Source organism: Vipera berus, assembly GCF_964194415.1.
Source record: "Vipera berus genome assembly, chromosome: 6".
NCBI classification, from domain to species: Eukaryota; Metazoa; Chordata; class Lepidosauria; order Squamata; family Viperidae; genus Vipera; species Vipera berus.
The window spans coordinates 36,739,378-36,811,466 of record NC_138208.1 but is presented as its reverse complement, the minus strand read 5'-3'; the positions used below and the strand labels follow the sequence as shown (position 1 = coordinate 36,811,466).

Here is a 72,089-nt window from a genome sequence, read left to right as displayed (position 1 = left end):
GAGCTTTTATTTTGGCTGCTTCAGGCATAGGGGAAGCTAATATAGTCACTGTCTTAAGTATGGGTGGAAGGGGTCCACTTACCAATGGTTCTCCCTCTGAGCTGTCTTCCGAGTTGTCCACCGTCCCTGCGGTGCAGGCCGGAGTCCAATCCCAGTTCCTGGCAGGAATTGTGGACTCTACAGCCTCTGTCCCCTTCATGGAAGATTCTTTTGTGTTGCCTTGGGGCTTCCCCGGCTTCTTGGAGGATGATGCCTCTGGTTTTCGTGGGGGGGTTTTGAACGACATTCTGCAGCACAGTGGCCCTCTCTCCCGCAGTTGAAGCAACCTGTTGATTTTTTGGCTGTGGCTGGTGGTTTTTCCCCCTAGCGTGTTTGCTCGGGTGGCAGGCGGCCCCATGGTTTTCCTCTGCGGTGTCTCTTCAGTAGGTCTATTTCCACTTCCTCCGCCAGGATGTACCAGTTGTCGAGATGGGGTGGGTCTCCTCGAGGCAGGCAAGCGTCATACAGGTCGTAGTTTAGACCGTCTTTGAAGTGGCTGAGGAGGATGTCTTCTGGCCAGTTCAGCTTGCTGGCAATGGCTCGGAATTCTTGGGTATAATCAGCCACTGCTCGCCTGCCCTGCCTCACCGTTTTGATTCTCTCCCGGGCCTTACGGTCAGCCAAAGGATCCTCGAACCGCCGCCTCAAAGATGACATGAATCGGCTGAAGTCGTTGAGTTCTGGGGCGTTGGAGTCATGCAAGTTCACCACCCAGTCTGCAGCCGTCCCGTCCAGGGCAGATTGCACAATTCGGATGCGTGCTTTGTCACTGGGGATGTCTCGTCCGTACTCTTCCATGTAGCTGAGGACTTGGGTTAGGAAAAATCCCAGTTGTGATGGCTCCCCCTTGAATTTGACTTCCAGAGGCTGGAGCGTTGTCTGCACCGGGGCCGGTATCGCTCCTCATCCTGGTCCCCGTCTGTGGTTCTGGGGTGGGTGGGTACTGCTGAGGCAGCAATTCCTGTTCCATTGGACGGCCCCGGGGTTTCAGGTGTTGGATCCCCTCTGTTACCTTTCCAGTTACATCCCCAGGCGCTGCCTCGGTTGCGATTTTCAGCTCTCTCCTCCCTCAGTGAGCTCAGGGTTGCTTTCATCAGATCAATGGCCTTTTCCAGGATCCGCTCCTCCTCACTGGCATGCAGGGAACTCTCCATCTCTTGCCTCCATTCCGGTTGGTGGTTACTCTGCCTCAGGGTCACTTCTCCCGAAACCTTTTCCCACTCACTTTTCCTTCCAATGCCCATCGACCATCGGGGTTTTCGGTTGTACTGCTCCACCGCTTCTTCCCCGGGGGAATATGCTGCTTCAGCTTCCCATTGTCTCTAGGATTCCATTTGGGGGGAAGACTCCCCCTCCATGGGGCTTCCCTCCTCTCTTGCTTCGTCGCCAGACATTGTATTTGTTGCAAAGTCCCCCGGTAAGGTTTTCCCTTCCAGGTTGACTCTTAAAGCAGATTCCGTCTACTGTCAGGACCCACCTCAATCCACATCTTAGGAAATAAGAACTCTTGGATGCAAGTTTAGTCCAAAAGGAAAATGTTTACTAAGATGGAATCGATTGTGGCAATACAAGACAGAATCTAACAAAGTTACATTTCAATCCTATATAAAGCATTCCCATTTCAGCCCCTCCCCTCATCCATTTGGTCAGATGTCAGGCCCTTCCATGGGAAAGGGAACTCTCCTTGGTTTTATGGTTATTGCTTCCTTTTTTGTTCAAATGTTCCCTGTTGTTTGAAGATGCCTAAAGTCTATCCTCTCCCCCCCCCCTTCGGAGAGATGGCAGAATAAGCACATTGTTCTACCTATACATTTACATGGATTCTGACAGATTCACTAATTTTGTCACTTGGTCAAAGAATGAAATAAGATTTGTCTGGCATGATCTGTTTTTGACAAACCCATGTTGGCTTTTAGTAATGAATTTGTTTGCCTCTAGGTGCTCGCTGATTCATTGTTTGATTATCTTTTCCAGAATCTTCCCAGGTATTGAGGTCAGGCTCATAGGTCTGTAATTTCCTGGATCTATTTTGTTTCCTTTTTTGAAGATGGGAACTACATCAGCTCTTTTCCAGTAATCTGGTATTTCCCCAGTGCTCCAAGATCTTTGAAAGATATAGTTCAGTGGTTCTCAGACCACATCTGCCAGTTCCTTCAGAAACTTGGGGTGTAATCCATCTGGTCCTGGTGATTTGAACTTGCCTAGGGTGGACAGGTGCTCACTTACCATTTTCTTGCCTATCTTAACTTTTGTTTCTAATCTGTTTTTTACGGTACTGTTTTTGATAGGTTGGACTGTTTTTTTCTCTTTGTGTAAAGATGGATGCAAGAAATGAATTAAATAGTTCTGCTTTCTCTGTTGCTTGTCACCTTCTTGCCACTTTCTCCCACTAATGAACGAATCATTTTCTTAACTTTTTTTCTTGTTTTTTACATGTTGAAAGAAGCCTTTTTGTTATTTTTGACTTTTGTCATAAGCCTTAGTTCATTTTGAGCTTTAGCTTTCCTCATTTCATCTTTGAAGGCTCGGGCTATTTGCTGTTATTCTGCCTTAGTTATGTGCCCCCCTTTCCACTTTTTATACTTGTCTTTTTTGTCTTTCAATTTATCACAGAGTTCTTTATGCAGCCATGCTAGTTTCTTTAATTATCCAATCCTAAATATATATATGGGTGAGGTACCTATAATCATATCTGACCTTGAACTTTTATTATCAATATAGCAAATAAAAGAAATTGGTTGTGAAGCTCTACTATACCAAAATAGATTGCAACCTTTCTGATTTTTATCTGTTTCTGCTGCAAAAGAAAGGTTTTTTTTTCTATGTTCCTGTTTCAAAACGCTCTAATAACTATGCATCTTTTAATCCTGTGGGAACCTTTGTTTTCACCATATTTCTTTCACCTTTTACAAAAATCTGGCTCTGACTTCCAGCTCTTAATTGTTTCTCCACCTGATGTTCAAAGAAAGCGGACTTCTGTAAGGAGAAAATCAGGCATCACTTTTTTAAACAGTAACAAATTGAAACATTTATATAAGTAAGTGATGGGAAACTTCAAATTTGATTACAAGCAACCTTTGGCTTTTTATCTGCTGAACAATAGGTCATGTTGTTAAGGGAAATTTCCATGCACAGCATGTGGGTTCTATTTTTTTCATCCTTAGACATGGTTGTTTACTGTTCAAAGCTGTTTATGCATTTTAATTAGGATGATTCAATAGTCCTTAATAAATCACTCCTAAATGAATGTTCCAAAACAAGGACTGTTCTCCAAAATTTTTCTTGCTTTTTTTCTTCTCTCTCCTAATGCCAATGTTTTATACTTCAGGGTCTGGTAAATAGGAAAATAAAATCAAAGCCTGGTAAAGTCAATGAAATTATAATTACCTTGTTCAATGTCTTGTTTGCTCCACATTGCTTTTTAAAAAAACCTGCAGGAGTCCAACTTTAAATAAATTGCAGATAGACCCAATTTCACTATTGGAATCTCCATCAGCTCCTGGTATGGAAGATTTTTTAATGTCCTGAAGGTGACAGTCTAGATTTTGTCAAGAGCTTACAAATGAAACATATGCAAATTATACAAGTCTCAATCTTGTGGATAATGGATAATAAGGAGGGGGAAAACATAGAAATATTACTTTTTGGTGGGATAAATATTTGTTCACAATTCTGGGAAAAACATTTGGACTAACATACAACTTGTTGACTGATATATTTTTTTCAGTGCAAAAATAAAAGCTTTATTGTGCCAAACTGTCAGACCTGTCCCAGTTTGATCTCTCAGGAAAGTAAAACTTGTGTCTCCATTTAGTTGAAGCAAAGGAAGTTTTACTGAAAGAAACTGGTTGCAGTAAAGTCAGGTGGAATCTGCTATTCCCATACAAAACTATTCTCTCCAACTCCCAATCCCTCCCCTTAGGACCAGTCCCCTGGCCAGCCAATGTGATGCCAGTATTATGTTTTGAGATTCTGAGATGTGAAACTGGTAACATTCCATTCTCAGGGCAAACAGCCTTGAAGATCCTGGTACAAGCTGGTTTGGTGATCTGGTCTTCTTCCATTGTCACTTCCCCCTCCCATTTCCCACCATTAGATTCACAGGTGTGGATTGCTCCAAATGCCTGCCCCCTCCTTCCACTTTGATAGGAGGAACCCAGCAATGGGCCAGCCTGATATTGAAGATCCTGATAAAAACAGATTAATGCATGAAACTGTTAGTCAATCATTTTAAATCAATACGATACTGCTGGAATCTAATGTGGCTTTCTTTTTAGAAGAATAACAAGTATTACAATAATATAATAAATATTATAGGAGAATTCCATCATTTTATTTATTTATTTTATTTTAATTCCATTTATATCCCGCCCTTCTCCGAAGATTCAGGGCGGCTTACAAGCTTAGCAGTAGCCTTCATTCTATGTATATGCCTGCTTATTAGGGCTTTCACACACACCACAGCGGCATTATTACAAAGTCAGCTTAATTGCCCCCAACAATCTGGGTCCTCATTTTACCTACCTCGGAAGGATGGAAGGCTGAGTCAACCTTGAGCCTGGTGGGATGCGAACCTGCAATAATTGCAGGCAGCTGGTGTTACTTAAGGAGGCATTAGCCCACTGCTCCACCAAGGCTCTGGCCAAAGTCATGTGACAATAAAAACATTCATTATAGACTTTTTTATCTCCATATCAGCAAAAAGATGTATTTAAGTTCAAAATACTATGGATTTGGGGAATGTATGCTGCTCACAGAATATAAGTAAATATAATAAGTAATTAGAATTATGCTAAAAGATTGCAAACCTATGCTGACTTTTGATATAGTAAAGTCCACTGAGCTCACTGAGATATATTTCCCAGTAAACATATACAAGTAAAAGTAAAACAATTACAAATATGTGAGCATTTTATTTTCCCTAACTTGTAATAAGGTATGATGTTAGATCAGAATAAATGCTGCATTTAATAAGAACATTTTCCACCTTGAATTTGCAGAAAGATATCTGTATCTTTTACTCTAACATGTACTATAATGAAAATAAATATGATTATAAATGGCAAGATTAACTGTATAATGAAGAAAAAGATAGTATTATAGAAAATTAGTAAAATTTGGGGGTAATATGACTGATGTGGTGTCTACAAGAAAGGAAAGCAGATAAAGCATGCAACATGACATTGCAACACCCAATTTGTCTTTTTTCTGGTTAAGGTATGTATGTACTGATCTTTCATAGAGTTTATTGACTGATTATATGCCTTTAAGATAGTGTTGAACTCATTTTATCTTATTTTCATTTTATTTTTTATTTATTTTATTCAATTTGGACACAGCTCACTCCAACTGATTCACAACCATGTACATGGACCTTCTCCAGAATTATCTGTTCCCAATGTAACTCTCCAAATCTTCCAATGGTGCAGTGATTGAGAGAAACTTGATAGAAAGATTTGTGTGGTTTTAACAGTGCAGTGATAAGCTAGTTACACTACCGTGACAGATGAAAATGAAAGGATCTGCAAATTCTAGTAATGAAAGTCATCTAGCACAATAAAACAATTTGACTAAGACCAAAAATATGACAACAGTTACAGCAACTAGCTTTACAACTGACAATGAAGACATTGAAATGGATGATAGCTTTGCCTTTTTTGATTGACTATCAATAGTATGGGATCAAACAGCCAAGAAATACACTGCAGACTAGCACTTGTTGGCGTAAAGGCTGTAGGAAACATATTCAGATGGTTTAATGTGTATATACCTATAAAGATTAGAAGTGGGCAGTCAACTGTTTTCTATGATACTCTACAGAAGCAAAACTTCGATTTTTTTTAAAAATAGGAGAACAAGAATATTGATGTTTTTGAACATTGGTGTTGGAGAAGATTCTTGTGAATACCAAAGTAGCCAAGAAAACAAACTAGCGCATCAAGAATAAACTAAATGAAATAACTCACTCATTACAAGGCTCAAATTATCATATCATGGACAAATTGTATGATCTCAAGAAGAGTAATAATATGAAAGGTGAAGTAAAGATTAGAAGAGGACAACCCTCAGCAAAGCAGATGGATTTGATTATAGCAGCAATAGATGTACCATTGGAAGATCTTACAAATCAAGTTAGTAACAGATCACTCTGGAGAAGATCTATGTGATTGCTAACAGTTGACTTTGTAATGATGGTATATATCTCATTTCTAACTCCCTCTCTGTGCAAACCCAAATCTCACCCCCACTTTCTGGATTCTGCCATTCCCAAGGAGGAAAGAGAATAGACAGGGGGGTTTATTGCCCTCATCTCTTTCCCTTAGATGTAACTTTTTGTTTATTCAGCCTGCCTGTTGGCCATTGCAAAAAGACTGATGAAAGGAACCCTCTCCCTCTAATCTACGAGCAACTAAGAAAGGGAGTGAGGGGAATTCTGGCTGTTACCAATGAAAGGAATCTTCTCCCTCTCTGATCTACGAGCAAATAAGAAAGGGGGTGGGGGGAATTCTGGCTTGTATCTCCGGATGGAATGTGAAGGGGAGGAAGTAATTGTGTTGCAAATGGACTGATGGTTCTCCGTTTCCCACGAGGGGTTTGACACCTGAGACTTGACTGATCCGGGACTGACCAAATAGACTGAGGGGTGGGGTTTTGCTCGGGGACACTTTAAAAATATCGATCTGTGAGACAGTTTTCAGATCCTGTCTATTATATCATCTGTCATCTATGTCTTAGTAAAAGTTCCTGCTTGGACAATCTTGTCTCCAAGAGTTTTTCTTTCCTAAGATGTGGATTGGAGTGGGTTCTGACAGGTAAATTATTGATCAGCTAAATACTAAAGCCAGTGTGGTGCACTACTTCTCAAATCCAATCTATCCAACAGAGTTGCTATTATGAGGGGAAAAACAGAAATTTACTGTGCTTAGATATAAGTACATACCATGCTAAAATAACCTCTAAGAAACCTTCTGACTGTATGATGTTCAACAGTTCATTATCCTTCAAATTACATCAAATTTGTGTCTGTATATATCTGTTTTAATAAACACATTGAGGTGATCGGGAAGCAAGGAAGAGATATAAAAAGCAACTTGGCCTAACTTTCAGAACTGTAGGAAGTGCTGACCTTAGTTTGCTTAAGGGCTTCTACCATCAAATAAATGATTTCAAAAATAGTATAAAGCAGAGGTTAATACCAGACTAGGTCTTTGATTGTGTATTGAAATCTGGAGGAGGTCACTCTTGATCTCCTCCAGATTTCAATCAAGCCTTATACAAACTCAGGACACAAAAACCACTGGTAATTTGAAAAGATCTTTATGGCTAATTGGATATTGTTATAAAACCTTTTAATGTCAATGGTTTGGATACCTGGAAATGTATCAATCACACTAAGTTTTGGATTACTTCAGGCCACTGAACTGATGTGGTACAAACTAGTCTTATGGACAGCAGCATCTGCCCCAAATCAATATGATGCCAAAATATGAAGTGACATGATGATGCAGTGGCATTATCATGCAAATGCCACACTATATACTTATCTCAATATGTAACAAGTATGTAAGTCGCAACATATTCATGATAGCATCAAACATGTTATTGTATGCTCTCCCTTATCCCTTTTTTTCTTTTGTAAAACTTTTTATCTTTTCCTTATTTGAGCCTTTCTGTACTGCCAACATAGGCTGGATTTCCCGTGCAGAGCAATAGGTTAAGGTATCCCCAAGCAAGACCCCACCCCATAGTTCATCCGGCCAGTGTGGGACAGCCAATCCACAGGTATTAGGTCTATCATGGGAAAAGGGGAGATAACATTGGCCCATCTCTGGTTCACACAGCGATGGTTGGGTGGCTCTTCACACCTTCCTCTGAGAGCATAGAAATAAACCAAGCACGGAGGTTACATTCCTTATTCCCTCCCTTGTTCTAGTTGACAGTTTAGGGAGAGAAAGTTCAGAGAGAGATATAACACAGGAAAGTAAAATGTTACATTGTAGCAGATAGAGGAAAATGTTACATTGTAACGGACAGAGGAAGCAGAGGCAATAAACCCACGGGTACATCCCCCCTCCCCCCTGGGAGTATGGCAGAATGCAGGGAAAGGTGAGATTTGATTTTGGGTCAGAGGGGATAGATAGAAATGAAATAGGAATGGGTTCTGACATCCTGCCCTCCTTAAAAATAGGAGAGATCCACCTGTAGTGAAACAAAACAGGTATAGAGGTTAGTTGGGTTTGTTGGGATATTCTGTATGAAACTTTTTTAACAGTTTGGGTGCTCTAAGATGACATTTGTGGACCCACTCATTCTGTGAGGAGGGAAGGTGTTTCCATGCTACTAGGTATTGGGTTGCCCCATGGTATTTTCTAGAATCTAGGATTTATTTTGTTTTAAAATGTTGTTCTCCTTCAACCATGATTGGAGGTGGTGGTGGGGATGAAAGATTGGGTGTATTTGTCTGAGGTTCTTTGGTAATTCTACTGTTACTGAGTTTATGATTCTTTTAATTGGAAAAGGTCCTATATATTTTGGACCAAGTGTTTTAGAGGGTTGTAGGGATTTTAGGTATCTTGTAGACAAATATACCATTTCTCCTACAGTGAATGGTTTAGGTTCGACTCTTTTTTTATCTGCTTGTGTTTTGTGTGCTTGTCTAGCTTTGTCTAAGGCTTTCCTAACCACTGGCCAGGTGTTTTGTAATTGGGATACCCATTCTTTCACTGATGGGATTGTTGGTTCATTTGGGGTTAGTTCTGGCATAGGGTTGAAACTTTGGCCAGTGGCTACTTGAAAGGAAGTGTAGCCTGTGCTGGAGTGGACTGCGTTGTTGTAGGCAACTTCTGCAAAAGGAAGTAGGTCCATCCAATTCATTTGCTGGAAATTAATAAAGCACCTTAAATATTGTTCAAGTACTGAGTTCGAATGTTCAGTCGATCCATTAGTCTGAGGATGATGACTAGATGACAGTCCTTGGGTATTTCCTAAGAGGGACAGAAATTATTTCCAAAACTCTGATGTGAATTGTACCCCTTATCTGATGTGTTGGGGTGCCCCATGCAGTCTGTATATGTGCTGCACAAATAATTTTGCTAAGGCTTTTGCGGTGGGGATTTTTTGGCAAGGGATAAGGTGCACTTGTTTTGAAAACAGGTCCGTAACCACTGAGATGACAGTGTTTCCATTGCTTTCTGGTAGCTCCACTATAAAATCCATGGATTATTTTTTTTAAAATTCCATTTATATCCCGCCCTTCTCCGAAGACTCAGGGCGGCTTACAAGCTTAGCAGTAGTCTTCATTCTATGTATATGCCTGCTTATTAGGGCTTTCACACACCCCTCCAAGCGGCATTATTACAAAGTCAGCTTAATTGCCCCCAACAATCTGGGTCCTCATTTTACCTACCTCGGAAGGACGGAAGGCTGAGTCAACCTTGAGCCTGGTGGGATGCGAACCTGCACTAATTGCAGGCAGCTGGTGTTACTTAAGGAGGCATTAGCCCACTGCTCCACAAAGGCTCTTTTAATGAGGCCAAGGGATTTGTCACTGGTTGTAGCAGTCTGGGCGATTTCCCTTGCAACCTCTTAGCAGCTACGCAAGTTGGCCAGCTGGCCACGTATCTTTCTATGTCCTTTTTCATGGATGGCCACCAAAATTGTCTTTTGATTAAATGTAGTGTTTTTACAAATCCAAAGTGCCCTGCTGATTTTGTATCATGGCACAGCTGCATGAAAGTGACTCTCTGGGTTTAGAATCAGTGGATCGTGTGCTGTTATATTGGGGCATGCGAGATAGTGCATCTGCCAGGAAATTCTTCCCCCCCGGCAAATGCTTGAGCGTAAAGTGGAATTGGTGAAAATGTTGGGACCAGCGGGCTTGCTTGGGGTTGAGCTTCCTGGGTGTTTTCAATGCTTCCAGATTTTTGTGGTCTGTCCATGCCTGAAAAGGGATTTTATTCTCTTCAAGGAACTGGCGCCATGTAAGTAATAACCATTGTATCCTGTCTGCCTCTTTCTCCCACACGGGCCAGCACTGTTCCATTTCGGTGAGTTTCTTGGATGTATACATGCAGGATTGCAATACCCCTTCATCGTTTTCTTGTAATAGTACAAACCCCACTGCCATATCACTTGCATCCACCTGTATTATAAAGGGCTTATCCATGTCTGGGTGTCTCAGGATAGGTTCTATAGAAAAGAGTCTCTTTAATCTCTCAAATGCCGCTTGGCATTCCATTGTCCATTTTAATGGCTGGCTAGGTTTTACTGAGGATGCTCCCTTTGTTTTTAATATGTTCATGAGGGGGAGGGCTGTCTGGGCAAATGAGGGGATGAATTGGCGGTAAAAGTTTGCGAAGCCCAGGAAACTTTGCAGTTGCTTTCTTGTGCGAGGTGGTGCCCATTCTATTACTGCTCTAACCTTCTCTGGGTCCATTTCAATGCCCTGTGGGGATATGCGATAACCCAGATAGTCTATTTTTTCTTGGTAGAATTCGCACTTTGATAGTTTGGCATATAGGTGGGCAGCTTGCAGCTTCTTTAAAACCGCTCTGACTAGGTTGACATGTTCCTCTTTTGTTTTGGTGAAGATAAGGATGTCATCTAGATAAACCAGGACCCCCTTAAATAGGTGCTCCCTTAGTACCTCGTTGATTAATTGCATAAATACTGTGGGGGCTCCTTGTAATCCAAATGGCAAAACTTTGAATTGGTAGCACCCCATTGGGCAATTAAATGTGGTTTTCCATCCATCCCCTTCCTTAATTCTAACGCAGTAATACACTTTCCTTAGATCTAGTTTAGTAAAACATTTTCCTTTTGAGAGGTGTGATAACATGTCCTTCATAAGGGGTAAGGGGTATAGGTTGCTTTCACTGATTGTGTTCAATAGGCGATAGTCAATGCATAAATGTAAAGAGCCATCCTTCTCTCTAAACAGGACCAGAGCAGCCACTTTAGGCTTGGCTGGCTCAATGAACCCCCTTTCTAGGTTTTTCTTCATGAATCTTTCCATTTCCTCCTTCTCTTTTGGGCTCATTGAGTATAATATGGGCTTTGGGAGTTTTGCCCCAGCCTTGAATTCTATGGCACAGTCCATAGAATTGTCCATAGATGAGGTGGTGGTGGTGGGAAGCTCATCCACCCTCTCCTTGCTGAAAACTTCAGCAAGATTTCTATATTCCTCTGGTATTTCAAGTAGCCCCTTTTTCTTCTCCCATGAAAGCTTTTTCCATCTTAATTTTGATAGATCCCCTTGGGTTTTTAAGTCCGTAGGGTCCCCCTTTGGAAAGTTGATTTCTGCCATCCTCCAATTTACCAAGGGTTTCCATTTCTTTAACCATTCCATCCCTAGGATCATTGAGCATTCCATGTGTGGGGTCACTACAAATGTTATGTCTTCCTCTTGGTTCCCCAGGGATAGATGGAGTAGTAAAGTGGCTAGGGTAGCTGGCACCCCCCCTGCTATAGACCCATCTAAATGGACAAATGAGATTGGTTGTTCTAGCCTCCTCAACGGAATGCCCAGATTCCCCACTAGTGTCAGGCTAATGAGGCAGCGGGTGCAACCAGAGTCTATTAAGGCTTTCACCTTGACAGCTTTAGGCATGGAGGGAATTAATATAGTTACTGTCTTGAGGATGGGTGCGATGGGTCCACTTACCAAGGGTTCACCTTCCGAGCTGTTGTCTGAGGCATCCACCGGCCCTGCGGTGTAGGCTGGACTACCTTCCCCACATTGGGCAGAGGTTGGGGATTCCATAGCCTTTATCACTCTCATGGTGGATTCTTTTGGCTTAGCTGGGGATTTCCCGGATTTGCTGGCCAGTGATCTGTCTGGGTTGTGCTGGGAGGCTTTCAAGCAGCATTCTATGGCCCAATGCCCCTCTCTCCCACATTTGAAACAGCCCATTGGCTTCTTGGCCGGTGGCTTTGCTGGCTCATGCGTCGACTCATGCATTGAGCAGCTCCATTGTTTTCCTCTGCGGTGCCTCTTCAGTAGGTCGATCTCTGCTTTCTCTGCCAGGATGTACCATTCGTTGAGTTGGTGTGGGTCCTGAGATGTATTTTGGGCATAGATCCAAGAACATCTGCTGCAGCAGTTAGAGCTGAACTGGGAAGTGATACAATTCATGCTCTATCCAAAATTAGAACATACAGTAGTGGCCAAAATTGTGGAAACCTTTTGGGAAAAGTGCACAGTAGAAATGCTACCTTTGGTTAAGTTTCCACCAATTTTTCTTCTAATTTCTTTATAACTGTAGCCTTGTTCACTTAATAATACTATTTTACATCACTTTCTGGGCAACCAGTCAACTCTTTGCACCATTACTTTAATTTTAATACTTTTTACAAGCTCACTAAATGAAAGATCACAAAAAACCCCAACCAACTTGATAGCAATCACATAATACACTGACAAATGTCCTCCTCTCAGCTTCAATACATGACATCAATAACTGAATCCTACTGTGATCTGATTGGCTCATTGCCAAAACAAGGTGAAACCTGATTGACTCTCTAAACACTCATGCTCATTGGCTACAATCAGATGAAGGAAAGCTACCTGATATCAACCTAAGCAAGTTGTGCTTCCTTTTTCTGGTTATTTGGCTATAACCTTTCATAGAATACAGTACAGATAATTGAACAAACATTGTTGCATTACATTCTTGATTAAATTATCTTTCCATTGATATATAATTTTATGGTACTACTTCCCAAAAAAGTGTTATTAGCCATCAAACCTCAAAAATACAGGTTTCCACAATTTTGGCCACTACTGTATAATTACAGGCATAAAATTAATGAAATGTAGCGTAATAGACTCCCCAAGTTAAGCCTACTAGAGGAGATAAAATTACAATCACAAACTTCCTGGTTCACTAAATAGACAAATTTTGTAAGAAGCTGTCAGGACCCACTTCAATCCCACATCTTAAGAAAGCAGAACTCTTGGAAACAATTTCTTCCAACAGGAACTTTTATCAAGAGTAGTTGAAAGCAGGCATAATAGACAGATCTGAGATGTGAGACACAGGTACCTTGGCCTATACACTAAATGAATGACCCATTGTGACCCCCATATCAAAATAATGTACCTTTTGTGCAGCCAGAATTTGAAAATTACATTTAACACAGCACACTACCTGAGCAAAATGGTTCTGGATGAGATTGGCATATGTGAGACTGATTGGGGTAGATTGAAGGGGTGATAGTGAAATATAATTTTATCATATTTTACCTATCTACATTTTAAATTGCCGTATTTAATTCTAATTTCATTTAAAAAATGTATTTTATCTCAATTTCATTTTAAATTGTATTTTATTTCTATTTTATCTTAAATTATATTTTAACTAATTCGATTCTAAATTGTTTTTACTGCATTTTTAGTATATTTTTTATTATTTTTTTTCTAATTTTTTTTATTAAATATACATTTAAAAACAAAAGTGGACATGATTCAACTTCCCTAGCTAAAACACTACTATTAGTATTATCTTACGTTACAGAAAGAAATAACAAAAACCTAGAATACAGTCTATAATAGGACAGAGCATAACAAACTGTACATATAAGATCTGTCAGGTTTTTTTTTACTAAACTGTCATTCAGTCCTCAGTGTTAAATTTACGTATCTTTCAGTTATGTCCATTGCCGGCCTGGACTGAGGGACTGGGATTTTAGATTTTAAATTTTAAATTTTAAATTTTAGAACGTGTTTTATTGTTTAGGGCTACTTGGTTTAATTTATTTTAATTTTGTATATTATGTGTTGTATATAGTGTTTTAATTGCCCTGTACACCGCCCCGAGTCCTTCGGGAGAGGGGCGGTATATAAATCCAAATAATAAATAATAAAATAAATAAATAAATATAGATGCTAATAAGAAATCCTTACATTATCAACCAATCAAACAATGTTCATCTCAGCGATCCTCCTTAACAATAACCAATTGTACAAATTTTGCCAAATTTCATAATACTCCATTTCGTTCTTATTTTTGATCTCTAGGGTTAACCTGTCCATTTCAGCGCAGGATAAAATTTTATCTATTATTTCTTCTTCAGTGGGTGTTTCCTTTCTTTTCCATTTTTGGGCATATGCCAGTCTTGCTGCGGTTAAGATATGTACTAATAAATAGAGAGAAGCTTTACTGAAATTATCGTTAATAATCCCTAATAAAAAGATTTCTGGTTTTAAATCAATTTTTTGTCATAATATTTCTTCCAACCAATTTTTTATCCGCTGCCAAAAATTTTGCGCTTCTGAACATTCCCACCACATATGATAGTAAGTCCCTGGGAGCCTTCTGCATTTCCAGCACATTGGTGAGATTTTTTTATCTATTTTTGCTAACCTTGTAGGGGGAAGGTGCCATCTATGAAACATCTTGCACAAATTCTGTTTATAGGAGGTGGCTAGTGTTAACCTCCTATTTCTATCCCATAGTAATTGCCAATTATCTAAGTCAATATTATAACCAAAATTTTTACTCCAGGTTAATATTGTTTCTTTTACCTGTTCTTCTAACAAATCCTGTTCTAATAAATATTGATATATCTTTTTTATCATTCGATCTTCTGTTCCTAGAAGAATTTTATCTAATTGTGTATGCTCTAATTTTATCCCTGGTTCTTTATCTTTTCTGTATCGTGACTGTATTTGTGAATATGCCCACCATTCCAACTCTACACCATCTTCTAATAATCTTTTTCTTGTTTTCAGGTCTCCATTTTTTTTTGAATATATTTTTTTATTTTATTGAAATCGTCCACAACTACATCATAACAATACATCGCAGTGCTTATTAAAATTCTTTTAAAAAATACAAAACATAATAATAAACATTCTAATAATTTAGACAAGTTGCTGTTACATTATATAATCAATCCTTCCCGTAACCATCTCTTTTTGTCAACCATTCATACCACGGTCTCCAAGATAAATAATAATCTGTATCCCCCTTATCTTTCAACAGCATGGTCAAACGGTCCGATTCCGCACAATCAATAAATTTCTTGATTAACAGATCCTCGGAAGGACTAACAGAATTCTTCCAATATTGAGCCCATAATATCCGTGCCACCGTAAACAAATGTGACATCAAATACCATGCAGATCTATTCAGATTGTCTGGTTTTAAGCCTAACAAAAACGTCTCAGGAGTCAGTTTAACAGAATGTCCCAAAATCTCATTCAACCATATATGAAGCCGATGCCAATACTTCCTCGCTTCACCGCAGGTCCACCACTGGTGGTAATAGGTGCCCTCTCTTTCTCCACACTTCCAACATTCTGGGGACACACCCAAAAACATTTTACCGAATCTAGCTGGAGGGAGATGCCAATGAAACATCATCTTATAAGCGTTCTCCTTATATGCAGTAGATTTCGTTAGCCTAACATTTTTCTCCCAAATGGACCGCCAATTATCACAGTCAATTTGGTAACCCAGATTCTTTTCCCAGGCAACCCTAAAGCCCTCTGTAAGTTCATTTAACCCATCCATATCCAATAGTAAAGAAGTTTTGCCAGCAACTTCTCACTTTTCCCAAAAAGAATCTTATCGAATCCTTGAGCTTCTCTAGTAATTCCTGGCACCACTCTCTCCTTCCTAAACCGACTGCGAAGCTGCATATATGCCCACCAATCTACCTGGATACCCTGTTCCTGCAATTGTGATTTAGATTTTAATTCTCCATTTGAATGCAATAATTTTTTATAAATCACCCTTTTTTCTGGGTTAAACACATTAGGGTAGGTCAATGCTTCCATCGGCGACAGTCAATATGGTGTCCTCGTATAAAACTTCTTCCTAACTAACGACCAAGCCCCTAATAGTATATTACGCAAATAATGCCTAATAAAATATTCTGGTGGGCTTCCTGACTCCCGCCACAGATAAGCATGCCACCCTTGGGATAGATCATGTCCCTCTAATGCTAACAACTGCCTATTTTGGAGAGTCATCCACTCCCTTATCCAAACTAACAATGCCGCAACATAATAATACTTCCAATTAGGGAGCCAAAGTCCTCCCTCTGCCTTTGGTCCTTGCATTATCTTAGCTTTAACCCGAGGTTTTTTTATTTGCCCAAACAAATCTAGAAACAAGTCTCTCCAAGTTCTTAAAAAACGAATTGTCTAACTTCACTGGAGCTGTTTGAAAAAGAAAGAGAAATCTCAACAAAACCTGCGTCTTTATTAATGCTATTCTACCAAATAAAGGCAATTTGTTCCACTTCTCCAAATCCTTGGATATTTGTACCAATAATTTTTGATAGTTGTTTTCTTTAATTGAGGAGCACCGTTCTGTGAGCCAGATTCCAAGATATTTTACCTTACGTTCCACCTGCAGCCCCAACTTGCCTTGCAACTCCAGCCTTTGTGCTATCATCATATTCTTTACCATAACTTTCGTTTTTTCTCTGTTGATCTGTAACCCTGCCACCTGTCCATACTCCTCCAACTTCTCCAAGAGACACTTACCCGAATTTATAGGTTCTTCAAGAATAAACACTAAATCATCCGCGAACGCCTGGACTTTATATTTTTGTTCCTTTATCCTCAACCCTTTAACTTCTGGGTCTCCTCTCAAGGCTCTCAAAAATGGCTCCAAAGATAAAATAAATAACAAGGGAGACATAGGACAGCCTTGCCTCATTCCTCTCTCTATTTTCACCTCTTCCGATTCCTCTCCATTAATCAAAATTTTGGCAGTTTGCTCCTTATAAATAGCCTGGAATGCATTCAAAAACCTTGGACCAAAATCCATGTACCTCACTAACCTGTTTAGATACCTCCAATTCACCTTGTCAAATGCCTTTTGGGCATCAAGGAATACCAATGCTAACTGTTTATCGGGTTGGGCCTCATAATACTCCAGCACATCGATTATGATTCTCAAGTTATCCCTAATCTGCCTAGATGGTAAAAAACCATTTTGGTCACTATGAATAAAGCTACTCAAAAATCTTTTAAGTCTCCCAGCCATAATAGAAGCAAATATCTTGTAATCTATATTTAAAAGGGAGATAGGTCTATAATTCTTGATTTGTGAGTGATCAGTGCCTTCTTTAGGAATTAATGTGATATAGGCTTCGGACCAAGATTTGGGAACTACAGATTCCTCTAAAACTGCGTTAAATAGATCTTTCAAATATTTCACTAAAGTCTCTGAGAGCAATTTATAAATTTTGGCAGGCAAGCCATCTGTCCCTGGAGTCTTACCCGTCTTTTGACTCCTAATCACACTTTCTATCTCCCCCTCTGTTATCTCTTCATTCAAAAGCTCCCTCATGTCTTGTGGGACTACAGGGGGATCCACATAAGTCAGATAGTCCAAGATCTTATTCTCCTGTACCTCTTCTCCAAAGTATAGGTATGAAAAAAAATCTTGTGCAATCCTCTTCTTTCCATCCATATCTACTCTAATCTCTCCTGTCTCATCTTGTAGTTGATCAATAAACTTTTTCTCTTTCTCTTTCTTCAACTGGTAAGTCAACCAACGCCCTGCTTTGTTAGCATGCTCAAAATGGTGCTGCCTGACACTTCAAATTTTCTGGGCCAAATCAACCTGTTCTAATAACGTAATCTGATGTCTAATTCTATCAACCTTCTCTCCCAAACTTCGATCTGATGGGTGTAATTGTAAGTCCCCTTCTGCTTCTCTTAATTTCTCTACCTACTCCTCCCTTTCCCGTAATTTAACCTTTTTCTTCCTTGCGATAAATTTAATTGCCACCCCACGCATATAAGCTTTCGCCGTATCCCAAAGGATTTGTAACGACGTCTCCCCATTATTGTTCTCCCTAAAAAAAGCTCCATCTCTCTCTTAATTAATTGCTGGAATTCTATATCTCTTAATATTGTTACATCAAGGGTCCACCTTCTCCTTTTCCCAATCCTACCTTCACCCCATACCACCACTATGGGGTTGTGATCAGCCCATAAATTAGTCTGTATTTCCACAGTGGCTAGAGATCTTATCTCGGCCGTCATCCACACCATGTCCAGGTGCGACCAAGATCTATGCCTCATAGAAAAGAAAGTAAATTGCTTCCCGTTTGGGTTCAACTCCCACCAGGCATCTCGAAGGCCAAGCTCCTCCCTCATCTCATCACATATTTTGGGAAGTATCTGCCTATCTGTCAGCCACCTAACCCCTTGTTCCTGATCACAATTATAGTCCATCTCCTTATTTATAATCCCATTAAAATCACCTATTATGCAAATTTGATCATACTGCAAATCTACCAACCTATAATACAGCCTTTCATAAAATTGCTTTTGGGCTCCATTCGGGCTTCTAGACTTTTGGTACACTTCATCCCTAAGCACCTTTTTACTAAATCTAACATATATTTCTTTTGGAAGTTTAAATTTCCTAGTATAGGAAGTGTACATCCGAAAGCATTCGTCAATATCTCTGCATACCATTTCAACCTCTCTTTGTAACATCTCTGCCACAATTCCTGAGATCACTTCAAGCAAATTTTCACCAGATTCCTCACCAATATTCTGAAACCTCAAGAGAAATGCGGATCTTTTCATATCCAATTTAATAATTTCGTCTTCCATCTCCCTGTTAATTACTATTTGTTTAAGCTCAACCCTTTCCACTTTCCCTTCCACTTTTTGAATCTTGGTTGCTGATTTTTGAATTTTGCTCCTCCAAAGTTGCCCGTATCTCCTTAAATTGAGTATTTAATTGCTGTATCTCACCTCTCATATCCCCCACTTCATTTTTTAAATCCGCTAAATCCTTTGCCATAGATTCCTGATTCCGTACCATCGTTTCCTGCATAGAATATAATAAATTTTGAATCCCCTGGAGGGATGGAGCCTTCTCAGCTGCCATACTTTCAATCACTCTATGTGGTGTAGGAGGCATTGTGAAACCCTTTTTTGGTTTAACTGCTGCAGAGGAACTCGACATTTCCATAAGGTCTCCAAACCCTTTTAAAAAATTATATACTACCCACACCCAATATAGTAATCCCCCTTTCCCCCCCTTTCCTTTCCTTTTCCTTTCCCCCCCTTTTTGCTACCTTCCCCCTCCCCCTGAGTTTAATTAACCAAATTAATAGTTATTTGAATTAGTTCATCTAACTGTAAAGCCAAAATACTTATAAACAATACATTTATCCAGAGATACAAGCAAAAAATCTTATGTCTAGAGTTAATAATATCACCTCAATTAAGGGAAAAAAAACACAGGAAAAAAATCAGTGTAAATCAAGGAGCAGAGTCCAAAAAGTTCCAATAATCGAAAGCCTTCTTCAAAATGCCACTGTTCCAGTTCAAATAGTGAAAGGCATATTCCACGCTCCAGATGCACACTGTGAATCAGCAAAAATGTAAAGGAACTAATCAGCCAGCAAGATATTAATTGTTAATTGTTCGGCAAATCCTTGCACAGCCAAACAGCCGCTCGATAAAGCAGTCAGGAGAAAAGCCAACTAAAAAAAGGGAGAGGCCCCTCAAAACAGATCGCAAAGTCCAGAATCCAACTTAGTTTTTAAATCCAAAAGAAAGTAAAAGTAAAATTCGCCACCATCAATCACTAGCTCAACTGCTGCTCTGCTCCGAAGCTTCCACTCCTCCCCCGAGGAAAGCTTATTTCCAAGCCAGGTATAAACAAAAAAGTTCTTTATCAGGGCTTGCAGACTATCCTTATCCACCCGCACTGCACAGCTGGTAATGTCCAAGTTAGTGGCGTCGTGGTATTGGGGCCACCATTATGGGGCCAGCTTTTCACCCTGGGATCAGAGCCGCACACTGATCGTCGGAGAGCTCGCACCGCTCCCCGTGTTCTAGCGCATCCGCTCTTCCTTACCAGCCTCTCCGGGGCTGGCAATGGCCACGTTTGGCCGCAAATCGGTGAAAAGATCGAGCTGGGGGGGAAGAGAACTTTCCTCACCCGCTCGCCTGGTCCGCGACATCACCGGAAGTCTAGGTCTCCATTTTCATCTAATTACACATGTAATTACACTTCCCTAGATTTATAAATTTGGGGTGCATAAAAATCTCTAATATAGATAGCCAATTGGGAATTTCTATATAGTTAAATTTTTTAATTTTTATCCACACATCTAATAGTGCTCGTCTAATACGATGATTCTGAAAGTACTGATGAGCCCTATATTTTCCATCCCACATTATTGCGTGCCACCCAATTTGCATGTCATGACCTTCTAATGCTAGTAGTCTTCTGTTCCTTAAATGCTATTGCTGCTTGATAATATTTTTCCCAATCTAGGAGGCCGAGCTCTCCTCTTTCCTTTGCATCCTGTAATAATTTTAACTTGATTCTCGGTTTTCTACCTTGCCAGATAAATTTAGATGTAATTCTATTTAATTTTTCAAAAAAATCCTTACCTAATTTAATTGGTACACATTGGAATAAAAAGAGTAATTTGGGCAGTGTATTCATCTTAATTGTCACTATTCTTCCCATAAAAGAGAGCTGCAAGTTTTTCCATCTATCTAGGTCTACTATAATTTGGTCGATTAACTTATCATAATTTTCTCTTTTAAGGGTAGTACATCTTGTTGATAGTTGGATCCCCAAGTACTTTACTCTTTTAGATGTCTGAATGTTAATTTTTTCAGTTTCTTGTAAGTTGGACATATTTTTAACTAGCATTTTAGTTTTTTCTTTGTTGATTTTTAATCCCGCAACATCTCCATAATTTTCTAGCACCTGTAATAATCTTATTCCAGATTCTAAAGGGTCTTCCAGAATGAAAACTAAATCATTCGCATAAGCCTGTAATTTAAATATCTCTTTTCTGATTTCTAATCCTTTAATCATCTTATCTTTTCGGATTATTCTTGTGAGTGCTTCTAAAGAAAGAATAAATAATAAAGGAGATAGTGGACAGCCTTGTCTCATACCTTTTTGTATTTGAATGCTATTTGTTAATTCTTTGTTTATGATTACAAAAATTCCATTTGACATTATCAAACACTTTCTGAGCATCAACAAAAATTAATGCCACTTGTTTTTCGCTATGAAATTCATAGTATTCTAAGATGTCTAGTATGATCCTGACATTATGTCTAATTTGTCTTTTAGGCAAGAAGCCATTTTGGTCAGTATGAATAAATTCAGCTAAATATTTTTTTAATCTTTCTGCCATTATAGTCGTGAAAATCTTGTAATCCGTGTTCAGTAAAGAAATGGGTCTATAATTTTTAATACAGGTCAAATCAGAATTTTCTTTAGGGATTAGTGAGATGATTGCTACTTTCCATGAGTTTGGAATTTTTGCTGTGTTTAGTACCTTATTAAATAAATCCAATAGGGTTGGGACCAAAAGTTCTTGGAGGTTTTTATATATTTCGGACGGTAATCCATCAGGGCCAGGTGTTTTATTACTTTTTTGTTTTTTAATAGCTTCCATAATTTCCTGGACTGTTATATCATTATTTAATATATTTTGAAATTCTTCTGAAACCTTCGGTAGGTCTGCTTTCATAAGATATTGTGATATTCTTTCCTCAGTGATCATTTCCTCCTCTTTATAAAGATTTTTATAGAATTCATACGTCACCCATTTTTCCCCATCATTTTGATGTATTATCTCCCCTGCTTGATTACATAATTTACTAATCCATCTATTATCTTTTTCTTTTTTCAATCTATAGGCCAGCCATCTCCCAGGTTTATTTGCCTGCTCAAAAAATTTTTGTCTAATACTTTTTATTTTTTGTGCCATTTCTCCCTTTTCTATAATATTCAATTTATGCTTATTTAAATCCAACTGTTGTTTTAAATCTCTACATTGTGGGTTTTTTTGTAGTTCTAATTCTAATTTTTTATGTTCATCCTCTAAACTTTTTTGATATTGCCTTTTATTTTTATATTCATTGGCCATATACGTAATTGCAGTTCCTCTCATAACTGCTTTGGCCGTATCCCATAAATTTTGAGTGCTAGTCTCCTCTTTCTTGTTTATCTGTAAGAATGTCCGCATTTGTTCCTCCATCTTATGCTTAAATTCTGTTTGGTTTAGGATTGCCTTTTTAAGAGTCCACCTCCTTGTTATCTTCTGTTCTTTCCATTTAATTACAATGGGATTATGATCTGCCCAAGTATTAATATCTATTATTATATCATCAATATCTGAATTTAGTTCTTTCATTGTCCAGACTGCATTTTTAGTATAGCGTGTGTTTGGAACCCTGCACCTTGATATGGTCCACAGGCTAATCAATAAAAATTATTATTAATAATAATATATATGACACAGCTTTCCTGGTTTAAAACTTAGAAATCTTTTAAAGAAGCAATGTAAAAGGAAATATGCTGTTTGGCCTCATATTTATTTATTTGGCTTAGATTCTGTGAGGTCCCACCCCAATCCACGTCTTAGGAAAGAGGAACTCTTGGAGACAGAATTGTCCAAAAAGGAACTTTTACTAAAACATGATTGTCAGTGGAAAATCTAGAGAGGATCTGAAAACTGTGTTACAGGTTGGTACTTTTAAAAGTGTCCCCGAGTGAAACCCCCCTCCCCTCAGTCCATTTGGTCAGTCCCGGATCAATTAAGGTTCAGGTGTCAAAACCTTCCAAGGGAAGAGGGATCTTCCATGCCTTTACATTTCCTTCCTCCCTTTCAGATTCTAATCAGAGATACAAACCAGATCTCTCCCCCCCTCCCTTTCTTTGTTCTTCTCAGTTCAAAGGTTCTTCCCCTGGTCTGACGGCCTCTAGGCAGGCTGAAATAAACACCCTTGCAACAAAAGGATAAGGATAGCCAATTAACATCTTCTTTTCTCCTCCTTGGGAATGGCAGAATCCAGTGAGGGATGTAAGATTTTAGAACATACAGATGGGGATTTATGAATGGGATATAAATGGATTCTGACAGATTCTGTTATTTATTCAGGAATTGAAGGTGAGGTAATTAGTATTTCATCCTCATAGTTGTCATTGGAACAAGCTGGGCTAAGAAAGGATATCTTGTTCAAAGTCACCCAGTGAGCTTCTGTAGACCAGAATCTGGATCTCATCCTCATAGTCCAGCACTCTATCACAGTCACCCTTTGGCCTAATTTAGCCCATTATACCGGTATTTCTCAGGTTTGGCAACTTTAAGATGTATGGAATCTGAACTCCCAGAATTCCTCACTAACATCATGGAAACACAGTGTTATAACACACCTGCTCATCTGGTGGTGCAGGTTCTATATACTGATTACTGCATCCACCCATACAGTGTGCTTATTTAGAAACCTCCAGAATAGCACTTTATCTTCAGCTCTAAGGGTCAACAATTCTAGGTCAATGAAGTAACACTGGGATTTCTGGGAATCATTCTGAAAGGAATAAAATATTATTCAGAAATTTCTAATGAGTCTAAAGGACATTAGAAGAAGCCACCTGAAAATCCTAAGTAATAATGGTTGTCTCTCCATCTCATCTAAAATTTGACAAGTACAAATGTGACAAGCTGAAAATGCTAGCTAACCTAAACCACAAGCAAAAGAAATACAGAAATAACTATAGGAGCCGAGCTTTGTTAACAGAAAATTAGATGGCGATAGATAGGATGTGCACAAAGGGGCTTCCTGGAACATGGGAGGGACAGTGATTTTAGGCGGTCCGGATAGTTTATCGGATGATTAGGGAAGGGGTGTTGAGTGCGATAGGGGAGGGGGGAATCTGCATCGGGGATAAAAATGTGTCAAACAGCACTGTAAGGTGTGACTGAACTCCTGTGTGTGTTTCAGTTCACCAAGCCTTTGCAAACGCTTCTTTTTTTTAAATAAAACTTTGTTGCTGGAATTCCAAGTGAGTTTGTTTGTTTTGGGATATTGAGCCACGTTCCAAACAATTCTGAAAACAGAAAGTTATGGGGTCCTTGGGTCAGCTTCCATTGTTATGCTTTCACACCATCCTTCATCATTTTTTTCTATCTGTTAAGGAAAACAAGATTTAGGTGCTTTGCCCTGTAGCTAATATCTGGATTTCTGCACTGTTCTAAGCCAGAGTTTATGCAGTCATGAGAAAAATTGCAGAAGGAATGTACCTTTATCAGAACTATAAATGAATATATGTTAATTTATGTATCTATGTTTATAAGATGCCCATTTCCTAAACCTCCTTGCAACGCACATCGGCAAAGCCTGGTACAGAAGAGCCATCTGAGTCCTTTGGCCAAGGGAAACTTCAGCCAACAGGCTGGTGCTGAAATTCGGGCAACACGCAGGTCCTTTAGACAGTTTCCGAACGCCCCCCCACTTTTCACGGCATAAAAGTTGGTGAATTTTGAGGGAGAAACCACCTGCCGACACAAGGAATACGTGGCTGGGTATTTGGGGCCTTTGGCTCTTGATTTCGGCGGGTCTTGCAGGGTCTTAGAGGAGAAGCAGCTGGGAGCTCAGGAGCCCCTTCAGTCCGACTAGTGCTTGGGATCCAATGGTATTTAGGAGGACCAATGCCCATCCAATACAGACGGCGCCCCCGCCCCGCTCCTCAGCAGCGCCTTTCATTGTCGCCCACGTCGATCTTGCCTTGAGGACTATTGACAGAAATTAATGAGGTCGGACACACCTTCCAGCCCATTTGCCGATTCTCCGGACAAGGTGCGGGCAGTCCGCGGAGAATCGCCGGCAAATTGCCGAGGCTCCCGGTTCATGATCGCTTGCGAAGGGCCGCGGCGGGAGGGGGCGATAGCCAGAGGAGGAGAACCCTCTCTGCGTAAGGGCAGCCCTGCGCTTCGGAGCCGGAACAGCGGCTACTCTCTTCTCGGCCATGCTTCCAAGCACCCTCGCTTGGCATTGCGGAAGTTCCGCCGCTCTGCTCGGCTTGCCCGGGGCTTCGGGTTTTGGCAATCTGGGCAAAAGTTTCCTAATTGAGAACCTGCTGAGGGCCGGCGAAGGCCCGTCACGCCTCCAGCCGCGCCTACCCACCACTCCGATCCCGCTCAAGTTGCAGGAACCAATGCGCGTCGCCGGAGAAGATGCCTTCCCCGTCTGCGCCTGGCCTTTCCAAGCGTTGAATGCTTCAGCAGCGGATGGTGCGGCTCCGGAGGACAGAGGAGGCGCGTTCCCAGCAGCAGCGCCAGGTAAGCGACTACTTACCGGGTGGAAGAAGTTTCTGGGGCTGAGATTTCGCTTTTAGGCCTGCGCAAACGCTGCGCTTTCCTAGCAAGCTCTTTCTGTCAACACTAACGGAGTTCACAGATCGACGTCAGTCATCCTGGGTTGGTTGGTTCCGAATTAGCATGTCCTGTGGATGCTGGGACGTGTGTGGGAGTCCAGCCAGATACTATGGCTTAGTGGGTTGTGTAAACACACCCGGGTTCACTTGTTTAGTGAACAAATCATTGCTTAATATAGGATGTGAATCCAGGTTTATAGAGCAACTCCACAGATGATGTTTCTGAATTCAGTCTGTACTTTCCATAGATTTAGTTCCAGGTGGGTGAGTGGTGCCTTAGAAATGCTTTAATCAGGTGGGAACCCAATGGGAGAGTCTGTGTCAGAGAGAGGCGTAATACCCTCCTTGGGTGATCATAAACTCAGCTTCATCCTGCTACGTGGATCTCTCATTTCAACAGTTCTGATCATAAGCACCACCTCAGGATGGTTGAAATGCACAGGATAAGATGAAGAATTAACTTGGGACAGAATCAGATTCTCAATCTGGTAAATGGATAAATATTTCTGCTTAATAAACATAGAGAATTCTACCCCATTATTAGTTAGCAATGTATTTTCAGATTCATAGAAATGACACACAATATGCTAGTATTTTCTTTGTAAGGCTGCTGATACCAGCAGCCTCTTACTTAACAAAACTTTCTTTTACTTTTTAATCAGTGGAAGGCTACTGTCAGCTTTCTTACACCTCACATTTGAAACATGCCTTATTGACCCCAATCTGTACATATTCAGCAGGGCCTGCAGAAGAAACTAATCACCTAACCTTTTTTCCACCAGGGTTCATCAAACAACGACTCTTTCATTGTCAGCAACTAGTTATGGCATTTTGTGCTACTTGCAACTTCCAAACCAGCTCCAAGGAGAGTGTGTTGCCTTAAAATGGTCACAGATGCAAATGCTATTAAATGGAATGTTACTGCTGCTTTAGATTTGTATAGCTTTTTAAAGTATTCTGATATTTTTGTACCCACTGCCTTAGCATGAATTTAGGAATAATAGTTACTAAAATTAATAATTAAAACAAGACATGTCTGGTAATTAATTAAACTTCAAAGGCTCATGATTTGGTGCAATATTTGCCAGACAGCATTTGCTTAATTGTAAAATTTAGCAGATAAAGTATGCAACACACCCTGAATAATTTTAATCTTGCTTATACTGTAGACTGTTCTCCTCAGATTGATAAAGCACAAAATATACATTAATAACTGACCTGAAAAAGCTTTTAAGCAACTTTATCCTGGGAAAAATAAAAGTTTTACCAATAATCTCAGTAAAGCCTGTGAACACTGGTTGAGTTGGGTGGCCTTTTAAATCTTATAAATAAATAAATATAAATCTTAGATATTATTGCAGCAGATACTCAGAATTTTAAATTCTTCTGAACTGAAAATATGCAAATATTTTCTTCAGCAGTGTTTTACATACAGTTGAGACTTCATTTAATTAATTTGTTACTAAAGTTCCAGTTCCTGCCAAATGTAAAGTTACAGTGCTGTTCCAAAAATAATTTGCCCAAATTAGTGACAATTTCTCTGTATGAATTCATAATTTTGCCTGTAGTAAAGCCCTTCAGTATGATGACATTTAAAAGGTCAAAATTGTGATTTGTTTTGTTTCCAAATATCACAATTGTTTTGTTTCCAAATATCATAGCACTGAATTCTAAAATTATGTTTTAAAACCCACTCATTAATAAAGCACATATGTAGAAGATGTAATCTGTGGAAATACAGAGGTAAAAAAGTGTACATTATACTGGAATAAATTAAGTGGGTCATTAGCAGCAAATGGATTATAAAGGAGAACTAGTGATCACTCTTATTATAATAACTGGATTGTGAATTTAGTATTTCCCTTTAAATAAAGCCTGAAACATTTTATTATAATAAATTAAATAGTATTAATTATCCTTTCAAGTCACCCACTCAGATATCTGAGGAAGTTGCTAATATTTGTAGTGTGGGGTATTTTTGTGTTGGGATGCAGCCTTAAAAGATAGATAACAGAACAAATCAATATATGAAAATTGGTGGCATGATCCTGGTAATATAAGTATATTGTTGGTTTGGTATTAATAGTTTCACATGTTATAAACTTGGAATCTCTGTTCATTGAAAAGAAGTACAAATGTAGTTTTAAACAAAGTATAATATGGTAATGAACTGACTCCTTAACAGTTTCATTTTGATTCAATCCCTTTTACTTCTATAGGATTATATAATCTGGATTTCTACTTCAGTAATAAGGTAAAATAATATCTACTGCAATTTTCATAGCTCAAATGCAAAAAACCTAGGCAGCCAGATGGAAGCAAGGATATAATAGCTTAATCTCTAAATAATACACAAGATGCACCTAAATATCTATCCTTCAGTTTAATAAGTCTGCCTGATTTGTAGTCAATTTTCAATGCAAATTTACCTAAAAATCAGTGATAGGGGTTTGCAATCATGTAATTTCAAATCTTAATATATGTATTGAAAATAAATATGCATTATGTATATTGCCACTTGTTTGCTTGCATGCTCACATCAAATGTATATTGCCACTTGATTGCTTGCATGATCACATCTCCTTTACCACTGCTACTTCTGCAACCAGCATGTTGCATATTTTAACAAATAATACTGAAAATAGGAGCCATAAACAATACAGATAAGATCATTCTGCCCTTGGAAATTCAGACAACAAAAACAGCTGTGCAGCAAGTGGATGGGCTTCCACTTGGCCTAGAGCTCTTAGTGATTGTGCACTCACAAACAAAAACTCTGTCTGTCACATAATATCTACATTTGTTTTTTAGTGACAGGCCACTGCTCTAGCCTTAACTAGCTAACAGTGCAGCAAGTTATCCTCACCAAGAGAGGGCTGTTCTCCACTGAGTAGGATAGTATTTCATGCCTCCCTGGAAAGAACCAGTTTACAACTTGAAAACTGAGAGACAAACAGAAGAAACTTCTTAGCACCAAAATATGTTTGGGCATAGTCACAAAATTGACTGAACTTGGATACCAAAAAATATATGAACCAAACCATTCAACTTTCTAAAGTTATGGTTCAAGGGTCTTTTGCAAAGTTTAGAGGCTCTTAATGATATTTATGTTGTATTTTTTTCAAAAGATTTTGTTTTAGAACAATATTTTTCAAACTGAGCAAACCCTCAAAGGGAGAAAAGCCTATTTGTAAAATTCAGGCCAAACTTCAGGTTTATCCATTTGAAGGATGGTACAAGGCCAGGGTGTCAAACGATGGTGGTAAAGAGATCATCAAAGCCCTGCCCCTTTTTAATGTGCATCAGATGCATCTCATGCATATAAAAATAACCCAATTTACAATTTTCCAGTTGTGTTTATCATTTTGATGTCATTAATTCCATCATTGATGTGGGTGGTAAGGAATGAAATGACTTAGGCATGATTGCTATATATATGGTGGGATTTAGTGCTGTTCTTAAATGTTGTTTCTGATGTCTTTTGGTATATAGAGCAGTGTTTTTCAACCTTTTTTGGGCAAAGGCACACTTGTTTCATGAAAAAAATCACGAGGCACTCCACCGTTTTCCGCACCGTTGGACCTCCCCACGGTCGCTACACGAACGGTCGTAAGTCGAGGATAGCCTGTGTTCTCAAGGGGTTGGACTAGATGACGTCCAAGGTCCCTTCCAACTACTTCTTCTTCTTCTTCTTCTTCTTCTTCTTCTTCTTCTTCTTCTTCTTCTTCTTCTTCTTCTTCTTCTTCTTCTTCTTCTTCTTATTATTATTATTATTATTATTATTATTATTATTATTATTATTATTATTATTATTATTATTAGCCTCTTTATTTTATTTTATTTTATTTTATTTTGGGGCTTTTGTTTGTTTGTTTTTGCTGTGAAGGAAAAGGAAAGCTTGCATTTCTTTTTAATTTATCTTTCTGTATTTTGTTTTTTCTCTTCTTTTGTTTCTTCCTTCCTTCCTTCCTTCCCTCTCTTCCCTCCCTCTCTTTTCTTTCTTTATCTTCCTTCCTTCCTTTCTCTCTCCCACTTTCTTTCCCTCCCTCTCTCAATTTCTTGCTTTCTACTTGTTGTGGAAACTGGAAGCTACTTGCATTTCTTTTTAATTTTTCTTCCTGCTTTTTTTCCTTCCTTCCTTCCTCCCTTCCTCTCTCTCTCTTTCTTTTCTATTCTCCTTTTTTTCTTTCTCCCTCCCTTTTCCCCTTCCCCCTTTCTCCTTTTTTCCCTTCCTTTTTTCTTTCTTTCTCACCTTTACCATCAAAAGCACTTCACTCCAGAGGGGGGGGGGGAAACCCCAAAGGTTTTTAATTGCTTTGGTCCAAAGGACATTTTATTATGCAACGTATCAAAAGGACAGGTTAAAAAAAAAATCAGCCATGTAATTTTTCAGACGCAAGCAAAGCCTCCAAGAGCGAAGCGGTCAGATCCCTCTATTTTGGGCTGGGGCGAGAGGTCGCGGCGAGCAAAGAAAGCGGAGCCAGGCAGCCGACCAGGCGGGAGTCTCGCATCCTCAGCCACGCGGGGAGTAAGGAGTAAGCGGCGCGTGCTGGGAAGAAGAGCTTTTTTGAACGTTGCAGGCAACCAACCACGCGACAGCTCAGGCGAGCCAGGCTGGCCGCCCGTCCGTCCTCTTCTGATAAGCGAGCCGGTCACCTCTCCCCAGCTTCTCTCTCTTCAGCAAGAGACCCTCCGAAGCCAGAGAAGGGGGCGGAGCTACGCTGCCGTGGAGCCCTGGTGCCTAGAGAGGTCGAGCCCACTTCTTTTCCCGGGCTTTTGCTTCCAGCGAAGTAGGGCCGTCAGCTTAGCCAAGGCTCTGGTGCCCAGCGCTCCCCGCCAGAGAGTCTTGCAGCGCAGCGCCGCTCCGCCCGCGGCTGTTCCTCCCCCTCCTCCTCCTCCTCCTCCTCCTCCTCCTCCTCCTCTCACCGCTGTCTCCTAGGTCAGTGTTTTTTCAATTTTTCCCATGGCACACCAGGCAACATCTCGCGGCACACTAGTGTGCCGCGGAACAGTGGTTGAAAAACACTGATATAGAGCCTCAAGCAATCAGGTCTGCTGCTGATTATAGGATACTACATTATTTGCAGGTGTGATGATGGGTGGCAAAATTGTTCATTTTTAAAAATACCAGAATGACTGTGCATTATTTATTTATTTTTAAATTAATAGCAACAAAAGAAAAGAACAATACATAATAATAACAATAGTAATGCTAGTGATACATGCATTATCAAAGAGAAAAACACATAAAAAGTGCTATAATAAGTGAAAAAAGATGGCAAAAAGTAATACATGTCTTTTATAAAATATCATTGAAGACATATATTTCTGACACATTTATACAGCATTTTTAATCCACTCTATTCTGAATAAATGAGACCCATATTTCATGATACTTGTCCATACAAAGTCTATATCTATAGGAAATCCACTCATTGGCAGCTAGTGCAATTAGATCTTCAATCCATACATTCATCTTTCCAATGCTGCGGTATCAGTCTTTTGGCCTTGGAAAGGACATGGAGAATCTATTTATGTTTTTCTGTTTGTCAGGTTCCATGAACTAGGTATGTACCAAGAGAATATTATCTTCTAGAACCCACAGTCTCTTGGCTTCAAGCCTGGTGTCTTAACCATTAGATCCAACTGGCAAAAATCATAATATAACAAAAGTCATGATATTATTTAGTCGTTCTCAATAGCAAGGTATTATGGAATACCAGATTATGGAGTAATTGTTAAATGCATAAAGCAGTGTTTCTTAACTTTGGCAACTTAAGAAGAGTGGATTTCATGTCAAGGTTGAATTGCTAAGATGCCTGCTAACTTCTATTGCTATTCAACTTGCCATAGAAACGGGGTAGGGGTAGAAAGCTTGAGAAAGAAATGGAATTCTAAGAAGCCAACCACAGATCGTGAATGCCAAGGGCACAAAAGCAGGTGTCTGATGGAGAAGTGGACTGTTCTTACAACAAATCAAGGAAGTGCGATTGGGCAACATGAACACTTATGGAAAGCTATTGTTAACTAACCAAATTTTAGCATGGGAAAATTAGAGCTGGTTTTGCTTCTTCAGTACCAGGATGTGTATTCAATAAAGTTGATCTTTTCTGGCACCTCAAAGCCATGAAGACTCCTTAATTTTGAATTTGCTAGATGGATGATTGACATTAAACCAACTGTTATGAAGTTGTGTGTGCAGCCTACTCAGAGGCTCCAAGAAGACTGTAGCATAACAATGTTGGGGGCACAGAAGAAGACTGAGCCCACAGCCAAGCCAGGGCTTGCCCCTCCTCAGGAAACACTGGCAATGGCCCAACTGGACCTTGGCACACAGCCGGTGGTAATGTGGTCCAAAGTGAGGGCAGAGAAAATGGAGCAACTACAAGTGCATGAGGAAGGGGCCGTAGCAGGGTGCCTCTATGCAGACCCCAAAGCCCAATGATGGGGGGCATGAGAAAGGCTGTCGAGATGAAGTTCACCTTGATCCCATTGGAGGTTGAGATAAGGGAAAGCCAAGAGGGCTGCAAACTGGGAAGGTCAGCAGAGTGGAAGCCCCTAACCACCTCCCACAGCCCTTCGGTGGAGCAGTTGTGCGAAAGGTTTGGAGGAATGGAAATGTGAGGAACCGAGCAGGTGAGATTCCCCAGGCTTGGGGGGGCAGCATTGGGGATGAGTCAAGCTGCAGCTTCATCCCCTTCCCCATCCCAACTGGCAGCACTAAACTGGGTGTGTTGGGCTGGCAGGGAATAGAGGAATGGTTGGGATTTTACTGGTGGCCGCCAGGCAACCCTCCAATCTCTGAAATGGGAGAGGCTCCAGCCCATGCCACCCAGTCAGTTGTGAAGGTGCCACCCAGATACCTACTGGTCCAAGATGAACATGAGCCACCATCTTTGAAAGCCACGTTTGACAGGTGACTGGAGAACCTTACCTACTTCCTGAACCAAGTGTGGATTTACCTGGATTGGAACAGAGCAGCATTCCCAGATGAAGTGGCCTGTATGAATGCCGTCATGGCAAACCTGGAGGGGGATACCACTGAATGGATGGTGGCCCTCCATGACAAGGGGACTCTGGAGTTGGGGAATGTTGATGCTTTCCTAGAAGAGCTCTGGGCCAGGTTCAGGGACCCCACCCAAAGCCACCAGGTGGAATATGATATCTGCTTCATAAGACAAAGGAATCAGTCTCTTGGCTGAGTATATTCAGGAGATTTGCAGCATAGCCAGGAGGCTGAGGGGGTGGCTGGAACATCTACTGGTCTACCAATTTTGAGGTGGGCTAAACAGAGAGGTGTACCAGAACTGCCTATCCGGGGAATCCCTGACAATCTCCAACCTGGTACCAACTGAGCACCACAGTAGAGCTGGATCTGCCTGAGAACTGTCCTTGCTGAAGCCAAGAGAAATACCCGCTGGCACGTACAGTGGGAGGGGCCCCTCCTCTGATCACCAGAGAGGGTCTGTGTCACCCTGCCCATCTTGCTTCTGATGTGAGAAGGAAGGTCACTGAGCGGCAAATTGCCTGCCTCCCCAATCTGTGGCGATGCCCGGGACTCCGAACTAACCAAGCCCAAAGAAGATTCTGAAGAAGCCGAAGGAGAAAATGTGAGCAGCACAGCAGGTTGTGGAGATCTGCCCCCAATCAAGTGAGTGGGAGGGAACTCCAACCCCCAACGTGTGGAACGGTCTTCTCTGAGAGTGACAGCGAGGAGGAAGACGATCCAATGGTAAGTGGTGCCATTATCCCATTGACTGCCCAGGTGGAGGTGGTAATCCCCCAATCAGGAGCAAGGGTTTTTTCCACAGCTCTCCTGGACTCGGGGTGCACCTGCTGCTTAGTCAGCCTGAGAATGGCGGACTTGTTGGAACTAAGACTTAAGAGACTGAGACAACCCATGAAGTTTGAGCAAGTGGATGGCTTGCTTATGTGTGTGTGTGTGCATGCTGCGTGCAACCTGCCTGCCTGAGCCAGTAGGCCTAAGGGTGGGGAGCCACGTAGATACTATCTGGTTTATTGTAGCCCCAAAGATGGCAGAGACAGTGATACTGGGCTTCTTGTGGCTGAAAAAGTGGAACCCGTCAATTGACTGGGAAAGCAACAAGTGTTGGCTGAGGATTAAAACTAAGAAAGAAATGAGGGGAAGGGAAAGCCGCTGAAAGCTAGACGAGGGCAATTGGCTGTGAAAGTGAAAGTGGAGGCAATCAACATTTTAGGTGAGAGCAGCCCAGCAGAACCAAGTATTCCAAAAGAGTATCAAGATCTAGCGGAAGTGTTTAGCGAGCAGGAATTGGATATGCTCTCCCTTCACCGCCCCACAGACTGTCTGACTGAGCTGCTTCCAGGGGCAATGACCGCAGAGGAGATGGAGGAGCTCTGAGCCCTTGTGGACAAGAATTTAGCTAGGCGCTTCATCCAATTGGTGACACTGGTGCTCTTTAAAGAGAAAAAAGATGGATTGTTGAGACTGCATGGATTTTAGGGGGATTAACAGTGTGTGTGTGGAAAATTTGTACCCCCTCCCACTCATGAAAGACATGCTGGGGCACCTATCTAAGGGGAAGGTGTTTACAAAGTTGGATTTGAGAGAGGCATATTATCATGTGAGGATCAAAGAGGGAGATGAGTGGAATATTGCTTTTAATTATCCTTTGGGATGCTACCAGTTCAGAGTGATGCCTTTTGGACTACAGGGAGCACCAATGGTGTTCATGCAGCTAATTAACGAGATGCTGCATGATCATCTGTACAAAGGGGTGCTAGTTTACCTGGATGATATCCTCATCTACCTGAGGAGCATGTAAAGCTAGTGAGAGATGTGCTACAGAAGCTACTGAGAACTAAACTTTAGGCCAAACTATCGAAGTGTGACTTCCACAAAAGTAGCTTGGACTGTTTAGGCCCTGAAAATCCTAAGAAAACTGTCCCCCAAGAAGGTCCAACAGGCTCAGTATTTCAGTTGATTTAACTTTACCCTTCAGTACCTGCCAGGATGAAAAATAATTATTGGCAGATGCACTATTTCACACACCACAATACAAGAGTACCAAGGAATAGTTAACTCGATCATCTCTTTGGGGCAGCTGGCAATACTAAGTTCCATGAAGCCAATTCGTCTGGTTCTCCCTCAGCCAGCTGATAGTGAGATCACCCAGAAACTCAGGGAAACCCTGGAGGAAGATTAATGGTTTAGAAATCATAAAGGGAGACATGATGACAAGAGAGGGTCTGGCTTGGAAGGATTCCAAACTGTATGTGCCACTCAAACTAAGGGTCCAGATTTTGCAAAGGTGTCATGACGTGAAGCCAGTGGGCCACTTTGGTTTTGTGAAAACCCTCCACTTAGACAGGAGGCAATTTTGGTGGTCTAAGATGAACAAGGACATAGAGAGTTACGTTGTGGGTGCCCGACCTGTGCTTCTATGAAAAGACTGCCAGGAAAGCTTCCTGGACTGTTGCAGCTGGTGGCTAACCCCAGCAGCCTGTGGAAGCAGATAGCCCTGGACTTTATTGTGTTTTTATTAATGTTTTATCAAAGTATAAAATACAAAAAAGTGGAAAATTAAAAGAAGAGGGAGGGGAAAAGAGTGATAGTGTAAAGGAGAAAAGAAAAAAGAAAAAGGCACTGACTTCTGACTCTCTTTAGTACATTAGAAGGTAACAACATTACAATCACATTTTTTTTGCTTTTACACAATAGATGTAAAAGCCATTTCTGTAACAATAAGCCTATCTAGTTTACAAAAACAGAATCAATTGCAAGCACAAAATCCAGAAACAATTTCAAAATAGAAACAAGATTAAGTATATTCTTTTCTTTAGGTAAGGGAATCAATTTAACCATCTCTGCTTCTCTTTGCTGTGGGGAATAATACATTTTTTTAACCCTAAAGGAAGAAGATACTTTTAAAAAAAGTTTTAATAATTTACTGATTCTGGGGAGTACTCAGGTATTATATATAAAGGTAAAAAGAGAAAACCCTTCATTTTATAACCAAAACCCAAAGTTAGCTCATTGTTAGACTCTTTTCCTCGAGTTTAATCCCCATAAAATAGATCTTTTTCTTCTCATATTTTCAAATCCAATCAATAGTATTTTACAAACTTTGGGAATTGTTCAACATTATTTAAAAAAACCATAAAATATGCATTTACATACATACTCATGTTATACATATTAAAAAATAACTAAAAACTTTATTTCAGCACATATATGAAACTTTCAAAAATGCATCTTAATTAAGACATTAATTTTAGGTCACTCCCTCCAGCTTATCTTTGTAGAATAGTCTTTTTCTTGTTTTCAAGAGAATCTGTCAGATCTTTTTTCTTGAAAAAATTCTCAGCTTTATTTATAACCATATAATGAAAGTCCCAAAGTTGTTTTATTTGACATTGTAAATTAGTCTGAGGCAAATCTTCGCAGAATTAGGTTTCCTTCACTAAGATGGTTATCATATCTTTTTTCTCAAAGCATTCTCAACCTTGTTAATATTCATAAAGCAAAAGTCCCAAACTTGACCTCTTGAGAATTGTGAATTTACTTGATTCTCTTCTTTCAGTTGCACTGGGAGGGTTATACTCACATCATCATAGGAAAAACAGATGTCAGATTTGTATTCTGAAGTTACAGTTAGGTTATTTGCATTGTCCAGTATTTGTAAAGTTGACACAGCAGGTTGATAATATCCTCTGTATAATTAATATATTTTGATTGATTTATGAAATTAAAGATATTTTGTAATGACTGGTCGATGGTCTCTTTGATAACAAGCAACTCAGGATTAATCATCCTCATAGCTCCCTCTAGTGGTCAAAATCTTTTATTTATTTATTTTTTTCCTTTCCTGGCCAATCAAGAAATCAGCAAATTTCAAACACCCACATCAAAATAATACAGAACCACTAATCGTTTAAAAATAGTAAATTGAAAGTACAACGTTTACCCACATATTTCAGGAAAAAAAATACTCCACGCTTCCTTCTTTTGGCTGCCTTCAGCAACCCCTCCTGGCTGGTTTATGCGGCTCGGGAGGGGACACTAGGCTGGTTCCAGGCAGTAATAACTGCTTCTTTGAAGGAGGGTGTCTTCCCCGCCGCCTTGAAGGAGGCGGTGGTGAGACCCCCTCCTCAAAAAGCCTGTCCTGGACCCGGCTGTTTTAAATAACTATCGTCCAGTCTCTAACCTTCGCTTTCTGGCGAAGGTTGTTGAGAGCGTGGTGGCGCATCAGCTTCCTCTGTTCCTGGAGGAAACTGATTATCTGGACCCGTACCAATCAGGTTTCAGGCCTGGTCACAGCACGGAGACGGCATTGGTCGCGCTGGTGAATGATCTCTGGCGGGCTCGGGACAGGGGTTGCTCCTCTGTCCTAGTCCTATTAGATCTCTCAGTGGCTTTCGATACCATCGACCATGATATCCTACTGCGACGTCTCAGGGGGCTGGGAGTGGGAGGCACTGTTTTACGGTGGTTCTCCTATCTCCTGAGCCGCTCGCAGTCGGTGTTGACGGGAGGGCAGAGATCCACCCCGAGGCCTCTCACTTGTGGAGTCCCTCAGGGGTCGGTTCTCTCGCCCCTCCTGTTCAACATCTATATGAAGCCGCTGGGCGAGGCCATTCATGGTTTCGGGGTGGTGATACCCAACTTTTTCTCTCCACCCCGAACCAACCCAGCGATGCCCTTGCCGTGATGTCCCGTTGCCTGGAGGCGGTCCAGGTCTAGATGGGGAGAAACAGGCTTCGTCTCAATCCTGCCAAGACTGAGTGGCTTTGCGTATCGGCATCTCGGGCTAACCAAACTATTCCACCTTTAATGATGGGGGGTGAGGTGTTACCCCCCGTTGATAGGGCTCGCAACTTGGGCGTCCTCCTGGACTCACGGCTCAATTTTGAAGATCATATAGGAGCCGTGACCAGGGGAGCTTTTGCCCAGGTTCGCCTGGTGCGCCAGTTGCGACCCTACCTGGACTGAGATACCCTACGCACAGTCATTCATGCGCTCGTGACCTCCCGTTTAGACTACTGCAACGCTCTCTACATGGGGCTGCCCTTGAGGACCACTCGGAGGCTTCAACTGGTGCAGAATGCGGCCGCGTGAGTTGTGATGGGGGTTTCCCGATACTCCCATGTAACACCTCTACTCCGTGAGCTGCATTGGCTTCCGGTTGCCCTCCGGGTGAGATTCAAGGTGCTGGTGATGACCTATAAAGCCCTAAATGGCTTGGGTCCGGGATATTTGAGTGAACACCTGCTGCCAGCATCAAGTTCCCTTCGTCCAGTGCGCTCGCAGAGGGAGGGTCTTCTCAGGGTGCCGCCGGTAAAAGATTGCCGGCGGATAACACCCAGGGGGAGGGCCTTTTCTGTGGGTGCACCTGCCCTCTGGAACCAGCTGCCCGTGGAGCTCAGGACTGCCCCTGACCTACGTTCATTCCGCCGGGACCTGAAGACTTGGCTCTTTGAGCTCTCTGGCCCAGGCTGAGAATTTTAACTGGGGTTTTATTTTCAGGGATAATTTAATCTTTTAATTGTCTTTTAACTTTGTATTTTGTATTGGTGTGATTTTAAAATGCCTTGTAAACCGCCCTGAGTCCTTCGGGAAAGGGTGGTATATAAATCTAATAAAATAAATAAATAAATAAATAAGCCCTCTTCCTTGTCATTTAACAACAAAGGAATTTTAAAAATGGTATATAGCTTCAGAAAGGAATATTTAGCTATAGTTAAAGAGAGCCTTTTAGCTCATAAAGATAATAGTCTCATAAATTTATTAAGAAATGAAGGGAATGACATTGTCCATTTGAAAAATAAATTCCAAAATGGCTGTTTTATCCAATACCGACGTGATTTCTACCCCGCCCCCAAACTTCAGCTCTTTTGGAGCTCAGCTTCTAAAACAGCTTGCAAACTGATGCTTTATTAGAGGATCATAAGGTATGATTCAGAGATACTCCCTAATCCAGGAGGATCAAAAAAATAAGAGGAAGCGTGTTCTTTCTGTAATGTATTGGGCCTGTTTTACTTGAACTGTACCACGTGTCTTTGAATGCTGTTTGAGATTGCTTAATCAGGGAGTTGGGTAACAGTCGCTGGCTCCTCAGACAAGCAGTCTCCAGGACCACCATTGGTTGGCTGTAGGGCAGCAATAGGCTTCTTCAAACCTATTGGCTGCCACCTAGTGGCCAGCAGTATAAATAGTTCCATAGAAGCTTTGGTTAACAGTTCAGTTCCTGCATTCAATAAAGCATGTTCCTGCCTGAACTCTCTCGCCTCGTTTCCTGCTTGCTGCAAAGAACCCAGTACACAACACTGGTGATGAAGGTGGGATCCTGCTTCTTCAGAAGAGTTGAAAGTCACTAGGGGGTGAGTCCAGCCAAAGCGCCTGGCAGGGAACGCGTTCCCCACCCCTTGGTCGGCCTAGCACACAACGCTAGCGACCACCTGCCCTGCAGACCAGTCCCAGGGCCTATGAAGAAGTAGGACAAGGAAGAAGAGAAGCCCAAGCTGCGAAGACTTCCCAAGATGGTGAAGGTTGGAAAGCTTGAGGAATTTGATGTCACTCACCCGGAGAGATGGGTGTCGTACATCTCGAGGGGCGAAAACTACCTCCACGCCAACCAAGTCGCTGAAGATGGCCTGAAGGCCACAACGCTCCTATGTTCTGTGGGCCTGCAACATTGGATATCGTGGAGAACTTGGTTGCACCGGCACAGCTGAAGTCCATAGCATACGTAGACCTGAAGAAACGGCTCGGTGACCATATCCAGCCCAAGTTATCGGTAATAGCTTGGAGGCACGCCTTCGAACAGAGAGTTCAGCAGCCAGGTGAAACAGCAATGGAATTTATTGCGGCATTGAGACAATCTTCACGTCTGTGCCAATTCGCCGATTTAGAAGAAAGGCTTTGAGACCGACTCGTCTGTGGAGCAGAGAGCTGCAGCAGAAACTCTTTGCCAAAGAGACTCTGTCGCTCCATGAAGCCTTGAAAGAGATCATGGCGGACGAAGCTGCTGGTGGGTCCGTGAAAGCCATGCGGCCTGCCAAAAGCACTCAGCACGAGGAGGCCATTCAACTCGAGAACGCCGAACTCACAGAAGATGTCGACTGCAACAACGAAGTGGGCAAGCTGCAATGGCACAACGACCAACAACAAAGGACTACTTACAAGACAATTCCCTTCTCTCGGTGTCCGGGTTGTGGCGGCCGCCACCAATGCATGGACTGCAGGTTCCGAACAGCCATGTGTCGGGCCTGCGGGAATACCAGCCACATCGCTTCAGTCTGTAGAGGTCGACAGAAGAACCGCCAATTGGACATTCTGATCAGGAGAGGTACAGGGGCCCCGGGGCAGTTTAGCGTAGGGTTTTGCTCCAGTTGTTGGACCGTTTGCCACATGGGAGCTTGCTGCCCTCTTAAGCCCAAATTCAGACTTCAGGTCGAGCTGCAAGGCATCCCTTGCAGAATGGAACTGGACACTGGGTCAGCCATGTCCATCATTTCACTCAAAACCTTACATTTTGTCTGCAATCGCAGCAAGAGGTGGGCCAAGCTTAAGCCATCCGACATTATCCTGACCAACTTCCAGAACTCTCGAGTTGCCGTCAAGGGTGAGGCCACACTGGCCATCAAGTTCAAGGGGTTTTCAGGACCTCTGGACATTATTGTAGTGGAGAGTCAGCAAATGAGCTTAATAGGGCTTGATTGTTTTGATGCTCTGGGCATCCAGGTCACTGGAATCCACCAGACACAAATGGCGAACTTGGTGTCAGTATGCGAGGAGTTCGTGGATGTTTTTGACACTAGCCTTTAAACTTGATCCTGCTGTAATGCCTATCAGGATCAAACCCTGCAGAGTGCCATTTGCGCTTAAACATAAGATAGATGCTGAGCCGGATAAGCTAGTTGAACAGGGGGTACTACAGCCTGTAGATGGGGGTGAATGGGAAACCCCAATTGTCATGCCACTTAAGGCCAACAGGGAGGTCAGGATTTGCGCTGTTTACAAGTGCACCATTAATCGGGCACTTAAGCAGATAGAAAAATAAAAATAAAGGAGTGCTGTTTTGTATATATAATTTAAATTAATTAGTGTCCTGATCCTAAACAGGCAATTAAAAACAAAACAAACCTGATTAATTAAGTTCAATGAGATTTATGGATTGGTGCCCAGAAGTTGAATTAGAAACATTCTTAAATTTATTTTCAGCAAACCCTACGCATGCAAGCGATTATTGTGCAAATACAGGAATTCTCCAAAAAAGTGTTCCATGCCAGGGAAAATATCTTCTTATCAATATGGCAAGTCACAGAATACTGATAACATGTGTGAAACATTGTTTGAACAAACCCCTTATTTTTAGACATCTATGTTTAGGATTAATGCAAAGGAAATATTCCTGCAAATTATTAGCTTTCAAATGTACCTGATGGATACTGAAAGAACCAAATGGTTGAGTCTAAAAAAAACCTTCACTGCATCAGGTAAAAGTCACAAAATAAGATGAAATAGCTAGGGTTAAATCCATTTATACTGACCTTAGTGCTCCATCACTGTTTATATTGACTATTCTGCGAAACCATTTCTGATCAATGCTAAACCTCATCTGCCAAAAGTGTTTGCTAGGAAGTATGAATAGTTCACAAAATAGCCAAATAAAAACCATGAAAAATATATTGTGAGAAGTTTACTCGGATACTTGTACTAAATATTTGAGATGAAAGAGATTTTGATAAAATTTCTGAAAAAGGCTCTGGCACATGTATTTTCCATGTTTATATTTAGCCAGAGAAAAATGCTGGACCATCACTAGATATTTGGGATAGAATTCACTGTTACAGAGAAAGCAAAGCCAAAATACAAATTGCGTTTAATAGATTAACATGTAGCATAAAAGGCATTGTTGTAGATATCAGCTCTTAATTCAATGGACTCAACTTTGTATTTGCAGCATTCCCAAAGCACTTCTTCTTAAGCGCCTACCCAATCTACTTGGCATGCTGTGGTGGGTCCTGTCAACACCCTGCATCCTCCATGGCTTTTCCAAGTAAGTTTTTATGCTTAATCAGTAATGCTTGAGTTATTCTGCAAACCAAAGCAGCAGGGTTTAATGTGTTCTGGGGGGGGGGGAAACCTAATTGGGGATGCAGTAGCAAAGAGCTAATGCCTCTGCAGAAATCACAGCCAACCCATTCAGGACATTTCCAAGGATTTATCAGACTTCAGTACCCTGAGTGATTGTGTGAGGTTTCAAACACTATTGAAGGAAAGGAGCAAAGCTTCTATTTGGGGCCTCACTGCAAAAAGTATTACAGTTTGTTTTAAATATTTAAGTTAATGGGGATTTGCAAAGGGGAATGTAAAAAAAAACAAAGTTTAGTATTTTTTAAAGAAAAATATTGCTGAGATCTCATAGGATAAGAAAACATTAGGATTTTCTTTTTGAAAAGACTCCTTGTCTACTTTCAATGTTTAGTGTCAAAATTTTGGAATTGGTTTTACTGTGGTAGTAAAAGAAAGTTCTATAAAATAAATAAGCAAATAAATACCATAAATACATTTTATTGGAAGAAGTCTACATATGTATACATTTCATGTTTTTCTGAGATGCATAACTATGTAAATATGCTAAATCAATAAATAACAAAATGTCTCAGTTAATAATATGTGTTTAAATGTTTAAATTTGCTAATTTGTGCTTTTATCTTTTTAGATATGAACATTTAGAAATCTAAAAAATAGGACTCATAGCTAAAACTGAATAATTTAAACTATGATATATGAAATTAAAATTGATAGTTACATTTTTTCTTAGATTATTATACCTTAAACAAGCAAAAAATGAATAAACATACGCAGTTCAGCCAGTTAAAATTAATAGAATGATATATGTAGATATATATTTAGATATATATTTTCAAAATATTATATGTTTCCTACTATATGCAATTGGTAATGTAAAGTTCTCTGGGTTTTTTTTTGGTTAAGGATATCCTTTGTTTGGGGGGTTTTAAGGTACAAGTTTTACCTGGATATGAGACTTAATTCCACTAAGCTCAGGAAAGTTTCCGAATCAGAGGGTATTCCCCAAGCAACACTTAATTGTATGTAAGCACATTACAGTCTCTTATTTCCCATTTCCAATATAGAACTATTACTGATCTCATTCTGTGGTTAATTACACTTTAATCTGGGATAGCATAACCAGTTGATGTTGAACTCAAATATGTAGGATTAGGCACAAATAACCCCTTCTCTTTCCCCACCGCTGCTGTCTCCCCCCTCTGGGTTGGGGGGTGCTTTTGGAGTCTAAGTTCTTCTGCCCCCCCCTTTGGGAAATTGAGTTCTGCTGTCCTCCAGTTTATCCCGGGGTTCCATTTCTTCAGCCATTCCAGTCCTAGAATCATTGGGCATTCCATGCCTGGGGCCACTATAAACGTTATGTCCTCCTCATGGGGCCCCAGTGATAGGTGGATTGGTAAAGTGGCTAGGGTGGCTGGTCCTCCCCCTGCTATTGTCCCATATAATTGACTAAAAGAGATTGGTTGTTTTAGCTTCCTCACTGGGATGCTCAATCTCTCCACCAGCGTTGGGCTGATAAGGCAGCGGATGCACCCAGAGTCTATCAGAGCTTTTATTTTGGCTGCTTCAGGCATAGGGGAAGCTAATATAGTCACTGTCTTAAGTATGGGTGGAAGGGGTCCACTTACCAAGGGTTCTCCCTCTGAGCTGTCTTCCGAGTTGTCCACCATCCCTGCGGTGCAGGCCGGAGTCCAATCCCAGTTCCTGGCAGGAATTGTGGACTCTACAGCCTCTGTCCCCTTCATGGAAGATTCTTTTGTGTTGCCTTGGGGCTTCCCCGGCTTCTTGGAGGATGATGCCTCTGGTTTTCGTGGGGGGGGCTTTTGAACGACATTCTGCAGCACGGTGGCCCTCTCTCCCGCAGTTGAAGCAACCTGTTGATTTTTTGGCTGTGGCCGGTGGTTTTTCCCCCTCGCGTGTTTACTCGGGTGGCAGGCGGCCCCATGGTTTTCCTCTGCGGTGTCTCTTCAGTAGGTCTATTTCCACTTCCTCCGCCAGGATGTACCAGTCGTCGAGATGGGGTGGGTCTCCTCGAGGCAGGCAAGCGTCATACAGGTCGTAGTTTAGACCGTCTTTGAAGTGGCTGAGGAGGATGTCTTCTGGCCAGTTCAGCTTGCTGGCAATGGCTCGGAATTCTTGGGTATAATCAGCCACTGCTCGCCTGCCCTGCCTCACCATTTTGATTCTCTCCTGGGCCTTACGGTCAGCCAAAGGATCCTCGAACCGCCGCCTCAAAGATGACATGAATCGGTTGAAGTCGTTGAGTTCTGGGGCGTTGGAGTCATGCAAGTTCACCACCCAGTCTGCAGCCGTCCCGTCCAGGGCAGATTGCACAATTCGGATGCGTGCTTTGTCACTGGGGATGTCCCGTCCATACTCTTCCATGTAGCTGAGGACTTGGGTTAGGAAAAATCCCAGTCGTGATGGCTCCCCCTTGAATTTGACTTCCAGGGGCAGGAGTCTTTGGCTGGAGCGTTGTCTGCGCCGGGGCCGGTATCGCTCCTCATCCTGGTCCCCGTCTGTGGTTCTGGGGTGGGTGGGTACTGCTGAGGCAGCAATTCCTGTTCCATTGGACGGCCCCGGGGTTTCAGGTGCTGGATCCCCTCCGTTACCTTTCCAGTTATGTCCCCAGGCGCTGCCTCGGTTGCGATTTTCAGCTCTCTCCTCAGTGAGCTCAGGGTTGCTTTCATCAGATCAATGGCCTTTTCCAGGATCCGCTCCTCCTCACTGGCGTGCAGGGAACTCTCCATCTCTTGCCTCCATTCCGGTTGGTGGTTACTCTGCCTCAGGGTCGTTTCTCCCAAAGCCTTTTCCCACTCACTTTTCCTTCCAATGCCCATCGACCATCAGGGTTTTCAGTCGTACTGCTCCACCGCTTCTTCCCCGGGGGAATATGCTGCTTCAGCTTCCCATTGTCTCTGGGATTCCATTTGGGGGGAAGACTCCCCCTCCATGGGGCTTCCCTCCTCTCTTGCTTCGTCGCCAGACATTGTATTTGTTGCAAAGTCCCCCGGTAAGGTTTTCCCTTCCAGGTTGACTCTTAAAGCAGATTCCGTCTACTGTCAGGACCCACCTCAATCCACATCTTAGGAAATAAGAACTCTTGGATGCAAGTTTAGTCCAAAAGAAAAATGTTTACTAGGATGGAATCGATTGTGGCAATACAAGACGGAATCTAACAAAGTTACATTTCAATCCTATATAAAGCATTCCCATTTCAGCCCCTCCCCTCATCCATTTGGTCAGATGTCAGGCCCTTCCATGGGAAAGGGAACTCTCCTTGGTTTTATGGTTATTGCTTCCTTTTTTGTTCAAATGTTCCCTGTTGTTTGAAGATGCCTAAAGTCTATCCTCTCCCCCCCCCCTTCGGAGAGATGGCAGAATCCCCAGAATAAGCACATTGTTCTACCTATACATTTATGAAATGTGATATAAATGGATTCTGACAATGAGTTTTCTTTTCTTCAACCTCTGCTATACCTGTTGAAATGTTTCTTTCACCAGGATTTCTCCAACTAGAAATACTTAAGAATAATATAAGAAATATGTATCTTATGACAAAAAGCATTATCTGTCCCTCCTGGATTGATATATGCTGGTAAGAAGTCTCCTCCGATTTTGTATTTCTCCAAATTTACAATCTCTCTCTTCTTTCTTTTTTACTCAATCCTATCATCCCACCCAGGAAATGGATAAAACATGTCTTTTTAGAAAGCATTTAAAATCCAGAATTGGACATAAACTCCAACTAGTTTGTCTTTAGTGAGGAAATATATTCAATTATGGGTTTTGTTTTGTTTAAAAATTCTCAGACAAATATTAACAGAGCTGGCATAATAATCCCCTCGGGGAAAAATGGGAAAATCTAATGTGCTGTAGCCCTACCTAACTTGCAGTGTGGTTCTACCCATTTTAAGCTAGGCTTCCATCAAATGCTAAGTGCCTTCCCTAGTAAAATTAGATTTATGAAGACTGTGATATTTCAAGACTTACATATGCTCTGCTGTTCTAACACTTCTGGTAGAAATCCAAGCTGCTGTTCACATGAACTTCTTTTATTAGCAGCATCAGAAAGATGACATTTTTCCTTTCCTCACAGCCCCTTACATATTTTTATTTTTTTCTCTAGAGGCAAACCAGATTCAAAGGTTGAGACTAAATTCAGCCAACAGATTGTCTTAAGCATAACCATTAATATTTAATGCTTTTTCATTCTCCCTTAAATGCATTATTCTACTGGTTTGGTATTATGTCACCTGATTTTCACCAAAGCAAGTGTATTTTTTGGAAATAATTCATAGTCAATTAATTGATAAAACACTTTTTTCTAGGGCACTTTTTTGCATTATTTTAAGATGAAGTGCGTTCAGGTCTCCTGAGAGTATAATTCAAAAAATTCCAGATGGCGACTATGATAACATAACCTAAGCTTTGACCACCTTTTGTGCATTTCACATGCACCACACATAAAAAAAGGATAAAACTTCAATTGTATTAGGTCAACATTATGTAACAACAAATTATATTTTAATTAAACATATAGGTTGATGCAAATTAGACCTATATCAAAGAATTTAAATATTTAACTGCCCACATCTATTCTGGTGCAAAATAATCTCATTTCCATGCAAATATATAATATTTTGCCCTAAACACAACACTTTAAATTGAAAGTAGAGACATAATCCCATCCTCAGTGTATTTTCTTAGCTTTAACTTGTTAAGACTTATTTTGGTATGTTTCCTTTTAATGGTACAGTGTTAAGATCAAGATATTAGAAAAACAGAGGTTATTGTGTTGATGGAACAGAGGTTATTGTGTTGATAGGACACAAGACAGAAGAAAGTGAATGAGAATAATAATGATTAAATTAAATTAAATCATTATTTTGAAAAAAATAATGATATAAAGTCTGGATAAAGCTTTATTGCTCAACCCATACTCAGAATCTATGTGTCTTTAGTGAAGTAAAGTCCATTTTTTAAAGAAACATTTCAGAATGTGATTTGCCAAGTGGAATAATTCTTCACAAGTGAGGCAGCAAATGCTGGCAGTTTAATGAATTGCAAGTTTTGTATCTCTCTTGAGGGGGCTGACACTTTCCCACAGAGCATTTCATATAGGCCTAGCTACCTCACAATGGACAACAGCGCCATGACCAATCACCACGTTCACTTGATTCATCTACACGCGACCTCACCACTATTTTTCACTGTGCCAATAAACTTTTAAAACCATCCCAAGTTGAAAAGGCTTGGCTGAGGGTCAGTTGTTTTTTTGTGTGGCCATAAAGGGGTGCTCTGTGTGCCAATCTTTCTCCTGTCTCACATTCCACAAGGACTTCTTGATGCTATTTAAAGCCTTGACTGAAAAATAAAGTAGTGAATGAAAGTGACTTTTATAGACTTATTCTAGCTCATCTTCCCATATAACCCTGTCTACCTGAAAAGCGATTTAGTGAGCTGAGCTGACTACATACAGGGACTTTCCAAATACACTGGGCCTAACTATCAACTGCACCAATTGTTTATTGACCAGGACTGATACACTACTATTTTGGAAGTGACCTATTAATTGTCCATTTAACTGGAGTGTATTGAATTGCAATGGAAAAGTGAAAACCATGACAAAAGTCTTTCCTTGCTCCTTCATGGTGGTCTTGGTCACAAAAGCAAGTGAAGTTTGTTCCGCAGATTAAGAAGACATTTATTGCCATATACTCTAATACTAAGAAAAAACTTTTTCTGAAAGTATTTGCCACCATATTAGTGTCTGGTATAATGAAGTATTATACGCTTCCAGTGTGGAATTCAGCAGGATGTGGCTGCAAGTGCCTGCAGCTTATTTGTTCTGATATAACTTCTTCCTAATACAATGATTTATATTTGCTAGATGGTCAGAGAAGCAGAGTAGAATATCTGTTTTCTGTTATCTGTTTTCTGACTTGCAATGCAGTGGTCATTGGTCTAGCTCAGGGGTCGGCAACCTGAAAAAGGAAAAGAGCCACTGGGAACCGGTTCCATCACACATAAAAAAAGTGGGAGCCGCATGCGTGTGTCCATGCACGCACATGCGCAAAAAAACATTTTGCACATGCGCAAAACGGTTTTTTCTTGCTCATGCGTGGACACACGCGGTTGTCATTTTTTTTATGTGTGATGGAACCAGTTCCCGGTTGCGCGACGGCGACGGCCCGTTTGCAGAGCTACCACCTTCGGCAGCCTGCAAACGTGCCGCGGCAGCTTTCTCAAAGAGCGGCGCCGCTGCCCGTTCGCGCAGAGGTATGCACGCATCTCTCCAAAGGTTTGGGGAGGTGCGCACGCACCTACGGTCGTTCGGAGAGGTGCGTGCGCACCTCTCGGAATGGGCAGCGGCGCCGCTTGTTGGGAAAGCTGCCGCGGCCCGACTGCAGAGCTGCCACTTTCGGCAGCCTGCAAACGTTCCGTGGCAGCTTTCCCAAAGAGCGGTGCCGCTGCCCGTTCGCACGGAGGTGCGCGTGCACCTCTCCAAAGGTTTGGGGAGGTGCGCGCGCACCTCCGCCCATTTCGGAGAGGTGCGCGCGCACCTCTCCAAACGGGCGGTGCCACTCTCCATTTGGAGAGGTGCGCGCGCACCACTGCCCGTTCGAAGAGGTACACGCGCACCGGGTGGCTGGGAGCCGCAGGAGATGGCTCAAAGAGCTGCATGCGGCTCCGGAGCCGCGGGTTGCCGACCCGTGGTCTAGCTGTACTCCTTCTTCCTACTATAATTTATAAAGCATTTGTTGAATTTGAACTGATAAATGTACATAAAAAGCTTGTATAAAAATACATCAAAATATACCCAAACCTCTAGATCACAGATATTTTATTAGGTTGCTATTTTGAACAATGGTCCTAATTTGTAACTAAACACTCTATGATTTAATAAGTAAATTTCTTCCCTATTGCTGACTGGGAGGCTGTAGAAAACTGATCATCATAGTTATGGATTTCTGGATAGAAGGTCTGGGTCACTAATATACAAGGATTTATACAGTATCTGTTCTGTACCAGCCTGCTACCGGCTCTGCAGAAAAGGCAGGGACAACCCCTTTTACAAGAAGGCAAAAGGCTGGAATTAAGCCTGCCAAATTTATTAATACAAAAACAAAGGGAACAAGACATGAACCAAGAAACAGGAGCTTTTCAAGCGGTTGCCTTCAGCAAACCAGCCCTCCCACGCATTCCCCTTTTATACAGTTCAGGGCGTGGCTTCTCTCTGCTTCCTTCCGAGGTGCCCCATTGCCTTCCTGTGTTTACTCCTGATTGACTGCCTCCTGCATCGGGCGTCCTTGAACAGGGCCAGCTGTGGGTCATCTTCATCCACGCTGTCAGGCTCACACAGCTGGGTCTCCGTCGTGACCAGGTGGGAGGGGCCTGGCTGAGAGCTCTCATCAGCAAGATCTTCAACCCCCTCAGCAAGCTCTTCAACACCCCCCTCCTCCTCTGAGTCATCCGACCCAACTGCTGAACCCACAGGCTGACCCTGAATCACAACAGTATTTTTAAACAGGGCCACCTGTTTATTAGATCCATGGTCTTACTGGCTAGTGAAAGCTACCCCAAAATGATATGTAGTTGAGTCCATGTGGTAGGATTGCCCCCTTTGAGATAGGGGGTGGTTTCATTCACATTAAAAAGACCCCTTTATGGTATGCCTCCTCTTCAAGAGTCTACCATTGGACTTAAAACTCTTGGACATTTTTCACTGAACCTTCAACATTTTCTTCTCATAATAGTTGTTGAGAAGAAAGTTGAATTGCAGCTTCAGATGTCCCTGGGGCAAATGGATTACTTAGCCCTTTTTCACCATGTTTCAGACTGGGACATAACACTGAGACAGCATTGACTGTGCAATTGGGACAGGAATGTGGCAACTATCCTGTATATCTCTCAACTCCTATCAATACCATCCATTGTGAAAATTCAGTTGTAGAACTGATGGAGATAATAATGCAATATGGGAAAGTTTCTGGATTCAAGGTTAACATACAAAAAACTAAAATGTTGTCTAAGAATATGACAGTGTCACAAAAGGCTGCTTTACAAGGATTTATACAGTATCTGTTCTGTACCAGCCTGCTACCGGCCCTGCAGAAAAGGCAGGGACAACCCCTTTTACAAGAAGGCAAAAGGCTGGAATTAAGCCTGCCAAATTTATTAATACAAAAACAAAGGGAACAAGACATGAACCAAGAAACAGGAGCTTTTCAAGCGGTTGCCTTCAGCAAACCAGCCCTCCCATGCATTCCCCTTTTATACAGTTCAGGGCGTGGCTTCTCTCTGCTTCCTTCCGAGGTGCCCCATTGCCTTCCTGTGTTTACTCCTGATTGACTGCCTCCTGCGTCGGGCGTCCTTGAACAGGGCCAGCTGTGGGTCATCTTCATCCACGCTGTCAGGCTCACACAGCTGGGTCTCCGTCGTGACCAGGTGGGAGGGGCCTGGCTGAGAGCTCTCATCAGCAAGATCTTCAACCCCCTCAGCAAGCTCTTCAACACCCCCTTCCTCCTCTGAGTCATCCGACCCAACTGCTGAACCCACAGGCTGACCCTGAATCACAACAGTATCTTTAAACAGGGCCACCTGTTTATTAGATCCATGGTCTTACTGGCTAGTGAAAGCTACCCCAAAATGATATGTAGTTGAGTCCATGTGGTAGGATTGCCCCCTTTGAGATAGGGGGTGGTTTCATTCACATTAAAAAGACCCCTTTATGGTATGCCTCCTCTTCAAGAGTCTACCATTGGACTTAAAACTCTTGGACATTTTTCACTGAACCTTCAACATTTTCTTCTCATAATAGTTGTTGAGAAGAAAGTTGAATTGCAGCTTCAGATGTCCCTGGGGCAAATGGATTACTTAGCCCTTTTTCACCATGTTTCAGACTGGGACATAACACTGAGACAGCATTGACTGTGCAATTGGGACAGGAATGTGGCAACTATCCTGTATATCTCTCAACTCCTATCAATACCATCCATTGTGAAAATTCAGTTGTAGAACTGATGGAGATAATAATGCAATATGGGAAAGTTTCTGGATTCAAGGTTAACATACAAAAAACTAAAATGTTGTCTAAGAATATGACAGTGTCACAAAAGGCTGCTTTAGAAGGGCTAACGGGATTTGAAATTGTCAAAAGGGTTAAATATTTGGGGGTATATTTGTCACCCTCAAATACAAAGCTATATAAAAATAATTATGAAAAGCTATGGGGAAAAGTTCAAAAAGAATTGGATAGCTGGAAAAAAACTACAGTTATCTCTATTGGGAAGAATTGCAGCAGTGAAAATGAATGTTTTGCTGAAATTTCTATTTTTATTTCAAATGATACCTATTCTTAAAAAGGATTCAAACCTGGAGGAATGGCAAAAGGGCATTAATAAATTTGTCTGGGCAGGGAAAAGGCCACGAGTTAAATTTAAGATTATGCAGGATATGCGTGAGAGAGGTGGTCTTAAAATGCCTAATCTTAAATTATACTATGAAGCTGATGCTTTGTCAGCGATAAGTGATTGGATCAATTTAACACAAGTGAGATTATTAAATCTTGAAGGTCATGATTTGCTATTCGGTTGGCATGCATACCTATTGTATGATAAGAAGGTGCATAATGTATTCAAGGTGCATATTTTAAGACATGCTCTGTTGCGAGTTTGGACAAAGTATAGACATAAGCTAAATTATAAGATACCTTTATGGGCAATACCAAAACACGCAATAGAAAATATAAGTGTTGGGTTTAAACATGATGTGACTACATATAAGGAAATTTTAAGTTAATGTATGGTATTTGAAGCCGTATAATATCTTACGAGAAGAAAAGATTGTTCAAACTTGGTTTCAGTATGGGCAATTACAGGCCAGGTGGAAAGAAGATCAGAAAATTGGTTTTTCAATGACTGATGAAAATTTGGTAAAGCAAATTAGAGATCAAGGTCAAGCACATATCAAACGGATATATCTTGCAGTGATAGAAATTGATTCAGAGACAGAACTTGTTAAAGACTGTATGATAAAGTGGGCTCAGAATTTTCAAGAAGTTATTACAATGGATACTTGGGAAAAGGTTTGGGTGAGAAATGTGAAATTTACGCAAGCTCAAAATTTAAGAGAGAACTTTTATAAAATGTTTTATAGGTGGCATTTAGATCCTAAAAAATTAGCAAGCATGTATCCGAACTGCCAGCCTAAATGTTGGAGGTGTGGTGGTGAAGATGCAACGTATTTTCATATATGGTGGACCTGTAAAAAGGTTAAAGCATTTTGGATTAAAATTTGGTGGAATATGCAGAAGATATTTAAGAAAAGGATAAAGTTTTGTCCGCAATTGTTTTTACTGGGCATTATTACTGACACTACTGTTGTGGACATTAAGTTGATGTTGAACTTAATTACGGCAGCAAGACTTTTAGTAGGGCAATATTGGAAGAAGGAAGAACTGCCGACTATAGAAGAATGGACTTTAAAAGTTTCCAACCTGGCGGAAATGGCAAAGATCTCAGCGTATTTGAAAGACCATTCGCAACAGAGATATATTGTGGAGTGGAAAAAATGGATTGACTACATTCAGAATAAATATGGGACTAAAAAGTTTCACTTAGCATTTGAATAAGTACTGATGTGATATTTATATGGCTTGTAGTTATTTTATAAGAGTTAAAGTGCGATAGATTTAATAGTTTATTGTTGTTTGCATATGGTAGACTAGGATTGTTTGTATTTTTATACCTTGTATTGAGCTCTGGGAAGTCGGGGAGGGGGGAGGGGGAGGGAGGGAGGTGCTAGGGAGGGTTGGGAAGAGGGGAGGGGTTTTGTTTTGTTGTGGTAAAAATAAAATGTACTGTAAAACTTTTCAATAAAAAAATACCATCCATTGTGGTATGCATTCATTGTGCATACAAAGAGTGGAGGCATGTGTGGTCTAGCAGTGGTTCTCCTCCTCTCTCTGCAATCAGTTCCAATCAGTATTAGCTGGAAAGGGGGAAAAGGTGGCAAAAGCCTTTTATACGGGGTGCAGCAGGTCTTGAAACTCTCAGTCCTCCTGTTTAACATCCACAGGAAGTTAGTGGATGAGGTAATCCATTAGTTTGGGGTGAAGTATCATGAACATGATAAAAATAGCAGTTGTATATCTCAACCCTGAGCTGATCAAGTAGTGCTATCAACATTTTTGTCCCAGTCCCTACCAAGATTGAATGGCTTACCTAAATCCAGGGATTCTCCATTTTTTGTCCTTAATGGTGTTATGCCACCTTTTTCAGATTGGTATGTAATTTTGGGGTCCTCCTGGACTTGCATTCCTCTGTGTCAATAGCTGCTTCCTGAGCTGTACTGATTACTAAAATACTTCTGTGTTCAAGGTTCTGATTATTACATATAAAGGCTTGCATAGCACAGGGCTTGGTTATTTGAGGGACCGTTTGTTTCTGCCTGTCCTGTGCAATCAAATACAATTGGTATACTTCAGATTCAACAATTAAACAGCATCACCCAGTGGGATACAGGAAATGAGCCTTCTCTATTGTTGCCTCTGGCCCCTGGAACAACAAACCACACATTCAAATGGCCCCTGCCAATAAAAATTCTGTAGATGTTATTTTTCTTTTCAAGCCATCATAAGTGCATTTATCATTTTTATCTCTTGTAGGATCATGCATTGCTTGTTCAAAATGATACACAAGGGATTCAAAATTATTCCATACAGCCAAAACTGTACACAAACTAGATGACACCCATCGGGTACTTAAAATTCTTCCAATTTTCAGGAGCTTGTTGTTGTTAGCTGTGAAGTCATGTCTGACCCATCGCAACCCTATGGACAATGTTCCTCCAGGCCTTCCTGTCCTCTACCATCTTCTGGAGTCCATTTAAGCTCACGCCTACTGCTTCAGTGACTCCATCCAGCCACCTCATTCTCTGTCGTCCCCTTCTTCTATTCCCCTCAATCTTTCCCAGCATTAGGCTCTTCTCCAGTGAGTCCTTCCTTCTCATTAGGTGGCCAAAGTATTTGAGTTTTAGCTTCAGGATCTGGCCTTCTAAAGAGCAGTCAGGGTTGATCTCCTCTAGGACTGACCGGTTTGATCGCCTTGCAGTCCAAGGGACTCACAGGAGTCTTCTCCAGCACAGTTCATACCATGCTTCACCAAAGAATAGCAGAGAGTTGCATTCATGTGCATAATTACTGGGGACTGAGCTGCTGAAAATTGGAAGAATGTTAAGTACCCGATGGGGGTCATCTAGTTTGCGTACAGTTTTGGCTGTATGGAATAATGTTGAATCCCTTGTGTATCATTTTGAACAAGCAATGCATGATCCCACAAGAGATAAAAATGATAAATGCACTTATGATGGCTTGAAAAGAAAAATAACATCTACAGAATTTTTATTGGACCTAGGATTGATGTGTGACGCTCTCCAAGAATTGTCAGATTTAAGTTTGGATCTACAGGACCGCAACACCGACTTGTATAAGGCAAGTAAGAAAATAAAAATACTGGTACAAGTTTTTGAAGAAAGAAGACAGAACTTTGGGCCCTATTATAAATGTGCTGTTGCTGCTGTAAGTAATCTTCACTTTCGTGGAGTTTTACTTCACAAAAGAGATTCATAAAGGATCCTCCCATTGACTCAAGTATATTTTATACAAAATTGAAAGAGTCAATTGAAAAAAAGATTACTTGATGGCAAAGACGATGAGTTGGCGTATTGGTCTCACGTACTTGATCAAAAATATTGGCCTGAAGATGTTAATACTCAACTGACATTTGGAGAAGTGGAAATTAGAAACGTATCAATCAGACTGCAACTAAATGAAAGAGAAATGATTTGTGGATTCCGTGAATACATTCTCGAAAAGACATATCCAGAAAAACTGTTGCATTTGATACGGACTCTAAATACCATTCCTATTTCTTCTTCAAGTGAATGTGAATGTGGGTTTTCACAGATGAATCTAATTGCGACCCCAACAAGAGCTTCATTAAAGACTAAGACAATTTCATCACTTTTGTTCATCAAACTTGTCGGACCACCTCTGAGACTTTTTGATCCTTCAAAGTACGTTGATCTGTGGTTACTCAAAGGACGACATTCGGCCATATATACTAAGAGCAAGGAAAGGAGTCAAGAAGATTTGCCAGACGACAATTGGACAAAAGTTTGAAATTTTCTATGAACATTTGCCTTAAATACAATAAATTAAATGTATGTTAAGAATTGAATATATAATTGTTTAATTATATAAATAAATATATAATTAAAATTATATAAATAAAAGATTAACAAGATGAGAGTTCCGGCACCTTTTTTTTTTTTTAGAAAAAAAGCCCTGGGTACAGGTGATTGCTTACATGAAAAGAGCATGATAAGGGGAGGGGGAAAAGGAGTTATGGTGGAACCTGGGTTGTGTTGTGTATGAGTCATCATCTAGGAATTATTTTTAGTTCCTACTACCAAGACCAGATCTCTTTGTTCTGGAAAGGTATAAAAGGTGGAAGACATCTTTCCTGGTTGTTGCCTTCATCTCTCTACCAGCCACGAAGAGAGATGTGGCCACCCAACTCTATTTTGATCAAAATAAAAGTGGTTTGCTTGCTGAAACCTCAGCTCAGGAGTTTCTTTTGGCTCTTTTAAATTCCTGAGTAATGCTGGGGCAATTGTGAGGCTAAGTGTAAAACCTTACATCAATAATACATTTAATCCCAACCTTCGGATCAGTCTGGTCATCTCCTACAGGAACTTAGTAATGGCTATAAGATGCAACAACAATAGCAATTGACTGAGATAGTCTGTTACAATATTTCTTATGTTTTAGGACAGGAAAGTCCTCTGCCTCTTCTAAGCCATGACCCTAGATCCCGGAGAGGTATCTTAAGAAGGGCTGTCTTTTCAGAAGAGCAACGGAAATCTTTGGAGAAAATGTTTCAGAAACAGAAATATATCAGCAAAACAGACAGAAAAAAACTGGCCATCAATCTGTGTCTGAAGGAGTCACAGGTAAAGATAGATTTGGTACAGTGACTTTCCCCTAGATAGTGCTTCTCAGAGGTGTGGACTTCAACTCTTCAAATGGCTGTTGTGGTTGGAGAATGTTGATATTGGAATTCCACAGATTTGGAGGGATGCCCAGGTTGGGAAAGGTTGTGGGAAAAATATTTAAAACTTGTTTTCTTTAACAAGAAAACAAAAAATAACCAGGATAGATAATTTTCAACTACATTTTGAGAACTTACTTGTCAAATATGGGAATGAACTTCTCTTTAATGTATCAGAAAAGGAAAAGCCACATTTAGATTTGCTTGCAAAAAAAAAGATTGCATATAGAGGATGCAGGGGAAAATAAGAGCATCTTAATGGTTTAACCTAAACTGCTACTGTAGCTGAGAGGCAATCTATAAGTAGCTTGGGTTAGAAAAAATGCTCATATGATCCAATTGAGTAAGTTAGCAATTTCTAAATAATAGCTCAGATAGGTAAGTAGAATCTTTAAGTAATACAAACATATTTCAACTTCTGAAGTTTGATCACATGTGAAAGAAAGGGTATGGCTCCTCACTGACCTCAATTCAGGACACATAATTTGCAGACTGAGAATTATGTGCACTTCCTTACAAACATGGTGGCAGTCCAATGAACCTTTCCAAAATTACCAACAAATTATAATTTCTGCAGTTTAAGGAAGGTAAAATTATATTTTGGGAAGCATTACATTAAATATAAGGGACACGGTGGCTCAGTGGGTTAGGACGCTGAGCTTGTCGATCAGATGGTCGGCAGTTTGGCGGGTCGAATCCCGAGTGCCACGTAACAGAGTGAGCGCCTGTTACTCGTCCCAGCTTCTGCCAACCTAGCAGTTCGAAAGCATGTAAAAATGCAAGTAGAAAAATAGGGACCACTACGGTGGGAAGGTAACAGCGTTCCGTGTGCCTTTGGTGTCTAGTCATGCCAGCTACATGACCACGGAGACGTCCTCAGACAAGTGCTGGCTCTTCGGCTTTGAAACGGAGATAGCACCGGCCTCTAGAGTTGGAAACGACTAGCACGCATGTGCGGGGGAACCTTTACCTTTACCTTTACATTAAATATGATCAATATAATTAATTACATTTATAATTACATGCATAAAACTTTTTGCCTCCTCTGCCAATTTTGGGGGAGAATATGACTCCTGCTACCAAAAGCCTTTTGATCTCCCCAAGTTTAAGGTTACTACCTTAAATATGATTTTCTTATGTTTCACATTAAAAGTTCTCATAGACTGGACTTCTAAAACTTGTTAGTATTACCCTAATTTCCAATTGGCATAAAGTGTACTTGGGACTACAGGACTATCTATTTCCATCCTTGGTGTGACCATTTTTCTCTGACAAATTCATTCCTTATTTGAACTTCTTATTGGATTTTCCTAACAAGCTAGATGGAAGCTGGAGTGTTTTAAGCTAGGTAATTTTGGCTAGAGTAATGAAAGGAGATGTCTTAATTTAATAATTGTAAAAAGTTTCTTTTAGACAGAATTACCTAAAGCATCTAAAAGACTTGTCTCTATCTCACAGGTCAAGATCTGGTTTCAAAATCGAAGGATGAAATGGAGAAACTCCAAAGAAAAAGAAGTGCTCTCAAATCGGGATCTGCCAGAGGAAGGTCTTCAAGAGATATATGTTTCCAGGGGTTTAAATTTTTCCTCCTCACCATGTCCAGTCTGGGAAATGTCTCAACAACAATCAAGTTCAAGATGGCAGAATTTCCCAGAATGTGCTAGGAGACTGAGTAACAGAATTAGTCTGCAGCCACATATAAAGTCAACTTTGTCTTCCGACACATCGTATTTGTATCAAGAAAGAGGCACCATAGACAAGGAACTCTCTCATAAGAACAGTGACAGTAAAAATGATGGTAAACCAAGTGAAATCAAATTAACTTTAAGGGAGAACTGAATTAGGTTACATATTCCATCACTGGTTCAAATAAAATGTAACACATTTATGTTGACAGAATTAATAGATTAAGAAATATTCAGTAATTAATCTTTCTTTATGTTTCTTCCAGCTGAAATAATATCTTTAAGTACAGTGTGAGAGGGAACTACTGGTAAGTAAAGTTAAAGTGTGAAACAATACAAATAGATTTAGATTTTGCAATCAGTCAGATTAAATTAGCATTTCATTATATAGTCATTAATAGGAATAATGGAATTGAGGAGATCTTATACTGTATGACATTAGGTCTGCATCATTTCTGTTTTTTAAAAAAATGGATCAGGGTTTGTGATACATATAAAAAAATAGAGAAATAAAATGGAGTTTGATGATCTATCTGTACAGTTGCCTGGTACAGATTACTGAATCTGGGTTTTCTAATCCCAATTTGGTGAAAATTTCAGAATTTGTCTTTAAGAGTAAGAATAAGCACCTATAACCATGACAGGACTCCCATTTATTTTTGCTAGTATCGTTGTCATCAAGAAGAGTAGCTAGGGATCAAAAGCATCCGAAGGAAATTTGTTGCATTTATATCATGGGAATATGCAGGGCAAGAGAAAAATAACTTTATGAGAGCAAATATGCAAATTATGCAATTCAGGTCACTTGTGTGAGGATATCATATGCTCATAATGTCAACATGTTTTATTCCTTGTGGCTATAATTCCCATAATAAAGGCAGGGTTTCCCTGGAGTGAAAAAAAATGAAAATTGTCAGATTTTGTACTTATGTATCTAGATCAGAGCATGCTGAGTGACATAGAGCAGGGCTTTTCAACCTTTCACCCATTGTACCACTTTTAGGATATAGCAACATCCGAGTACCACCAGTCGCCAAAAACCTGACCAAAAAAAAAGAGGAAAAAAGTAAAGTCCTCGACTTACAACAGTTCGCTTAGTGACTGTTTGAAGTTACAGTGGCACTGAAAAAAGTGCCCCCCTAGCCACAGCAGAGCAAGAAACTTGCCTGCCCACCCGATGATGCTCTTCCTCCTGTCTGAGGTTTTCATTGTTGTGAGCAATTCTGTTGAGGATTGGCAGCGGGGGTGGGGTGGGGGTGTTTGGTTTTTATTCTCCCCATCTGCTGGGTGGTTGCAGCAGGTTTTGGTCACTTCACATGACCCTGGGACAATGTGACCGTCATAAATATGAATCAGTTGCCAAGCATCTGAATGTAAATCACAAGACCCTGGAGATGCTACAACATTCCAGCTGATCGGCTCTTCTTCTTGGCTCAGAAGCACCAGGATCAGCGCCAGGCTCCAGTTGATCCTGGTGATTCCGTTGAGCCCCAACAGCCCCAAAGAAGCACTGATCCTGGCGCTTCTGAGCCCTGACAGCCCTGCAGCTCCAGCCATCTCTCGCTCAGGCTTGTGCAGTGCTGCCACTGGTTCAACTCATTACCCTCCCCCACTACCACTTTTCTAGGATGGTCACGTACCACCTTCCAGGTGCCAATGTACCACAGGTGGTGCCCGTACCACTGGTTGAAAAGCCCTGACATAGAGTTTGCTTATAAATAAACAAGCTCTAGATTAGTTTTTCTTTTGCTTTGAATTGAACCAGATAGGTGGTAACAGGTAACCCAAGAAAAGGATAATAAAGTATAAAGAAACAAATAAATAAATAAATGGTGGGTAACAATCTTGAGTCATTCTGGGTAGTGATTATTGGTGTTAAAATATAGTAAAAATATTAAATCCAGCAATGGAACTCCAGATCAACTCCATATATTAGCCTAATGAAATACCTAGTTCCAAAACCATACTTCCCTTTTATTGCATCTCATCTGGAAACTGGAATAAGTTATTTACTCACTGTCACACAAAATGCTTTCCTATTCTATTCTATTCTATTCTATTCTATTCTATTCTATTCTATTCTATTCTATTCTATTCTATTCTATTCTATTCTATTCTATTCTATTCTATTCTATTCCATTCCATTCCATTCCATTCCATTCCATTCCATTCCATTCCATTCCATATTGAACGATGGCTTTTCTGCCACATATTTATACCAAAGGCAAGTGAGTAGCAGAGAAATCATTGACAATGATGAAAAAAATTCAAAAATGTTTATACTGCATTATCTTACTACTTTTTTAGATTTATTTATTTATTTATTTATTTATTTATTTATTTATTTATTTATTTATTTATTTATTTATTTTTGGGACTTGCATGCCGCCCTATCTCCTGAAGGACTCAGGGCGGCTAACAACCATAAAAATACAATAATACAAAAGTTAAAAAAGAATTAAACTAACAGCCCCAATAATAAGTTAAAAACATTTTTAAAATCCCTGTCAGTCCAGGTCAGCCTGATGGAAAAGGAATGTTTTAAGGCCGCGGCGAAAGGACCGGAGATCTGGGGCCATCCGGAGCTCAAGGGGAAGTTGGTTCCACAGGTCTGACGCTCCCACAGAGAAGGCCCTCCCCCTGGGGGTCGCCAGCCGACATTGTCTAGCCAACGGCACCCTGAGGAGGCCCTCCCTGTGTGAGCGCACTGGGCAATGGGAAGTCGTTCTTGGCAGTAGACGGTCTTGCAAATATCCCGGGCCTAGGCCATGTAGGGCTTTAAAGGTAAGTACCAACACCTTAAATCTCACCCGGAGGGCAACTGGTAACCAATGCAGCTCACGCAGGAGGGGTGTAATATGGGAGTATCGGGATGCAACATCACACATTGCAGAAATTCTTATAAATGCAGGACAATTGATATGGCATCAGATTTCTGATTTATATGTATTACTGTTCAGATGACATAGTAATCAGCATACAGGATAGGAATTTGATTTTATGCACTTTTGTTTGTCATGGCTATGGGGCCCCAAAGGGCCATTCGGCTGCATCTGGTCATTTAGCACTGCGAGGGAACATATGGACATTAACAAATGCTACAGATATGGGTGACTATTGCTCCCCAATACCACAAGAATTAGTGCTATCTCCTACTCTTTTTAACTTGTACATCCTGAAACTGTTTCTCAGAAATTTATTTATACTGATGATATCAGTCTCATAGTCCAAAGAACCAATTTCAGTGATGCAGAGGACATCCTCTCTCAAGATCTCCAGAAGCTGGATGACTACTTCAAAAAAATGGTGCTTCCAACCAAACCTAATAAAACAATAGGTTCCACCTCAACAATAGTTACATAAATTACCACCCTTCAATGAAGTTCCCATAGTTTATTTTATAATAGTAAACAGATCACTAACCTTTTGGCAACACTTGGAACAAACAACTGCAAAATTGAAAAGCCGCAACAATTTACTGAAGAGACTGACTAGAATATCATGGAGTGTTGATTCTAATACCTTACAAACAACAGCCTTGGCTTTGGTTTATTCCACAGCTGAATATTGTGCCAGCATGTGGCTTAACATTGCCCACCCAAATGTTCAATGTCCGACTCCACCAGACAATGCATATCATCTCTGGCACTTTGCATCCCACTCCTGTGCACTGGTTACCAGTAATTAGCAATATCATACCATCCCACATTAGAAGGCAACAAGCTCTCATTCGGCTGTAGTCAAGGATGCTGAATAACAAGGCCCTCCCTATACACCAGGACAATGCACAGCCCATCACAAGATTGAAATCCTGTAGGCCAGCATGGAAAACAGCTATTTACTAAACATCTACCCTGTGTAATCTTGAGAATACCTGGAGAGACAAATGGTCCATACAGTACTTGTGGCCTGAACATTAGTTACCCCTCTACTAAACCACCTGGTTTTGATCTGCCTTGCTTTGGTCAAAATTGAACAGAATTATGGGAATGGAAGGATTCCCCTGTTGCAGTTGTGGTGCTCATATGCAAACAAACATATGTAAGATTGCCCACAATGTGCATTCTCTGGTTCTCTAGAAGACCTGCATGATGCAATACCAGAGGCATTCACCTGGATAGCTGAACTGGACATCCAGTTATGAAGCCACTGCCATGTCTCCATAGAAGTTTTATATATAATTATGTGGACTGTATATATGTGTTTACTTCTCTTCTGTCATGTTCTAATCATATGCTAAATAATAATAAGGATAGGACTTCTATGGCATTTAAAAAAATTGAATTTGAATTTATTTTTCCCCAATCCCATTTATATCCCGCCCTTCTCCGAAGACTCAGGGCGGCTTACAATCTAAAGCACAATGTGCTTAGCAATAGCCTTCATTCTATGTATATACCTGCTTATTAAGCGGCATTATTACAAAGTCAGCTTATTGCCCCCAACAATCTGGGTCCTCATTTTACCTACCTTGGAAGGATGGAAGGCTGAGTCAACCTTGAGCCTGGTGGGATGCGAACCTGCACTAATTGCAGGCAGCTGGTGTTACTTAAGGAGGCATTAGCCCACTGCTCCACCAAGGCTCTTTTTTGTAGCTACATACTTTAAGACTAATCAAAAATACACTATTCCAACTAAGCATGAGTTTGGTAAATATAGCTACACATACCTTATATTGAAATGAGTGGAATTTATATGTTGAACTGTTAATTTCTGTACACACTAAATCTGTTGAATACTAAGAAAAATATGTGTTCTATCAAAGCAGTCAAATAAGTCAGCTTGGAGAGCAGTAAAAATGGCAGCAGTTGGATATAAAAAAACAAGCTGCTATAAAGAAAGTTTGACAGCTTGATAAAAGAAAAAAAATGAGAATAGACCTAGTAAGATTTTTCAAATGAAGGGGGGAAAAAAGGAAAAGATTTGTTATTGTTGTCTAATCACAGAAGCATGAATAGGTCCAATTGACTTAACTTCATCTGAACTTTGACAATGCCCTCACACTCTTGGGTGGGGGGAGGGAAAGGTAGATGGCTCAAGGCAAGTGGTTTTTTAATGGAAATATGACCACTAGCTCCCCGAAACAACTGTGTTGGTAAATGGAGGAGAAGAAATGGCAGAAGAGTCAGAGGAGGAATCAGTTTAGTTTCATTAACCAGGTGCTGACCATTAGTTGAGAAGATTTCTGTGAATAGGCTTTTAGCAATAAATGAGTTAAATTGAGCCTTCATGTTTGGATCTGGTTTTTTTGCGTCTAACAATAGAGTCCAAACTCACCAAAGCAAACAATTTGTGAAAATGTGAGTCACAGGACTACTAGCCCCAAAAGGGTATTACACCGGAGTTAAAATGAATTTAATTTTTAAAGTAAAACTAAGCAGCTAGTTCCATTGAAGTCCAGTGAAAGTTAATTTGTTTTTAAATTTATTTTAAATCATATTGCTTTTCTATTTTTAAAATTATACTATGGTTCATTAAAGTATGCACAGTCACAAAACTGTATTTTATCTGCCGCATGAAGTCTACAATATTTAAAAACTGTCATCCTTAATTCTTCAGCTGATTACATAATGTTTGAGTCCAGATTCTCAGTTAATTATTTACTGAGATGACAAATATACCAAAGGCTTATGTACATTGTTTTGCTTATTCTCCACAGACAATACACAATTGTAATCTTGAGAAATGGTTTATCCCAGATGATTCAAATTCAGGTTATTTTTCCCTGACATACTCCTCTATTTATGCAATGTTGGACTTTATTGGAGTTTTCCCTATAGCACTGAATAAATTCATAATCACTCGTGAAATGTGTTCCATTAGTAATAGATAAGAGAGCTGTTTCTGATGATCTCACACAATTCAGTAAATTGGTGATTATCCCCATTGACTGTATCTGTATGAAAAACAAAACAATGAGAAACAGTGCAGGGGTGTCAAACTGCTGGCCCGCTGGCCGGACGCATTATCCCAAAACCACCCCATTGCCAGCAATGGAGACGTTGTGTAACGTCACATGACGTTGCGAGTTTGACATGTCTGACTTAGTGGATCAGAAGGAAACATAAGCATTCCTACTCTTTGACATGATATTATGACCATTAAAATTATCATATCCAAATTTTCTAGAATGTTTTTGTGAAAAGGCTCCATCAGCAGCATCAGTAGTTATTAACAGCGTTATTCTAAAAAGAAAAAGAGGCATGATCTACTTTTGGTATTTTGCCCCTCATTCATATGTCTATCTTGATCCATGCTTCGAAGAAAAAAGTTGTCAGCAACAGAAGTTAAGAATTTTACTCGAAAGAAGGTGCTGGCAGAGTTTGTCTTTCAACAGATGTTAGGGTAGTTAAAATCTCCCTTCGCTACTAATTCATGAATCTTTAAAAGATCTGCATTTTATTTTTGGAACAAAACAATAATCTGCTTAATTTGGCAGCAATAGTAGACACTAATACTTAGTGGTGGGATTCAAATGTGTGAACAACCAGCTCTCTGTGTGGATGCCACTTCTGGAAGTCCATTCTGGGCCTGGGCAACAAAAAATTAGCTACCGGTTTGGTTTACCAGAGTGGATTTTATATTATCAAGCATCTTTATTAACATGGGTAAAAGAATGGATAATTCTTAGAAACAAAAGATTGTTATATTTGGAGGAGCATGATTTACAATTGGGGTGGTACACTTTCTTATGGTACGGGAAAAATAAAATTCTTAAGTAGTTTCAAAATCACTATATTAAGAAATGCATTATTAACAACATGGGAAAAAATAAAATGTAAAATATATCTGAAAATTCCAGGGTGGCTTTCAACAATGGAAGCATTTTTACACCCAAATTTAGTTGATTTTGAGAAAATCTGGACATACAGAGATATTCTAAACTCTGAAGGGAATTTAAAATCTAAACAAGAAATGGAAAATCAGGGTATCAATTTATCATGCTGGGTACATTTACAAATGAAAGTTAGATATGATAAAGATGTTAAACTGTATGGATTTTACAAGGAAGAAACTGATAAGGTATTATTAACTTCTGATAAGAAATTAAGAAAATTTATAATTTTCTAATAACTTTTAAAATGGAAAGTGAACAAGTTAAAGAAACGATAAGATGGGCAAAATTTTTTGGATACAATATAGAATTAGAAAAATGGAGAAATTTGTGGGAAAGAAATTATAAACTGACAATGTCAACTTCTTAAAAAGAAAATTTATATAAAATGTTTTATAGAGATGGCACTTGCCACCAGCAAGTCTAGCAAAAATGTTTTAAAATATGTTAGATGTTGGAAATGCAAACATAAGTCAGGCACTTGTTATCATGTTTGGTGAACATGTGCCAAAGCAAAGAGTTATTGGAAAAAGATACATGCCTAGCTAGAAAACATGTTTAGGAGAATACGTAGATTTTAAACCTGAACTTTTTTTATTAGGTATAATGCCAGAAAAGGCTGATAAACAAAGAATATATTTGATTTTGCATGTTACAACAGTGGCAAGAATTATATTTGCACAGTATTGGAAAAATGAAGAAATACCATCAGATGAAGAAATAATTTAAAAAAAATACAAGAATGTGCGGAGATGGATAGACTGATTCTGAGGCTAAAAGAAAAAGAAGAAATGAAATATTATCAGACTTGGGACTTATTTTATCAATGGCTAGAGGAAAGAATAAAGGATTAAGAACTAAATATGTATTAGTGAATGTAAACTCAGAAAGCACGTTTGTTGAATAAATACTATTGAATGTATGGGGAAAAAATATTTTTTTTAAAAAAAATTAGCTACCGGTTCTACCAAACTGGTGCAAACTGACTGAATCCCACCACTGCCAATACTGTAATGATTCCTTTCTCCACATACTTTACCCGATAATTTTTTGAAAGTAGATTGATTTTGAAGAAAACTCATTAACATGGATTTCCGAGCAAAGGTTGCTATTTTTAAAATGTAGTGCAATGCCTCCTCCTTTCCACAGCAGATATTTTTAAACTAATATATTCCAACTATTGAAGTCAACATACTAAGACTCTATGGGGGGATTAAATAGAAATAAAATAAAATAGGAATGGGATTTGACATCCTGCCCCCTTTAAAAATAGGAGAGATCCACCTGTAGAGAAACAAAACAGGTATAGAGATTAGTCTGGCTTGTTGGAATATTCTGTATGAAACTTCTTTAGCAGTTTGGGTGCTCTGACGTGACGTTTGAGGACCCACTCGTTTTGTGAGGAGGAAAAGTGTTTCCAGGCTACTAGGTATTGAGTTGCCCCATGATACTTCCTAGAATCTAAGATCTCTTTTATCTCAAAGTGTTGTTTCCCTTCAATCATGACTGGAGGTGGTGGAGGGGGAGTTTTGGCCACAAGGATGACTGTTGTTCTCTTTTCAGCAAGCTGTAGTGAAAAATTGGGTGTATTTGCTTGAGAGTTTTGGGTAGTTCTAATTCTCCTTTTACTGGGTTTATGATTCATTTGATTGGAAAAGGTCCTATGTATTTTGGACCAAGTGTTTTAGAGGGTTGTAGAGATTTTAGGTATTTTGTAGACAAATATACCATTTCTCCTACAGTGAATGGTTTAGGTTCAACTTTTTTTTTATCTGCTTGTGTTTTGTGTGCTTGTCTAGCTTCATCTAAGGCTTTCCTAGCCACTGGCCAGGTATTTAGTAATTAGGATATCCATTCTTTCACTGATGGGATTGCTGGTTCATTTGGGGTTAGTTCTGGCATAGGGTTGAAACTTTGGCCAGTGGCTACTTGAAAGGGAATGTAGCCTGTGCTAGAGTGGACTGTTTTATTGTAGGCAACTTCTGCAAAAGGGAGTAGGTCTGTCCAGTTCATTTGCTGGAAATTAATAAAGCATCTTAAGTATTGTTCGAGTACTGAGTTTGAATGTTCAGTTTGGCCATTACATTGAGGATGATGACTAGATGACACTCCCTGAGTGGTTCCTAAGAGGGATAAAAACTCTTTCCAGAATTCTGATGTAAATTGCACTCCCCTATCTAATATGATGCGTTGGGGTGCCCCATGCCGTCTGTAGATGTGCTGCATGAATAGTTTCCCTAAATTTTTTGTGGTGGGGATCTTTTGGCAAGGGATAAAATGCACTTGTTTGGAAAACAAATCCGTAACTCCCCATATGACAGTATTCCCATTGCTTTCTGGTAATTCTACTATAAAATCCATGGATATTTTCTTCTATGGGGCTGAGGGATTCACCACTGGTTGTAGCAGTCTGGGTGGTTTCCCTTGCAACCTCTTGGCAGCTGCGCACATTGGGCAGCTGGCCACATAGCTTTCTATGTCCTTTTTCATGGATGGCCACCAAAATTGCCTTTTAATTAAATATAAAGTTTTTACAAATCCAAAATGCCCTGCTGATTTTGTATCATGGCACAGCTGCATGAAATTGACCCTCTGGGTGGCTGGTATGTATACCTTCTCCCCCACCCATGGCAGCCCATCTTTGATTGTGCACATGTGTCTATTTTTCTGGAACCATTTGTCTGTTTCTCAAGTTTTCTGGAATTCAATTCCAGTTTGGCTATTCAGCTGCGGCTTTACCTTAGCTTGGGCCCTGGTGGTTACTGGCACTGCCAGTTGTGATTTGGGCAGGAGAGGTTTAGAATTGGTGGCTCGTGTGCTGTTATATTGGGGCATGTGAGACAGTGCATATGCCAGGAAGTTCTTTCCTCCCGGCAAGTGTCTGAGCGTGAAACGGAATTTGTGAAAGTGCTGTGACCAGTGGGCTTGCTTAGGAGTGTGTTTTCTGGGTGTTTTTAGTGCTTCCAAGTTTTTGTGGTGCATCCAGACCTGGAATTGGATTTTATTCCTTTCAAGGAAATGGCACCACATAAGTAATGACCACCTCACAGCGTACGCTTCCTTCTCCCACACAGCCCAGCGTTGTTCCATCTCAGTGAGTTTCCTGGACGTATACACACATGGTTGCAGTGCCCCATCATTGTTTTCCTGTAATAATACAGTCCCCACTGCCACATCACTTGTGTCCACCTGTATTAAGAAGGGTTTATCTGGGTCTGGGGGCCTCAGTACGGGTTCGGCAGAAAAAAGTCTCTTTAACCTTCATTCCATTGTCCAATTCAGTGGCTGGCTGGGTTTCATTGAGGGCCCTCCCTTCATTTTAAACAAGTTCATGAGGGGCAGGGCTATTTGGGTGAATGAAGGGATGAACTGGCGGTAGAAATTTGCAAAACCCAGGAACCTTTGTAATTGCTTCCTTGTGTGGGGTGGTGCCCATTCTAGTACTGTCCTGATCTTCTCAGGGTCCATTTCAATGCCCTGTGGGGATATGTGATACCCCAGGTACTCTATTCTTTCCTGGGGGAATTCACATTTCTATAACTTGGCATATCAGTGGGTAGCTTGCAGTTTTTTTAAAAACCACTGTGACTAGGTCAACATGCTCCTTTTTGGATTCGGTGAAGATAAGGATGTCATCTAAGTAAACCAGAACCCCCTTAAATAGGTGCTCTCTTAGCAGTTCATTGATTAATTGCATAAATACTGTGGGGGCTCCTTGTCCAAATGGCAAAACTTTGAACTGGTAGAAACCCATTGGACAATTGAGTGCAGTCTTCCATTCATCCCCTTCCTTGATCCTAATGTGGTAGTATGCTTCTCTAAGGTCTAGTTTGGTAAAAATCCTTCCTTTCAATAGTGGGATAACATGTCCTTCATGTGGGGTAGGAAATACAGGTTACTTTCACTGATTGCATTCAGGGCACAGTAATCCATGCACAAATGCAAAGTGCCATCCTTCTTCTCCCTAAAGAGGACTGGTGCAGCCACTTTGGCTTTGGCAGGTTCGATAAATCCCCTTTCTAGATTTTTATTTATGAATCTTTCCATCTCCTTCATCTCTTTAGTGCTCATGGAGTACTGTCTGGGCTTTGCGAGTTTTGCCCTGTGTTTGATTTCTCCATGGGTCGGTGAGGAGTGTTCTGTTCCAGCCTACGACTATCCCAGTTGACTTCAAGGACAACCCCTTTTGTCTTTGCAAATGAGTAGGCTGGGAAAAAACCAACCCAAATTTATTTACAGTTCCAAAATAATAAAGTCTTTCAAACAAAAAAGCAGCAGAATATTTTCTTCAACCAAAAATAAATGATTCAAAACATCAAACAAGAGTCAAACAACAAAGAAGTGTCAAACAGATTAGCAAAAACAGACCAGGATTCTCTTAGAATGTCTCCACACAGTTGCCTTCAGCACCCAGCCCTGCCCACACCTTCCCCTTTTATTATCAGTCCCAAGGCGTGGCTTCTCACTGCCTTCTCCTCCTCTCACTGAGTTGCCTCATTGATTTTCTCTGCTCTGCTCTGCTGGATTGCCTTCTGCTGCTAGCGTCTCTGAACAGATTCAGCTGCGACACACAGTTGAGCCTCATGAGGAACATGACTGGAGGGGCCAGGCTGAGAGTCCTGCAGTGCATCAGAGCCTCCTTCTGACACCAAAGGCTCTCCAAACCCCTCCTCCTCCTCCTCAGATTCATCAGACTCAGCTGCTGGGAGCACAGGCTGATACTGAATCACAACAGGCACCTCCCGTCATTTCAAAGCCGCTTCCCGCCACATCCATGTTTCCCGAGTCTCAAGGGAAGAGTGCTTCATTGCCTAAGCCACCCCAGGGAGCTGCCTTCACATGCAATTTGGAAAGGCTAGAAGTTGTAAACCCACAGGACCGTGTGCAGGCCTGCTTTGACAACCAGAGCGTGAGATGACAGGAGCAGGCAGGAGCGCCACTGTTATCCACAAGTCCCCCAAGACCAAGTGGAGAATTTCCATGACCAGATGTGCCAATCAGCCAGAGAGTCAACAGCGCACCATCTGGATCATGAGATCTTCCCTCCGGAGCTACACAACCAACTCCAATGAACCAAGCCACAGATGGTAACTGGACAGTGATGACTCCACAGCAGGAAGAGCAGCTGCTACAGGACGAGATTGCCAGGACTCAGGGCAGGCTAGAGTCTCTACTGCATCAATGGGAAACAGCATCCCAAGGCGCTGCCTTCACGCCCAACCACGGAGGAGAATCTCGGCCACCAGATATGCCAACTGGCCAGGAAGCCAGCAACGCACCATCTGAACAACGAGACCTCCCCCAACAAGTAAGCACACAAGAAGTGAGGCCTCTTCAGCTTAATGTAAAGGCAGAGTAATTCAAGCCAAACCCTCAGGGCCCTTCGTATGCACCATGGCAAGTTACTCTCAGCAGACAACATGCCGAAGAAAATCACCAGCCAGCCCTGGCACATGTCCCCACTCTCAGGAGCTATGGACCAATTCTGCCCAGCTACACCCCCTACGCAGCACCTTGAAGGAGGCGGTGGTGAGGCCCGTTCTCAAGAAGCCTGCCCTGGACTCAGCGATTTTAAACAACTATGTCCTGTCTCTAACCTTTGCTTTTTGGCAAAGGTTGTTGAGAGTGTGGTGGCGCATCAGCTTCCTCTGTTCCTGGAGGAAACTGATTATCTGGACCCGTACCAATCGGGTTTCAGGCCTGGGTATAGCACGGAGATGGCATTGGTCGTGCTGGTGAATGATCTCTGGCGGGCTTGGGACGGGGGTTGCTCCTCTGTCCTAGTTCTATTAGATCTCTCAGCGGCTTTTGATACCATCAATCATGGTATCCTATTGTGGCGTCTCAGGGGGTTGGGAGTGGGAGGCACTGTCTTGCAGTGGTTCTCCTCCTATCTCCTGGGCCGCTCGCAATCGGTGTTGATGGGAGGGCAGAGGTCTGCCCCGAGGCCTCTCATTTGTGGAGTTCTTCAGGGGTCGGTTCTCTCTCCCCTCCTGTTCAACATCTATATGAAGCCACTGGGCGAGATCATTCGTGGTTTCGGGGTGGGGTATCATCAGTACACTGATGATACCCAACTTTTTTTCTCCACCCCGAACCAACCCAGTGATGCCCTCGCCGTGATGTCCCGTTGCCTAGAGGCGGTCCAGGTCTGGATGGGAAGAAACAGGCTTCATGTCAATCCTGCCAAGACTGAGTGTCTGTGCATACCGGCATCTCGGACTAACCAGTCTATTCCATCTTTAATAATGGGGGGTGAGGTGTTGCCCCCCCATCGATAGGGATCACAACTTGGGCGTCCTCCTGGATTCGCAGCTCAGTTTTGAAGACCATATAGGAGCCGTGACGAGGGGGGCCTTCGCCCAGGTTCGCTTGGTGCGCCAGTTGCACCCCTACCTGCAACTATGTGCCCTGCACACAGTCACTCATGTGCTTGTGACCTCCCGATTGGACTACTGCAATGCTCTCTACATGGGGCTGCCCTTGAGGACCACCCGGCGGCTTCAGCTGGTGCAGAATGCAGCCGCGCGGGTTGTGATGGGGGTTTCCCGATACTCCCACGTAACACCTCTGCTCCATGAGCTGCATTGGCTTCTGGTTGCCCTCCGGGTGAGATTCAAGGTGCTGGTGATGACCTATAAAGCCCTAAATGGCTTAGGTCCATGATATCTGAGGGAGCACCTTCTGCCGGCATCAAGCTCCCTTCGTCCTGTGCGCTCCCACAGGGAGGGTCTTCTCAGGGTACCGCTGGTAAAAGATTGCCAGTGGACAATACCCAGGGGGAGGGCCTTCTCTGTGGGTGTGCCTGCCCTTTGCAACCAGCTGCCTGTAGAGCTTAGGACTGCCCCTGACCTTCACTCATTCCGCCGGGACCTGAAGACCTGGCTCTTTGAGCTTTCTGGCCTGGACTGAGAGTATTAATTGGGGTTTTAATTGGATTCTAATTGGGATTTTTATATTCAAGGTTAATATAATCATTTTAATTGTTTTTAATTTTTGTAATTGTTGTATTGTTTTCTTTTAAAAAACCTTGTGAACCGTAGGAATGGAGTCCTATGGGAAAAGGGCGGTATATAAGTCTAATAAACTAAACTAACTAACTGTTGCAGCCATCGCCTACACGTCTCATTCCTCCACGATTTAACAGTGGTGACGAGGGTGGGATCCTGTTTTGGTAGCTGCTAGACAACCGCTGAAGCAGCCACGAGCAACCGGTCAACCCACTGACTGCCGCAGAGGCACCCATACTCAACCGGTCAACCCAGGGGATGCTCAGAAGTGGCTGCATGCAACCAGTCAACCCAGCGGATGCTCGAAGCAGGATCAGAACCCAGGAGCAGAAAAGTGGAAGGACCGCTCGCGATGGCACAAATCAGTCAGATACCTGTGTTCGATATCACGCACCCCAAACGATGGGAGTTGCATGTAGGTCAAGTGGAACTGTTCATGAAAGTGAACTGTATCAGGGACAATGAGTTAAAGGTGGCAGCCCTACTCTGCACACGTGGCTTGGACGTTTATGACATAGCAGTAGGGTTGTGTGCCCCGATGGCCACAGACGAAGTCGAATACAGCGATCTCCAGGCCAGGTTGGATCAGCATTTCAACCTGCACATGTCAGCACTGGCCTGGAGATACCAGTTTGAGAAGCCTGATCAGCGGCCTGGCAAGTCAGCCGCTAACTTGATCTCTGGGGTCCGGCAAGCAGCCCAGCTGTGCCAGTTCGACAACCTGGAAGAGCAGTTAAGGGACAGAATCCTCTTCGGTCTCCGGGACCAAAAGCTGAGGCAGAAACTTTTCGCGTGACCCAAGCTGATGCTGCAGGATCTCCAGGAAGAGGTCCTTGCCCGCGACATGGCCGAATGACCAGAACAGTCAGAACCCCAAACCAGCAGTTCGGGGGGAGCCGTACACCAGGCGAACACATTCGGGGGAAGCGGCGACACGAATGACCAGACAGGAGTGGACGCGATTCAGATGAAACCAGGCCAGCCACCGGCGTGATGCGACAACCAGAGGGGACAATGGTCGACAATGATCAACCCAAATAAATGCTCTGGATGCACATGCTGCAACACCAAGCCGAAATGCACGGGGTGTGGAGGCAACCACCCCCGGTCTACCTGTAAGTTCCAGACGGCCAAGTGCAGGGCGTGC

At 41.3% G+C, this 72,089-nt stretch overlaps 1 protein-coding gene across 2 annotated transcripts; it reads left to right on the top strand.

The window, feature by feature from the left end:
* Positions 1-24,809: 24,809 nt before the first annotated feature.
* Positions 24,810-57,391, top strand: DBX2 (developing brain homeobox 2; the record flags this gene model as incomplete). 2 transcript variants are annotated; one of them, XM_081331855.1, is made up of 4 exons in its annotated part: positions 24,810-25,122; positions 41,165-41,260; positions 55,133-55,314; positions 56,871-57,391. In XM_081331855.1, 4 exons carry the CDS (start codon positions 24,810-24,812, stop codon positions 57,249-57,251), a joined length of 972 nt encoding a protein of 323 aa, XP_081187981.1. In that variant the 3' UTR covers positions 57,252-57,391. The 2 variants fall into 2 exon arrangements, with proteins under 2 accessions (XP_081187981.1, XP_081187982.1); XM_081331856.1 differs by lacking the exon at positions 41,165-41,260.
* Positions 57,392-72,089: the final 14,698 nt, after the last annotated feature.